This window comes from Melampsora larici-populina (genome assembly GCF_000204055.1).
Source record: "Melampsora larici-populina 98AG31 unplaced genomic scaffold MELLAscaffold_31, whole genome shotgun sequence".
Taxonomy (NCBI): Eukaryota; Fungi; Basidiomycota; class Pucciniomycetes; order Pucciniales; family Melampsoraceae; genus Melampsora; species Melampsora laricis-populina.
In genome coordinates this window covers 1-70,036 of record NW_006768795.1, presented here as the reverse complement: position 1 = coordinate 70,036, position 70,036 = coordinate 1, and the positions used below count along the sequence as shown (strand labels likewise).

Genomic DNA, 70,036 nt, shown 5'->3' with positions numbered 1-70,036 from the left:
AGAAGAAGAAGAAGGTCAAAGAAATGTTTGAGTTTGAATTCGAATTTGAATTGAATCAAATTGAAACCACCAACAAGATGAAAAGAGAATGAAAAGAAATTAATAATTTATTGGGATTTTCGTTTCCTTCGTTGTTCTAATTGTTTAAAAATTGTATTGATTTTCTTTTGTTGTAACCATCATTAATAATTAGATTTTCTTCTGTTTTCTTTTTGTTTTGGGTTTCTTGAATTATTAGAGCTTTCTTTTTTAATTTTAGCATGCTGATGATAATCTCAATAAAAAAATGCATAGATTCACTTTTCATGTGAAGACGATTTAATTTTTTTTGGCCGTCTTTCAGCCTTTCCAATGAAAAATATTTTTCTACTATCGCGCTGTATATCCTTTGACCGATGAAATATGACTTTGATGAGATATATGTTGTTCTGATTGGCTAATTGTAATCACATCAAGTCTATAAAACTTCTGTCAAGGTTTTTGTGTCTTTGAGCACCCTATTTTTGGAAGGAGTAAGTACATATGATTTTGGAAAAAGATATTCCAAGGTACCATGTGCAGATGCGTTCAAAAAATCCAGATAGCTTGCCAGTGACGGACAAAAATGATTATTGGTTCCCTGGCAAACTCAAGTATGTACAGTCCATCAAACTGCGGCACACTTGATGGCTCGGCTCATTGTCCCCCAGTCATTACAAACTTGAGTCCACTCACTGGAACAAAATGTTTGCTTGTGTTCTCGGGCCGGGGTCATTCAACTAATTTTAATTGGAGGGAAATCGCTCCGTGAAGATAGCTATGGAAAGGTCGTTTGCCAACTTGACTGGGTCGTCCGGGAGGGACTAGAGTTAAGTTCAGGGACGTTTGGGGATTTTGACCGATTCAAATCTCTTACAATCCCGGTGCTTGCATCTCTAGCTTTGGTAAAAAAAACTGGCATTTCTATCAACATAGCTGAACCATTTGGCGGTAGCTAGTACATACTGGAGTGGTAGCATTCCAATTTGAAAACAATAGCTGATCATGCAACTGACTCCCACAGTCAGACACATTTCCAGAATTTTCCGTTGCAAGCTCGGGTGTCTGGACAGGAAACTTACCAGAGTTTTTTGTGTTGAGTTAGACACGATAGCTTGCAAACTGTCGGTGGTGTTGCAAAGGCCAAGCGGGGGCTTCAAGACGTGATTGTCAACTCAGGAACCCGGTCGCGAATCTCGGTGCTTTTCATTTGTCATCCAGAGCAGCTACAACCAGAAAAGTCCAACATCGTGGTGAGTAGATATGGTTCATATGTTGCCCAGCATGAACCGATGCGTTAAACGTCAGATACGGTCACGAATCTGGATACCTAATAACCGTGGCATTATTCGGTTAGCCTGCAGTGACTCAATATTGCACTCGAAGCTGGTCGGAATGTTCGTTCAATCATACATTTCAAGACTTAGTATCTTGTGCCATCGCTTTCCAGTTTTGTTTTGTCCCCCGTAACTTATCTTACTTTCATTGAGTGTCAGAGACATTCACACTGCACTTTCCTTCATTTCGTCGTCTGTACCTTCGGTTCTACCTATTTATTTACCTTTTCAATCTGTTCTATGTCTAAGTTTACCACATGGTTCACCCGGAAGCAGGTCTCCGGGGCTTCGGAACCTCATTGGTCAGCTTCGTTTCCGGATGATGGCCCCCAGGTTGTGGGCGTAAACGAACATGTTGATGTCGAGAAAGTGTCTTCGCTATATCTCGACCAGCAGTATGCAGACCAATATATATTTGCCAGGTAAAGTCTCAGTCCCCCTTCTATTGACCTCGTGCAGTTTCACACTCGAGATCCACATCATTCATGTTTATCACTCACCTCATTATAGCATCAAGTACCATGCTGAGTCAGCTAAACGAGGAAAACAGTATCGCACAATGGATCCACGAAAGTATCTCAAAAGACCAGAAGCTTCACTATCTAAGTTTCAAGGTATGGGTCACTTTTCTCCTTGTGTTTTTTATTTGTTTACTGATACGCTTTGTACGGGGGGTTCATAGTCATCACAAAGCGTGATTGGCACATGATGTCAGCAGACGAACTTTTCCAACGCTTGGAAAGCCGGCCCCTCGGTCTGACACAAGATGAGGTCAATAGCCGCCTACTAAAAGGCCGCAACTCCTTCCAACCTAAACGGTCATCACTCATTTCCAAAGCTTTCACCTGTGTCTTTGGTGGCTTTGGTTCACTTATCTTTGCTTCGGCCGTTCTCAGTTTCCTCAGCTGGTGAGTTTATTTTTCTCGCCAGCCCACCTCGCAAATATTGAAGATATCTCTCTCAGGAAACCATTTGGATATCACGAACTTCACCCCACGGCACACCTGGCTTTAGGTATCGTCTTGCTCATCATCTTGGTAGTTCAGGCATTTTTCAAGGCGTGGCAGCTTCGCATCACTGGTCGAGCTATGAGATCAATCACTGACCATGTTGGAAGCACGACGTCTGTATTGAGAGATGGGTGTAGTCGCACAATTCCTTCAGATGAACTTGTTCCTGGTGACTTGGTGAAGGTGAATAACTTCACTGCCATTCACCGTGGGCTTTGCTGACTCCAACCTTGATCACATTCTTTGAGGTCTCAACTGGTTCAAGAATATCCGCCGACATGCGCCTGATTCTAGCCTCTTCAGATCTCACCTTCGATCGCACTTTGCTTACGGGCGAAAGCAATTTGATTGCTGGAACAACGGACGTGTTTATCGGAGAGGATTCTGAAGCTCATAATATGGCTCTTCAAGGTGCGTTTTACGTGTTCTGTTGGGCAATCCACACCAAAAGCTGACCCACATCTCCATTGTCCAGGAACTCTTTGCACTAGCGGCAATGGCGTAGGAATAGTCGTCGACACTGGTGCAGATACCGTCTTTGGAAGTATTGCCATGCTCGTATCATTACAAAAAAATCGCATGACACTTTTGGAGAAAGAGATCAGACGTTTTGTCATGTGAGTGGCCACAACCTAGATTCGTATTCATTTCTAGTGCGCTCATACACATCCCACAGTATCATTTGTATTCTGGCCGTAGCTTTCGCAATCGTCTGGATAGTGCTCTGGGCTGGATGGCTACGAACTCGGTATCCCAAATTCATGTCAGCATCAAACTTACTGGTTCATATCGTCTCCCTTATGGTCGCTTTCATCCCAGAAGTAAGCATGCGTTTTTACATATCTCGAATGATGTAGATTTAAGATTGACACGAATTCAACACTTCAGGGTTTACCAATATGTATCACTCTCGGATTGACTATCCTTTCACGAGAACTAGCTGCCAAAAAGGTGGGAGCCATAGCTTTTGGATTCCAGTTGTACGTTACATCCTGACTTGCGCTTTCATTCAATACAGATCTTTTGTAAATCGCTGGCTACTGTTGAAACTCTCGGGACTGTGGAGTGAGTAAATCACTAATTAGCAACGCGGATCACATAACATTCGACTGAATTCTATCCGATGAATAGCGTGGTCCTCTCAGACAAGACAGGCACACTGACAACGGGACGGATGACAGTCTCGGATGTCGTGATTGGCAAAAAGACGATCTCTACATCGGACTTACGCCCAAATTGTCTAATCAGCTACGGAAAAGACATATCCCCTTTGGGCAAGGTAGCGAATGACCTCGCAGCCATTGCTGCGGTCTGCAACGACGCTCGTTACATCGGTGACGAACCGCTCACAGATGATGAGGAAGGAGAAAGTCGCATTAATGGAACTCCAACAGGTAATTCTGATTTCACCGACCCCACTCATTCGATGAAGTTTAAATATCTTCTGTATTGCAGATGTTTCATTACTTAGGTATGCCCATCTGTTCGGTCCCGTCAGTCAGTATCAAGAGCAGTGGATCGAAGTCTTTGAGCTCACCTTCAATTCAGGTGAATCATACCCTTTGATCAGCTAAATATCATTATATATAACTAATACAAAATCGCGACAGACATCAAGTTCTGCGCAAAACTCCTGAAGCCTCGAACCACATCATCCGCACCCGCGGGTGTGCAGAGTGATCCCAACTTCACATCCGAAAGCGTTTCTATATTTGCCAAAGGGGTGAGCTTTCGCCACGGTTTTATATACTCAATCTGTGATGCACAGAGACTAATGGCTTCATCTTTTGAAGGCTCCTGAGATACTTCTGCAACGCTGTACACACATATGTCGCCCGAACGGGAGTGTGGAACCACTCAATTCTGTAGCCATGGAGGCCTTAATCAAGACTCAAGAGGCAAATGCTGCTGTAGGAAGCAGAGTCATCTTGTTGGCGCGCAAGACTTTTCCCATCCTAGATTTGTACAGTGACATATCAGCCGGCAAGTCTCTATCGGACCTAGTTGTGGACATGACCGTCGTTGGGCTCTTAGTCCTCTCTGACCCACCCAAGCATGATGCAGGCAAGACTGTGAGATTTGTTTGTTTGTTTCACTGTATGTATACATCTAACATGGTATCATCTGCCCACAGGTGGAGCTATGTCGCCGAGCTGGTATGAGGTTCTTGGTCGTGACTGGGGATTTAGCCCAAACGGCGTTGGTTTAATTTCTCTCTCCTCTTTCTTTACACATCACTTATATATCTTTCATATTAGAAAATTCGTTAGCAAAAGTGTTGGCGCCCTCACAGTCGAACCAGTTGGACTCAAAGATCTCAAAGCAGATATACCTATTGAGCTTGTTGCACCTTATAAGCCCAAGCCAGCGTCGCAACTGCGTGCCATTTGCTTGACGGGAACGGAGCTAAGGGAGATGAATGAATCCCAATGGAAGCAATGTATCGAGTTTGACGAGATCATCTTTTCTCGCACCACCCCGCAACAAAAACTAGAAATTGTTCGCAGATTCCAAGACAAGTACATTATCATTCACTCTCTTTCGAACCTGAACCTGATAATTTCACTCGCTCAATTTTCACTGACAATCCATACATCATTACATCGTTACGTCATTACAGCGGTCACGTCTGTGCAGTCACAGGAGATGGAGGTGAGAACACCCCCCGCCCAATTTCTTGAATCAAAGACGATTACAATGATACTGACACCCGCATCCTCGAATGATCTCAGTCAACGATGCAACCGCTTTGAAAGCTGCGGACATAGGGATAGCCATGGGATCCGGAAGTGAAGTGGCTATGGAGGTCAGTCACATTAAATATCACTTCATATTGCGGACACTCTAACCATATTTATGTACCGCAGGCTGCAGATCTCGTTTTGTTAAACGGTCAGTCAGATTTCTGTATCACTATTATCACAAAGCCTAATTAACAGACATGTATCCACAGACTTCGGAGCACTCGTGACGGCCATCCTTTACGGAAGGCTTTGTTTCGAAAACCTAAAAAAATTGACCCTGTATTTACGTCAGTGGTTTCTGCATCATCACAATTCCTTCTCGTAATCGCTAACTAAGTCTCACCCCGAACATTCATAGTTCCTTCCGGAAGCTTTAGCGAGTTGATCCCAATGCTCCTTGTGCTAGCTGCAGGTCTTCCAGACCTTCTCAACCCTATACAAATGATAATCATATGTTCGTCATTTCATTCTGCAAAACGCTTTGCCATTGATCTCGGTCAAATAGAAATTTACATAGATTCCTCCCTTCCAGGTATTGGAACAGACGTCTTGCCAGCACTTGCTCTCATTTACGAGCAACCTGAAAAAGACTTACTTTCTAAATTACCCCGGAAACAGACAAAGGAAAAATTGATTGATCGCAAGACCCTTGCTCATGCATATCTGTTTTTGGGTCTTTTCCAAACAATTTTTTCATTGGTAAGGTGTTCTGTTTTACAAGATGATTCTTATTGAACTAAAGCTTTTGCAACCAAAAATTCGTTAGGGCATCACTCTTCGCTATGGATTCCACAAACGAGGTGTGAATTTGTCCGACATAATATTTTCTTAGTAAGTGTCTTCCTTGTCAACACTCCATACGCCTCCATAGTGGTCTCATTTCATCGTGCTTCAGTGGAGAAGCTAACGTGGATGCAGCTTTGCTTGAAGAGGCCACCAAGGCCGCACAATCTATTTACTTCTTCAGTATCATTTTTTTCCAATGGGGTAAGCCCTCTCAATTAAACTTCACCATTTCATGCGAACCTAACATCTTCTTGCTTAGGAACTCTACTTACTACGAGAACAAGAAGGTTATCAATCATAAATCATTTCCCTGGATCACAAGGAGCTGGCAAAAATTTCTTCATATTTCCTGCAATGTTCATCAGTCCAATTTTAGCATTTATAATTTCTTTTGTTCCATTTTTCCAAGAAACGTTAGGAACTACTAAGATTGGTTTTGCAGGTTTTCTTGTTCCGGGTCAGTTCTTCTTCCGATCGACAGCATATAGCAGCAAACTAACATATTTGAACTATCATTTGCCTTTTAGTTGCTTTTTCAATCGTAATCTTACTAATTGATGAAACCAGGAAATGGATTGTACGGAATTATCCTGATTCTTTAGTTGCTAAAATTGCTTGGTAAAGAAAACCTAAAAAATAACGTAAAAAAATGGTGCATAGAAGTAGGATAATTTTTTATCTTGCAAACCAAACTTAATAACTTTATTATGTAATATTAAAACGTCTAATGACCATCATGTATTGAAGCTTCACCTAACTTATCATTTATTGACGACAAGACCCAGACTGAGCAATACACATCTATTTCTTATCTCTTCGGTCTCTCCTTGGAGGTCGAGTTGAATTTGTTTGCGAGTTCGTGTACGACTTCAACAATTTGATACGGTGTAGAAAGTTGGCACATGGTTATCTTCCATTCCTTGGAACCATTCCTTGGGTAGTCATTCATCGTATTCATAGAAGGTGCCAAAACAACGCATTTCTATCTACATCATTCAATTTTCCTAGGTTTATTTGCTTTTGTTCCAAATTGTGAATTCGGTGAATATGTCCAAACCACTAGATGCTAATCAACATTGGTTTAAAGGTTGTACATTATGAAATGGAACATTCTTCGTTGATTGAGGTATCACCTGGTATCACCCATCTTGATCTGACAAGTTTTGACAAATGTAATTAGCTGAGAAACTTCATTTTTGATGATTTTTGCCCCTTTTCACCTCCTTTCACATCTGATATTGATTTCTCCGACATCATAAGATCACTTTTGATCAATCAATCCATAAGAATAACCTTAAAGAGCACTCTAAGAACTCTTAGTGCCATTAAATCCTTCGACAACATCATTACATATGTATTAATCGCATATAGTATCCTTGTTTACCATCCTTGAATTTCCCTCTTTCTTGAATAACTTCACTCCTCTCTTATCAATCCTCTTTCTTTGATGATTAAAAATATCATGATCTTTCCTAATAAAACCTTCCTGAACCTTCAAATTGATTCCTAATGCCCTGAAAACCATCTACCACCTGATATACCTACATTTTTGACTTTTTTATGGATTTTCTTATCTTTCTTCTTTCTGATTACAATTTATGATTCAAATTGAATAAATTTAATGTAAATAACTGATGATTATATAAGAATGATCTACAATCAAATTGAAATCATATAACATTAAATATGGAAAACACAACTTTTGCCCTGAAACCCCCAAATTAACTACAGACAACATCTGAAGCGCACCGCTTCGATCCGCTTTCCGGCGGTTTTTTTTGCAGCGGGACGATATTCCGCTTCAAAGGGAACCCGCTATTGATCCGCTGTGAAAGATCACCCGCTACATAGCTTGTGTAGCACAGCGGCTCTGATAGCCGCTCTCGCTCCGCTATGACAAATTCCAAGCGAAGGAAGCGGCCCGAGGCGGTAATTATTCACAATTTTTTTTAAGTATTCACAATGCAACGTAAGGGTATGTACAAGTTTGACAAAAAGAAAGAATCAAACTAAAGGGAATATAAATGAGTGACTTGAAATTTTAAGACACAACAAAACAGTAAGAAAGAAAGCAGAACATTGGGAAAAAGAAAAAAAGTAGAATTGTGATTTATAACCATGTACTACAAACCACAAAAGTTGATAAGCAATCAAATAGAATAAGAAATAAGAAACGAGAAGAAAAAGTGAAACAAGAGAGACCAAGCCCAAGCCTAACGAGTGACAAAGGATAATAAGCGACGAGAAAAACAAGGACGAGTATGTATAAAAAGATTCAAGAAAAAAAGACCAAAGATAAGACCAATAAAACAAAAGGAAAACATTTGAATTGACTTCATTTTTGTGTGTGGCTTGCAAATGAGGAAAGATACATAAGAGCATCAAAAAATTTATCTTTGACATCAGTCATGATACCAGCTCTGAGCCATTCTCTGCATCCAACTGCACGAGAGATGGTCTTGGGTTTCAAGGAACCTTGTCCAGGAACAGCTATGTCAGCCGCTGAGGAGAAGGTTCGTTCCAAAGCGCACGAGGTAGCCAAAATTGAGAGATAATCCCGTGCCAAAGAAGCAAGAACCTGGAAAGTAGACTGATTTTGCTGCCACAGGAAGATCAAAGTGTGATGAGTTAGTCCATCAATCAAATGGATGTGAGTGAAAAGGGTACTTACATCCCACCAGGACAATTCCGTTTGGCCAGGAACAATGAGGTTGCTGCCCTGCAGGTAAGACTCAAGTTCAGATGCCCAGATCGATTCAGCAGTTTGAAGGGTTGCAGAGTAAGTGAACAAGTCAAATTGATCAAAAGTTTTATCTGATTCAGCAGTAGGAGTTGGAGATGGAGTGCAGGCCGGGGTGACTGGCCAATTTTCGAGAGAAGCGTTGAAGACTTCTTCAATTAGTTGCTTAGCTCGACCAGCGTAATCTGGATAGTGTAACTCAAAGAACCGGACCCAATATTTGGGGTTGAGAACGGTAGCCAAGATGACCACATCAGAGGACAAAGCTTTGTCCTGATAAACGGCAAGCTGGCTTAACATGACTGCCACCATGTGTTGGAGACTTGATGGCATAGCAGTAGTACGAAGTTCAGCAAGAGATTCCTTCACTCGCAGATACTCAGCAAGTAGCATTGAGCCGGAGATGGTATTGCCTTCCATGCGTTTAGTTGACAGGCGAAAGATCTAAATCCCAAAGTCAACAGGAATCCAAGAGAGTAGAAAGAGAAAAGAGAAAACATGCTTACTTCTAGCACCTTGCACAATGAATCAACAGCGTCCCACTCGTCCATCGACATCATGATGCCATTATAATAACGAGCTTTCCTATCACCAATGAGAATCAAATCAACCACCTAAGAAGATTTGGTAAATGTGTAAGTAAGTCATTCAACTTCCACTTCAGACCAGAGCCAAATTCGAAAAACTTACATCTCGTGCAGCCACAAGGTGAGAATACATTGCCAGATTGATGTTCCACCTCACACCCCACCCAGCAATTGGACCTGGTCCGTGGTATCCCATCTGATCCGCACGCGCATGAAATTCACCTCGCCTAGCGTTGCTCCGGGTGAGCAACGCATTGAAATCCTTCAACTAAGAAGTAATTGTGGTCAGCAATTGGAAACAAGAAGACGAAGGAAAGGGAAAAGAGTATATACAAATCTCACCTTCATCGCACCTTTAACGAAAATACAGGCATCAATTGGAACATCTTCATAAGATAAATCATCATCTATATCATCCTCGAGAGCTGGATTTCCCGTGTTGCAATGAGGTTTGGGATTGAGTAGATCATCTTCATCGTCGGATTCATCATAGTTGATGACATCCTCGGTGAGATCATCGTTTAAAAGCACAGTTGGAATCGGAACAGAAGCATTGAGAGGAGTGGAGGGCTTGATCTGACCGGCGGCCAATCCAAGTACTTTTAAACCTTTCTTCACAATCAAACCCAGCTTATGGGCGAAGCACCAAACATGGTTCTTAGAGCTATCCCAGTCAATCGAATCATTGCATTCCGAAAACATTACCTCCATTTCCCTGGCCATGGTGTTGTTGGATGAGCCGGAATCGGTGGTTTGTCCTAACATGTAATGAATTGAATGAAAAAAAAGTAAACGATTAGTTGAAAAAAATTGAAAGAAAGTGCAAATATAAACTCATCTTTTTGTGTAGACCATGAGCAATCAAGAATCGTGCCACTGGTTGCGCCAATAAAAATCCAAATTTATTCCAAGAAACTAACTTCAAGCTAAGGTGAATGGTTTTGTAATTCCAATTGTCGTCGATGTAGTTGGCCAAAACTCCGATAAAATCATATTGATTTCCCTTGGTGGTCCAAACGTCATGGACTAACAAGAACTTGCTAGAGTTATTCTGTTGCAAGTATCAGACTGTCAGAATGAAATCAAGAATCTTGATGGTAGTTAAGAAAACAGAACTTACAAAAACTAATGCAATGGCTGCTGAGCTCAAGCTGAGGTATAACTCCTTGGCCACACCAGCGGCCCAAGTGGGAGTTCTCAATTCAGCTCGGCGATTGGCCAACTTGAAAGCCGCACGGAGGGGTACGTCGTAGAACCGATTGAAAGGAAGAGCATGTTTTAGAATCCACATTACCAGCACAGTGTTGCACAAGTCAACACTGAAAGTTGCTTGTGAGAGGTAAGCATCAAGAGTCGGCTGTCCGTTGAGTTCATTCATAGCTGAAGCAGATTGGGCTTGTTCTTCAGCCCAAGTGGGTGGCAGTTGAACACCAGCAGCAATAGCTTGAGTTCGTCAAGGACAGGCTGATTGACCTTTGGCGCCATCACGATGAGTGTAGAGGTTATAGTGGGTGCGATGGCCGCGTATGAACCTGCCAAGGCACCACCGACACTTGTATGATCTCGGATCATCATCCGTCTATAAAAGATGGAAGAAAGAAAAGGAAAGAAACAGAGAAAAGAATTAGAAAACAAATTACAAAAGAATCAAAAAAGGAATCAGGAAAAGAAAAAAATCAAATGTGATACTCACCTCGCCTCGTATATGAGTTGGAGGATGAAAGTACTCAAGCAACTTAGTTACCCTGCCGAGTTGAGCCCGTCAAACACCCAGCGTCTCAACTATCTCGATGTCGGATTCCTGATTGATGTCAATGCAATCAGGAATCCCGGGCTGGAAGATAATGAAGAGCATAATTAGCTTTGGACCGAAGAATAGCTTGCTGAGAGGTACTTACCGGTATACCAACAGCCTTTTTAGGCTTCTTTGATGGCCCTCGAGGCAAGGTCGCTGAAGCTCCAGAGCCTCTGGGGCGACCTTTACCTTTCCCGCGCGGATTGTTAGCAGGTATCACCTTTCGAGATTTTTTCTTCTTTTTGAGGACTGATAAGAAATCCTTCGCTTGAGTGACTTCAACAACAGAGTCGTCATCGGAGTTGGAATCGATTCCATTGGGATCAGGGGAATTTGGTACAAATAAATCACTCGGTAAATCACTATCATCTGAGGTGCGATGAACAGATTTGCCAGAGTCGGGAGATTGAATGACATAGCCAGGTTTGGGATCAGGGGGAGTTCTGGGTCGAAGACTGGGACCGGTATTTGTAGACGGGGGGGCAAGACTAGAAACAGATTGTGCCATAACGATATCAAGACTATAGTATCAATAATCGAAATCAAGAACAGAAAAACAAGTTGAGTATTAGTGTTTTGAAAAATCTTTGAAGTTGTAGATAAACGATTGGTGAAACTGGGGACGAGGATAAAGGAAGAAGTCACCTTATATAGATTTGAGAAAGGTACAACTTCAAGGTACAAAACTTTGGCTTGCAAAAGTAGGAGAAAGTTTGATGAAGGTATGAAGGAGGTGTCTCGATCTGATGCATCAAAAAAGGGGTACCTTCCATTAGTTTACTCTTCAAAGATGAGAAAAAGACAATGAAATCTTACAAGATTCAACATTTCCGAGGATGGGAAGCTAGAATGAAGGGCTCGTCAGGTATTTGGTGCGAAAGAAGTCGTGTTTGGTGACGTCTGCAGGGATATTGCTTGTTATCAATGGCTGATCTGGGCGTTTGGGTGATCGAGGCGGTGGTTGGGGTAAAAGCCTACAGCAGCGTGATGTCAATCTGACTTCATATCAGATGACCGCTGCATACCGCTCTCAGAGTTGGGCTGCGGGGCGGAACTTTCTACTGCCGCGCTAAATTCGCGATCCGCTGTGCAAGTAACCCCAGAGGAAAAGCGGTGGCGGGTCGGTTTGACCCGCTACTCCAAAAATTTCAAAGCGGTGGCGGGGCGGCCCGCCCCGCTGCCGCTTTTTGCGACGGGTCGCCTCAACTGTTGCTACAGATGCAATAATTTTTTATTTTTTCCTGATTAACCCTATAAATTGATCACCACAAATTGAAACCAGAATGGACCATCAACCAATGTGATCATGCATCCACAAGGTGAGGGCTCACTTAAAAACATGGTGATCTATCTCACATTATGACAAGGTGAAATAACTCACCCTTTTGTCTCACCTTCTAATAGTGGCTCTCAAACCTGACCCAGTTTCAAAAAACCCGGTTGCCCTAGTGGAATTTTTGGCTGGGAGCTGTCAACAAATGTCAACTTGATACACAAAGTTACTGCCAAAAAACAACTGGGTCAACTGGGTTTTTTGAAAACCGGGGCAGGTTTGAGAGCCACTAATGATGAGTGATAGGCTGATTGGCTTGATTGCCAGACCACTCACATTGGTTTTTGGCTTTTTTTGTTTGCTCACAAATCACACATAAAATACACCACAGGGCAGCTGGCATGTGAGATTCACGTGAACTAGGTCTCTGCCAATAAATCACGCGCTGTCCACAGCGTGATACCCGTTGTGAGCTACACATGACAGCCATGGTGAGCAGCTAAAGTGTGGTGGCTCACCTGTCCATTGGGTGAGTCATCTCACATCATAACAGTGTGAAATGACTCATCCAATGAGCGGGTAAGCCATCACCCTGTTGAAGTGTGAGCCTTGTTGCATTCCTCTTCCAGTCTTATCATGGCTTGATAGCCAGCCCAATCAAATCACACTGGGATGATTTTGTCTTTGCTCACGGAATGGAGGGTACAATGAAATAATAACACCAGATCTATTCTTTGCATTGACAGAAACATAGCATTGTGTTTACAGAAACAAAAGAAATGAAACCAAAAATAAAACACAAGAACATGATAGAAATGGCATGTTGGCAGCAACTTTGGAGGATTCAACTGCATAAGCAAAAGAAATTAGAAGATATGATCAGTATCAGAAATTTGAAAAATTAACAGCCTTGATACACACAAAGGATTTGATCTTTGTTTCATCAGGAATAAACAAACTCACATAACCAAACACACCTTTACCACCCAAAGCAAAAGTTTCATTGATTATCATCATCAATCTACTCAATTGTTGAATTGTATTTGTGTACCCATTTTTAGAAACTTTGTATGAAGTACATGGATCTAAATCAGGACAGTTGGCCTGATCATTGGAAGAATCAATCAACAAGAGTCAGAAGAAAAGGTTGAGTTGATGAAAAACTTACAATTTAGGAGAATGAACCAGGTGTACAGGGCTAACAGAACAATGAGAACAAAAACCAAAGAGACCAATGATGTTTAGTTTCTGATGATAGACAAATGAGAAAATGAAATGAAACTTACCAGAGCTTTAATCTTTGACTCTATTGACATCCAGCAGAAAAATGATTGGACAGGAGGAGACAATACAACATGATTGATTGAGTGACTTTGATTTCAACAACGCAAACAGAATCATCGATCATAATGGCATCAATCTTTAGAATGATGTCAATGAGATAGGAAAGAAAGAAGAAAGAAAGAAAGAAAGACCAAAAAGAAGGGCTTACCAATGTGTCAATTGATCGGAGGCTTCATAAGCAATCATTGGAATGACATCAAACTTTAGGCTGATTTAAATGAGATCCTGAAGAAATGATAACATCGAGAGCAATGATAATGGATGATTGGCTCTGGAAGTGATCAATGGGATGGTGGAGCCTGAGGATGGTGATGAGCACTAGAGTGTGGAATGGGAGTCGAAGTTTGAGTCGGACAATGAAAGACAATGAACAAAGAGGACTGTGATTGACTGTGGTTCTTTGACTGTGGTTCCTGTGACATGCACCGTACCTGTGATGTCAGACTTGACAGTGATCATCATACCTTCACCCAAATCTTGGTTTTGAGAATGACACCAAGATGTGGTACAGCCTGATTTTCAAAAGGGCGGGCTTCAAAGTAAAGTTATTTGTGGACAAGTCCTTTTGATTTTGTCAAGAAGTGGATATTTTTCAAAGGAGAATAGCCACATGATCAGCACTCGATGTGAGCTTGGATGAGCTCATTTGCCTGCTGAGAACCTGGCTGGCAGGTTGCGCTTGTACAACCCAGCTCACCCACTCATTGGCTGGTAAGTCACGCTACACTGACGTGGTCTTTCTCTCCCCATGTAAGATACGTGACAGGCCATGGGCAAGGGCCACGTAGCCGCACTCCCACTGCTACCACCTGTTCTACACAACCACTTGGTGTGGTCATACCCAACTTACATTTCACATGGTCCCAGTTCAAAGTTGCCCCGTGGTGTATATCATCTAATTTTTGCATTGCTAAACAACACTGAATATGGTACAACAACAGGAGAAATAACATTGAAAGAAGAGTAAAATTGGAAATTTTGGAGAAAAGGAATTGAATTGGAAACAATCTAGAATGATGCACATCTTTGTGTCCAAAGCAAAGATGATGATACCAGTGAGTATGAGTTGATATGAGACATGAAGTAAAATGAATGTATCACTTACTCAACACACAGGCAATTGAGCCAGTGATCAAACAAGGAAGAACAGTCTATGAACAAAGGAAAAATAGATCAACAGTCAAAGCAGGCAGTGAAGTCAGTGACAGGTGACTGAGAACACACACAAGAGTGATGAAAATCAAACACCTACCAATCAAGCAAACAAGCTCTGTGAAGCTGTGATAAGAGATGATCAAAGTATAAAAATCCTTGAACAAATGCAATGAAAAAAGAGGAAGGACTTGGACCAATCAAAGATACCTATGGGTTCTCAAGAGGATAGATGGAGAATGACTTACAATGATAAAAGGCATTAGATGGTTACAAAGAAAAATATACAATATTGATGAAAATAAAGGATAGATCAACAACAATGATCAGAAACGATAGATGTGAAGGAAAACTTACTGCAATGCTGTCCAGTTTGATGTCACAATCTGATACATTGATGTGGTAGTAGATGATGTAGTTGATGAACCTTTCTATTAATGATGTGAGAACAAGACTTGTGATTGATTGAAGTGAAGACTTTGAGGGGGTGGTGTGCGGAGCGTTTTGGAAAATGGACAGACCTCAATACAATCTGGCTAAGTATAGCCAGTGATCTAATGTGAATAATAAAATTAAAAAATTAAAAGGTGAAACTGAAGATCATTAAAAATCATACAAGTACAAATAACTTCAGGTGCTATCATAATTTGGGTCATCCAAGCTTATGTGTGTGCTGAGCAGCCTGACTAGCAGGTTCTGCGCAGGCTACTTAGCTCACCTGCTGATTGGATAGTAAATCACATTACACCAATGTGGTCTTTCTGGTTACGCAAAGGCTAGGTGATGAGTCTGGGTGAGGGTCATGTGGCCCTCACTCATGTTGCTGTCACCTTTAAAAGGGATGTTTTTCACAACACCTCCATGTCATGCCACTTTGTTTTGGTTTCACATGGATTCAGTGAAAAGCCACCTTGTGGTGTATACTTCAAGAATTGGATTATCCTTGAAAGCAATGTGATTTTCATTGATCATGGCTTGAAAGAAGCTACATCTGGAATAGTGCTGAAGTACTTCCTCTACTGCTCTAGATGGTCATCAAAAAATATGCTCAGCTGATTATTGATAGGTCATATATTGAGATAGAGACATGCACTGATTTCCATTTTGACATGCTTCAACTAGGCTACAAATTACCTGCCCCCTGCCCTAGCTAGCGATATAAGGCCCCAGAAGTGCTGAGATGGAGCCTATTTGTTTAGCAAAATTTAAACTAGGCTTTTTCATCATATGAGGGCATCCATCTCTCAGGCTAGCTTGATGCTGTTCAACCAACCCATGAGCTTTTCACCATTGCCATGTTTGAATGATTGCAAATTACATAGGTTACCTATTTGGATGAGCTGCAGAAGAAGGTTAAGTATTTTAGCAGAGATGGAATCAGGCTTGCCAGAGTTGAGATGTGTTATCAAAGAAGGGACTATGTGTGATTGTAATTGATCATGGCTTAGAAGATGCTACATCTAGAATAGGGCTGAAGTAAACACTTGCCTTGGGGTTCTAGAGGTATTCTTTCATATTCAAAAGCAGTGTATTTGTTATTGATGATGATCTGTTCAATAGCTGTCAAAAATTGGTTCAACACTTAGTTGGGATCTTGCCAATGACTGATTGAGATCTTCCTGATGACTGGACCCATTCTGTATGAAAACTGATGCAAATATGTTTCACATAAACTTGAAAACTATTTGAAAAATACTCAAAAAGAATTCAAGATGTTGGACACACTGGGCTGCCAGTGACTAGTGATTGGGGCTGAGATTGATCAGTTTATTCACTGAAGCTCAAGAATACTTCACATTCCAAGGCAAGTGACTTCAATAGATTACCAATTGTTTCACCAGGGTTCAAGCTGATCTTGCCAAAATTGACAAAATCAGTAAATAGAAGTCTCCCATCTGTGAAGATATCCAAGAAATGGTTTGGAAAAGAGCCAACCCTGTTTTCCCTGGCTCGGCAGGTTTATCTCATCTTTATCTTTTGTTTAGCTCTCCAAATGACTTGACCATAAAGTTCCAGCTTTATTTAATGCTATAATAGCAGTACACAAACTGGCACACCAAACCTGAAAACCCATGGACAAAACCCATGACAACCCAATTGTTTTTGGGGTTTTTTCCATTGGTTTTCCGCTTCCCCGTTGGACAAAACCCAAAAAACAATTGGGTTGTCATGGGCTTTTTCCATGGGTTTTTAGTTTGGGTTTTCATGTTTGTGGACCGCTAATCAATTATCATATTCCCACTCCATCCAATTATATCATCACACTATTTCCAGGACCCCCATTAGTCCCAATTCATTTGCCTTACCTATGAGACCAGAGCCTGCAAGTTCTGAAATATTTTCTTTGAGAGACAGGTGTGTTGTACCTCAAGAGGCATGTGATTATGATAATTCAACATGATTTAAATTATACAAACAATTATGTACCTTGTTTGTCTGTTTCCCAATTTTGTGGTGGATGTACTTACACTATAAATTCCAAGTATAAAACATCACTGCAATTTTGCACTCAGGAGGCCCCCTTCTTATTTGAAGCCTCACTCCAAAGTTCAAAAATCCCTTTACAACATTTGATGCCTCTTGAATCAGTTTTTTTTGGAAAAACCATCTTGTTTAGGTCTTCAAAAACGGGGTATCTCAAAAACATGTGTTTTGCTAGGCAATGAATAGAATGGGGTCCTATTCTGAGGGCTTTCAACTCATTTTTGAAGACCAATCCTTGTGTTGGTTACATTTCAGTGTGCCAAATTGCCAATAGTGTACATGATCTTTGAGGTTTAGATGACAAAATCTGCTCGCCATGTATAAGGCAAACATAATGATAATAAATAAACACCCAGCACCCATCTTGTTCAGGACAAAATTAGACAGACCAAAGAAAAAATGATCAAAATCTATGTAATACTATTCATTTTATAAAGCAATTTTAATCAGACAGACCAGCAAGAAAATGAATGAAATTCCCAAGTAAGGATTCATTTTATGAAGCAATTCTATTGAGTTTCTAAATGTTGATTGCAAGCTTACAAATAAGGGGCAGTGGTGTAGTTTCTGAAAGAGATCAGTGGCTATAAAAGGCCTCAAGTCATCACTTTGGTGGAGTTCAAGAGCAAATAGTCTGCTTTATAATATATGTCAAACCAAGCCTGTTCTCATTGCATCTGAGCCTTCATGTTGTTAAAGATGTTTTTCGATGAGCTCATTCCTGGGGAGTATGCTGGTAAATAAACCAGAAGCACACTGAAATTTTCAGAGCTGTTTGATCCAACCACTGTGGTGTATACAGGCATTGTCCAACACTAGGACTGAGTTGACTGTTGAATAGCAATTCATAATGGGGAGCCGGAATAGGAATAAAACAGAAGTGAGAGAGGTGAAAAAAGTAGGTGATCAAACATAAGCAGGAAACTCATCAAGTTATGGGCCAGAAACAGTTTGACATGGACCCTTTCAACATGCCCATTGATGACTGTTCCTGAAATCATCCCTTGCCTGCTCACTTCTGGAAGGATGGTCCATTTATCTTGATCTTTTTGTTGGATTTGGCAAACAATTTTTGTCCCTTTTTGCGCTCAACTTTTCTCTTGAACCAAGTCATGCCCAACAACACCAGATTCATCTGAGATACATAGGCCTATGTTTGATCAGATTGCTGAAGATAAAATGAACATGAATGAGAGAAACTTCATACCAATGAAAACAAAGAAGTTGGGTGGGATATTGCCCACTCTCATCATAAACTCCATTCAAGACTGGATACACTGTGTCCAATGTACTCCTCAAAATACCACATGCATGGAAAGGCCCAAGCATCAATGTAGCTTGCCACCAATGGTGACTTGAGAATCCAAGACCTTGATGCTGCGGAACAGTTCATGTTGCGACTTGTTGATGTAGATGGAGGGAGAGCCGTTGACCAATTCACCAAGTACCCCAAGTCCAAGAGTTGACAAGGGCACCAAGAGGTCCGGTGTTCTCAAGGGTCATGAAGCACCTTGTTTGTACGTCTGTAAAGAGTTTTCCAATTCCATAGCAAGGCAGCAGATATCTTTGTGCAAAGGGTTGTGTTGATCATGTGGAGTTTGAAACTGTCCAAGGATATTGGGTGGCCAGAAGTTTGATATCTTCGTAGTAAGATTGAAAAACCCATGACAGGGTCTAAAAAAGTGAGATTGGAATGGATGGAAGGGATGGATCAAGGTCATTTTTGGGGGGGAAGACAATGGTGGTTCACAAATCAACCACCAAGCATCTCTCTTTTGTGATCCTGTATCCAAGGTTTGGATTAATACATGACCGTAGCCACCAAAGATTTGGGGTTATGAGGCTATCCAAAAACACCTCACCAACACTGTGCATGGGCCACAAGGGCAAATTTTTACTTTGGTTGTATGTTCATGCTTTTTGCATGTTCAACATTTTGAAAAATTTGAAAGAATAAAACATTTACTCTAGCCTGGGTGGGCAGGTGCTTAATGTTTTTTTATAGTTGAGAAATACTGTTGATAAAAACTTTAGGATAATCAAAATGGATGAAATTTTATTGTTTGAATTTTTGAATTTTTAGAATGGAAAAAATGAATTGGAAATCAGAGAATTTCTCTTTTTGAAAACATCCTATGCCTTTAATTCCATCTAGAAATTTGAGAAAGGTCAATATTCTTTGATGAGATGGACTGCAAGCTTTCTCGTCTATTTAGGAATGAAGGATGATGCGTACCCGACGACTATGTATTATCCGAAAGTCTGCTCGCGAGTCCGACCCATTCCCGTATGTCAATCACTTACCGACTCCCAGTAGTGAGTCGGTCGCAAAAAGCCGAAGCTTATGCAAACTTAACTAAGTCCCAAGAGTTGGTGGTTAGGTCCAGGTTGGGACTTAGTTAAGCTTGAAGCTTATGCATCAAATCTCCACCAAGTCCCCTCTTGGAGGAACAAGCCAGACTGCGAGCGAAGAATGGTACCGAGGCACAACTCAAGATCGTGATGAATCATTGTGAAACCATGTAAGCCGGTCGCGATTCTAGGTGCTTGTTACTTCTCGGCCAGCTCTGACTCAGCTACGACCAGATGAGTCAAAGATCCTGGGGAGTATGACTGTGGCCGAGCATAAACTGATCTTTCATATAGTCACAGGTCTTGATGCCTAGTAGTAGTAGTAGAACCGCGGCATTGTTCGATTGGCCTGCGGTGACTGCACGAGATGACATTCCACCAGGAGCTGGTCGAAATGTTCGTTCAGTGGTGGCAAATGGGACACACATACCAAAGAGTAGTACTTTCTCATTCGCCCTCGAGGTGCATGTATGCTCCACCACGATTTATCTTGTTGTCGTTGAGTGTCAGAGACATTCAGATAGCAATCAGTGCCTCTTTATCATCTGTGTACTCTTTGTTACCCAAGTATTTATATTCTTACTCTGTTCTATGTCTAAGTTCATATCGTTGTTCACCCGGAAGCAGGCCTCCGGACATTTGTACCCTCAGTGGTCAGCGTCGTATCCAGCTGAGAAACCTCAAGTGTTAGTCGCAAATGAAGATGAAAATGAGGATATCAAGACAATTCCTTCACCGCATCTCGACCAGCAGTACGCAGACCAATATATATTTGCAAGGTGAAGCCTCATTTCCCGTCTCTTGCCCTTGCGGTTCCCCATTGGAGATCCTCATCATCAATGCTCACCATTGACCAAATTGCAGTATTAAGTACCATGCTGAGTCAGCTAAACGAGGCAAAACGTATCGTAAAATGGATCCACGACAGTATCTCAGGAAATCAGAATCCTTGCTGTCTCAGTTTCAAGGTATTGTCAAGCTTTCCCTATCTGTCTTCTATCCGCATACTGATACGCACTTCGGGATGGGGCTTTACAGTCATAACACCGCGCGATTGGCACACGATGTCCACAGAAGATCTCTTCCAACGGTTGGACAGCAACCCTCTCGGTCTCACTCAAGACCAGGTCAACAGCCGATTGCTAAAAGGCCGCAACTCTTTCCAGCCTAGACGCCTATCGCTTTTTTCCAAAGCTTTTAGCTGTGTGTTTGGAGGCTTTGGATCCCTCATCTTCGTTTCTGCCATTCTCAGCTTCCTCAGCTGGTGAGTTCATCGCTCGTGCTTTCACCGGTCTGTCACGCAGATACTGAAGTCAATCCTCCCAGGAAACCATTTGGAAATGATCAGGCTGTATGTAACCAATATTGCATCCATCCTACCTTCAAAAAGTAAAGCCTTGACGTGCCTGCTTCCCAACACAGCACCCTACGGCCAAATTGGGTCTAGGTATAGTCTTGCTCATAATCCTTTTGGTTCAAGCATGTTTCAAGGCGTGGCAGCTTCGCATCACTGGTCGAGCCATGAGGTCGATTACTGACCATGTCGGCAATGAGACATCCGTATTGAGAGACGGAGGTAGTTGCACGATTCCATCAGAGGAGCTCGTTCCTGGAGACTTGGTCAAAGTGGGTAGTTTCAGTCACTCTCCCCTTCACGTTCATCGACTTACACTTTGATCACGCTGCTGCAGATAAGTACTGGTTCAAGAATACCCGCCGACATGCGCCTGATTCTGGCCTCATCAGATCTAACCTTCGATCGCACTATGCTCACCGGTGAAAGCAATCTGATCGTTGGAACAACAGATGTATCTATCGGAGATGACTATGAAGCCCATAATATGGCTCTCCAAGGTAAATTTGCCGGTCTCTGTTGAGTATAAACTTATCAAAAGCTTACCCACGTCTCCGTTGTCCAGGAACTCTTTGCACCAGCGGAAATGGCGTAGGTATACTCGTCGATACTGGGGCAGATACGGTCTTTGGAAGTATTGCAATGCTGGTATCATTACAGAAAAATCGCATGACACTCTTGGAAAAAGAAATCAGACGTTTTGTCATGTGAGTGCCCGCAACCTCGATTCACAGCAATCTTTACGCTCATACACATACAACAGCATTATTTGTCTTCTGGCCGTGTCCGTCGCAGTCCTTTGGATAGTACTTTGGGCTGGATGGCTACGAACGCAGTATCCCAAATTCATGTCTGCGTCAGACTTATTGGTCAACATCGTCTCTCTTATGGTCGCTTTCATTCCAGAGGTAGGGATACATTTCACAAATCGAAAATTTTGTTGTAGTTCACTAACATGAAACATCACCCAGGGCTTACCAATATGTATCACTCTCGGATTAACTATCCTTTCACGACAACTAGCTGCCAAACAGGTGGGCAACCCAGCTTCTTCATTCCAATTGCACATTCTCTAACTATCTCATATGATGAACTAGATCCTATGCAAATCGCTGTCCACTGTTGAAACTCTTGGGACTGTTGAGTGAGTCCATCATCAGACCTTTACTTTGTATAGTGGATTCAGCTAAATGGCTTCCCAAATCTAGCGTTGTCCTTTCAGACAAGACCGGAACACTGACATCAGGTCGCATGAAAGTGACGGATGTTGTGATTGGGAAGAAGATCATCTCTACATCGGACTTACGCGGACATTGTCTCGTCAGCTACGGAAAGGACGTCTCGCCTTTGGGCAAGGTAGCAAATGATCTCGCTGCGATCGCTGCGGTCTGTAACGGCTCTCGTTACATCGATGCTGAGCCATTATTGGACGACGAGGAAGGAAAATCTCCCATTAATGGAAATTCAACGGGTAATCTTAATTATCTCAGCACCGGCCGTCCGATGATGTCTAAGGAGTCTTTGCCTTTCAGATGCTTCTTTGATCAGGTATGCCCATCTGTTCGGACCCGTCAGTCAGTATCAAGAGCAGTGGATCGAAGTCTTCGACCTCGCTTTCAATTCAGGTAAATCACACCCCTTCATTTGCCTAACATCATATATAACTGACACAAATTCGCAACAGACATCAAGTTCTGCGCGAAGCTTCTGAAGCCACGACTCACCTCACAGGCGCCGGCTGGTGTTCAAAGTGACCCCAACTTCACATCCGAGAGCGTGTCTATATTTGCCAAAGGGGTAAGTCTTCGCCATATTCATGTTATTTACAGATACTGATGGCCTCATCGTGTGAAGGCTCCTGAAATACTTTTACAACGCTGCACACACATATGTCGCCCGAACGGAAGTGTGGAACCACTCAATTCTGCAACCATGGATTCCTTAATCAAGACTCAAGAGGCAAATGCTGCTGTAGGAAGCAGAGTCATCATGTTGGTGCGCAAGACTTTTCCCATTCTAGATTTGTACAGTGACATACCAGCCGGGAAGTCTTTATCGGACCTTGTTGTGGACATGACCGTCGTCGGGCTCTTAGTCCTCTCTGACCCACCCAAGCATGATGCAGGCAAGACTGTGAGATTTGTTTGTTTGTTTCACTGTATGCATACATCTAACATGATTCCATTTGCTCGTAGGTGGGAATATGTCGCCGAGCTGGAATGAGGTTTTTGGTCGTGACCGGGGATTTAGGCCAAACAGCGTTGGTTCACTCTCTCTCTCCTCTTTGTTACACATCACTTATATATCTTTCATATTAGAAAATTCGTCGGCAAAAGTGTTGGCGCCCTCACAGTCGAACCAGTTGGACTGAAAGACCTCAAAGCAGATATTCCTATTGAGCTTGTTGCACCCTATCAGCCCAAGCCAGCCTCGCAACTGCGTGCCATTTGCTTGACGGGAACAGAGCTAACGGTGATGAATGAATCCCAATGGAAGCAATGTATTGGTTTCGACGAGATCATCTTTTCTCGCACCACTCCGCAACAAAAACTGGAAATTGTTCGCAGGTTTCAAGACAAGTACATGATCATTCACTCTCTTTCGAACTTAAACCAGGTATCCTTACAAACAATGACCAGTTATACATCATTACATCATCAAGCGGTCACGTCTGTGCTGTCACAGGAGATGGAGGTCAGAATAATTACTCCCCCTCAACATTCGCATGAAAGCCCATTACAGTGATACTCACATCCGCACTCTTGAATGACTGCAGTGAACGATGCAACCGCTTTGAAAGCTGCTGACATAGGGATCGCCATGGGATCCGGAAGTGAAGTAGCTATGGAGGTTAGTCACATGAAATATCGATTCATGTTATGGACAATCTAACCTCATTTATGCACCCTAGGCTGCAGATCTTGTTTTGTTGAATGGTCAGTTCGAAATCCGATTTCTAAGACACAATCATACCACAACAGTCTAATGGGCAAACGCGTCCTGGCAGATTTTGGAAGCGTTGTCACAGCTACTCTCTATGGAAGGCTTTGTTTCGAAAATCTGAAGAAACTGACCTTGTACTTGCGTTCGTCGTTTTTGTATTCTAACATCATACTCCCGTACTGACAAACCAAATTATCGCGATTATGTACAGTTCCTTCCGGAAGTTTTAGCGAGTTGATCCCAATGCTACTTGTCCTCTGTGCAGGTCTTCCAGACCTTCTCAATCCGATCCAAATGATAATCATCTGTTTGTTTCATTCCACACAAATACTTTTCACATTGATTCTGGTGTAGCGAAAATTAACACAGATTCGTATTCATCAGGTATAGGAACAGATGTCCTACCAGCTCTTGCTCTCATTTTTGAGCAACCGGAAAAAGATTTGCTCTTAAAAGCACCAAGGAAACAAGCAAAGGAAAAATTGATTGATTTCAAGACTCTGGCTCATGCATACATGTTGTTGGGTCTTTTTCAATCCATATTTTCACTGGTAAATCATTCTATCCTATAAGGTGCCTCCTGTTGACCTGAAGAATGTACTAATTACTTTCCTTTTTAGGTCATCGCGTTTCACTTTGGATTCTATCAACGAGGCGTCAATCTGTCTGACCTACTTTTCTCCTAGTAAGTAGCTTTTTTTCTTCTTGAAAACTTCACTCATCATTCATAATGGTTCTCCTTCGCCTGTGCCAATTTTTTTAGTGGACGAGCCACGGTCGACGCAGATCTGCTAGAAGAGGCAACTAAGGCCGCACAGTCTATCTATTTCTTCAGCATCATCTTTTCTCAATGGGGTAAGTATCAGAAATTGATTATCAAAACTTGATGCAAATCTAACATGCTCTTGTTCAGGGACTTTACTTTCCACGAGGACACGAAGGTTATCGATCATCAATCATTTTCCTGGATCACAAGGAGCGGGAAAAAACCTCTTCATCTTCCCTGCAATGTTCATCAGTCCTATCTTGGCTTTCATAATCTCCTTTATACCTTTCTTTCAAGAAACTTTGGGAACTAGACGGATTGGTTATGAAAGTATTCTTGCTCCCAGTAAGTCTCATGGGACCTACTCATTAAACCCATATTGAAGAAAGCTGACATTATCAACTTAGTTTCTGTTTCACTTTTAGTCTTGCTTATTGATGAGCTTAGGAAGTGGGGCGTAAGGCATCATCCGAACTCTTTACTTGCTAAGATTGCTTGGTAAAATCATAAAAAACTTACAGTAGTGTATAACTTATATCCTTAATTGCAAACCAACACTATAATCACTTAATTATGCAGTAATAAAATAAATAACTTGATAATTGACATCAGATTGGGTCATATTCTAAAGTACTACCTGAAATCCTTAATCTAATACAAATTTACCAATTCCCAATAGAGCCATTTGATCAATTCCTTTTTCATCCTTTGGTCTTGACTCTTTAAGGTAAAGCTAACTTGTCTTTGAGTGGTCATGGATATGTGATTGCTCAAAGACATGGTATACTCTTGCTCAGACTAAGACAACAAAGGGGCCACTTTGCGGTTTTTTTTTGGAAATATAGCCGCACAATCTTTCAGGTATACTTCAATCCATGCACTGAAAAAATGTTGTCACGGTCGGTGCGTTCTCTTAAAGTCAGCGCTATTCCACCTTGCGCTATGCGTCCTTTCACATTGGCTACCGGGCTGTATGTAGTGGCAGCCTGCCAGTGCTAGCCCGGGGCCAAATGTAGTGACGCACGGACACAAACCTTGAGGGTGCCTTTCTTCAGTGTCACGGTTCAGCCTCAACCACGTCATCAACTTTTTACCATCCCATCAATCAACTTTCTATATCATGAGAACTTCAACCTATCTCCTCAGCATCAAAGAACTAATCACTTCTCAATCATATCATCACCATCACCATCATCATCATCATCATATATTTCTCTCTATCTCCTAATCTCATTCTATACTGTCAGTCTTCTCTTTCTTTGTCTTTTCAAACCTAGCCATTCAGCTCACCTTGCCTGTTCGCTCTTTCTCATCACAGTCAAGTCTTAATCACTCTAATCTTCATAACCTTCTGCTTGTATGATTAGACCTCACTTTCAATCAGAAATCGCCAACGACTCACTGGGTCCTTCTACTTCAAAACCCCCTCGATTGCCCATTTCACATCGGCGAAAGTCTTCATCACAGCGTCCTGTTCCATTGGACCTTCAAAAGGGAACGGTTCTTAAAGAAAACGATGAACGAGCAGCTCACTCTCTACAATCGAACCATTCAAAGTCTTCTACTACTAATACAGCTCAAGAGTCTCGCGTTCGGAAACTTACATCTGCTACTCTGAGAATCCCTGTTCAACCTGGACACTGTGTGGTCATCGGACGAAAACCTAATATCTTCAATGTTCCTAGCGAGGTGGATGTTAAGGTCACACCTGTTACTGCCATCAAACTTCCCGGAACTTTTACCCATGCCTCTCGCACACATGTCTGGTGTACACTTATTGAACCACCTCTGGGTGGCCTAAACCTGAGAATTGTAGTAATGGGTCAAAATGGTTTAAAGGTAGACGATGAAAGGTTTCCTCAAGGTGCGAGTCGTGGGGTTGAATTACCAAATGAAGAAGGAGAACAAGTCGAATTGGGTTTTTGGGGTGGTAAAAGAGTTGAATGTTATGTGAAATTAGGGGAAAAACCAGTTCTACTCACTCGTCCAAGAACTTCTACTATTGCTCGTTTTGGTCTCATTGCATCTGAAAAATTTGATGAACCTCGGATTGGAAAACGAAAGAGTCGAAATAGCTGTCCTATCGGTATCAATACTGGACTTCAGTTTCCTGTGTCTCATTCACGTACGCCTTCTGGTAGTAATCTACTACCGCGCAGTGCAACCTCTGAACTCGAACCTTCATCACGTAATAAACCTACCTCTTTCAAGTGAGCAGGTCTTTTTTGCAAGCTCCGATTCCTCTCGCTCTGAACCTTCCATTTCTCGCCTATACGAATCCATGCATGAATAAGGTTAGATCACGGCTTTAAATCATCAAGTGCAGTCACAATACCCTTCATCAACATTTCCAATCACATCTTTCTTGATATCTAAATTTTACTTTTGTATTTCTTTCAACATTACCCAAACGCAATTTTTAATCACCCAATATGTAATATTTATTAAAATCTGTATGAGCATTATCTAGTTGGTCTTTCTTTCCTACTAATCCCAAATTTTCAATATCTTGCTCATGGTTTATCTAATCCTAAGTGAGGATTTAATAACAATTGAAGTTGGAGAATCAGAATGGTTCAAGAAATGAGATGAACATCCTGAGATGTTATGACATTCATTTGAGTATCAATTTTTGTCATCATCTAACCGTGTCAAAAGTCACAGAATTCCTAACAAGTTTTGTGTGAATTGAGATCCTTTCCAATTTCAAGTTACACAGCAACCACTGAAAGAAACAGGGAACTGAAACACATCTCTCACTATGCCAATCTGCACCGTGCACACTGCTATGAGTAAATGAATATAGGAGGTTCAATTCGAGTTTCTAAAGACTTTGGTCAGAGTTTGACCAAGGAAAAGGTTGCTACCCTACCGGTGAAGAAACCCCCTATATGATGATCTTGACGAAGAGCGAGTGGTTTCAGCGTAGCTTTGAAGGTATGCCTGATAAAGGTCCGAAGCAGTATCCTTTTGTAAGCCAAGTTTAGTAGGTAAGAGCTATCCGAGCCTCGAGGCCATGTAGTGTACGTCATTATTTTCGCTACGACCTGTTCTACAGCCATTCCGATATTGCTTGTCGCTCCGGTTTGAAAAAGAAAAAGTGAGACCTAAGTTTTTACCTGTTTTTACTCAATAAAACTTCAAACTTGGCTGTAATTCAAGGCAATACAGCCAAATTCCAGGTTTTAGCCGGTTAAAACTTAGGTTTCAAGCTCACAAACTTTTTCTTTTTCAAACAGGTGCGACAAGCAATATCGGAATGGCTGTATGTACCTTGAGCGAAGAGTTTTGTAGGTCTTATCTAGTCGAATAACGAGTTCTATTTGTTGGTAACCAAAGGAGAGATTCCCTCGTTAAAGGGTGAAAAACTTAAATGTGATTCATTAGCTGGCTTCATTGGAAGTCAAACATGTCAGACTCTCTTTTGGTTTTTGATGCAGGGAAGCATTAAAACTTTTGCCAAAGAATCGGAGTCGCTGACAAGTTGACGAATATGGCGATGTCTTGTCAGTAGGCTAAGACACTCTCGGTTTGCTCAAGTTTTTGGTATATAAGGACACCATTTTTTCAGAAAAAAACATGTTCTCTCCCTCATCATCCTTCAAGAGCTTCATCATTGTAGACACACTTGCTTCCTGATCACCTTCATATATATATATTATTTAATTTCTTTGAAAAATCTTTAAGATTCAAAGAAATTATTTAATATTTATCTTTTAAAATTTAGATTTGATTGAATTCCTGGAGATTCCATTTGACTTTTATTTTATCATTTATCCTTAGACCTTTTAGAATATAAACCTATCAAGACATACAGGAGCAATGGATACATTTCATCTACTTGACATTCTACGTACCAAATCTAACAATTATGCTCCTATGAAAATGGGTGTATTATTTCTATACGGTGCCATCTTATGTTCTTCAAGCCCAATTCCTAGTCTATCAACTCCGTTTGGAGGATCACCTGCTTCTACTACTCCTGACCTAAGCGTTACCAATCCTCAAGGGACAACTCAAGCTGTCAAAGGCTATACCAATGTAGAGACCAAGCCATTCAATCCAAGTAGTTCAAGTGATAAAACAAATTCAGATCTTACCACCCTAGCAGGTATGCCGTTGTCTTGTCATGAAACCATTTTTGCCTTGCAAAGTTGAGATACTAACAAGATTCATCCGTACTTTTAAACTTTATTTTTTTCCTTCCATAAGTTGATGGACTCCAAACCGGAAAATCACCAAACCTGACATCCTCATACTCAACCCCAGCCACACCAGTAGGATTAGGGATAGGACCAGAAGTAATAACTGGAACTGAATCTGGACCAAAGTCACAATTAGAATTGGGTTTGGGGTTGGGGTTGGGTTTAGGATTAGGGTTATCTGGATCTGGGTCAGGATCAGGAACATCCAATCCCATGACTGGCTCACTAGGTGATACTTTTAGCAAACTTGCAAGTTTGGTTGAAGATATATTAGGTGGTAATTCCGTATCATCATCTGGAAATGGAAACCCTTCAACTCCATCTTGGTCTACATCAAATACTCGAGGTAATTATGGTTCAACCACTCTAGGAGGAAACCAAGGCGGAAGCAATTCATGTAATTGATTTTCTTTTGATCAATGATCAAAATCTAAACAAAACTGACTTTTTTGCTAATTCTCCTTCTTGTTGACCAAGCAGTAGGAAACTCGGGCTATGATCAGTTAGGATCAACTCCAACATACCACACTCAAACTTCAAATCCCTCCTTGAACAGTCTTTCAGGAACTACCTCTAACCCCTCAAACAGTCAATCAGGAAATCAATATAGCACATCAAACAGTCAATTAGGAAATCAATATGGCACGTCAAACAGTCAATCAGGAAATCAATATAGCACGTCAAACAGTCAATCAGGAACTCCATATACCCCATCAAGTATCACAGGACAACCAGATGCCACATCAAAAAATCCTTCATTACAGGTAGTATAAACAGTGGTGCATAGTGGTAGGCAGTAACAATAGGTATCACAATGAAGAAGGGAATCATGAATCATAGTGATGAGATCTTAGATTGAGATTGCTCAACAAAGCAAAACATGTGTTTTTTCAATTATTTCTATTGTAAGATGTACTAGAATCTATCAAAGTATGGTGGCTATATTGTAACTTTTATTTATTATCATGTATATATTTACTGAACTTCAACATACTTTGCTGGCTTTTTGCTATCTTTGTACCCTGAAAATGAAGTGGACATGTTCTATAAACTGCACACCTGCTAAAAAGCAGCTTGTCAAAGTGATCACAGCTATCATCTTGCAAAATGAGATCTTTAAGATTTTTGATCAAGTTCCTTGCTGAAATTTATCAGAGTTTTTGGATTTTGCATGATCATCAAGTCTCCTTTGATTTGATGACAGACCTCCCACTCCAGACCCCTCAGACCAGTATAGCTACAACCAGCTTTTGACAGTCACATATATGAAGCCAATGAATGATGAAACAAGGTTAGGGTACAAATTGGTACAAAGGCAAAATTAACAAGCAAACTCATCATTCTGGGATCAAGGATCAAGCTTTATACATGCACCTCAAAAACTGAACAAAATATTCATTGTCATATATAATTGACTGGGCTGAATTGACTCAACTTTACCCCAAAGATTCCAAGGGACAATTGCCATCTACAAGTCCCAATCTCTCTCCCCCTTTGGAACTGCTGTTCTCACCTCTACCTATCAACAATTGTGTCTGAGTTATTATTCCATACCTTGGAAATAAACCTAAAATCTTTGGATTGTACCTCTCCTTAGTCTAGGGTTTCAAATCATCAAGCATAATCACAATGTCCTTCCTCATCATTTCAAATCATATTTTTACAATCTATCAACTTTCATTTTGCAGTTTTTTTAACTTGACCCAACCATAATCTGGTACTTAATATTTGATATTTTGCAAAAGATATATGTCCATTAGCCTGTCTTCATGACTGATTCCAATCTTTAGCTAAATGTCTTGCTCATTTGCAACTCAATCCCGGGTGAGGATTTATCACAAATTGGAGTTGAAAAACCAGAAAGGATCATTAAATCAAATGGACATGCTGATCTGTTATCAGTTCCATATGAATATTGTTTTTTCACATGATTGCAGTATTAAAAGTTGCACCCCACTTAAGGAGTGATGCACCTGGATTTTCACCATGCCAAATTGCACTGTAGATACTCGAGTCTCCTGTAATTGGGAACCAAAGGCTATGTATACCGCGTTTAAATCATGTTACAACTTTTTGATATGAGTTTGACCAGGGAAAAGGACTGCTACCCTACCGGTGTAGAACACTTCTCTCTCTGATGTTCTTGATGAACAACTAGTGGTCTCAGGAGGAGGTTCGAAGGTGCCTCGATGCAAAGGTTCGAAACAGTGCCCTTCCATGAGGCAAATTCAGTATGTAAGAGCTATCCGAGTCCATGTGGTGGGTGTCATTTTGATCGCTACGACCTATTCGACCTCGAGCAAAGGATTATGTGGGTTTCATCAAGGCCGAAGAGCAAAATTAAACGATTATATTCCAACCTGATGACAAATTCCTTCGTTGAGGGTGAACAATTCTGAATACGATTAACTGGCTCGCTTCGTTGAAATTCGAACTTTTTGGTACACTTTCCATCAGTTTGTACGTCTTGATGCAAGGAGGCATCAAAACTTTTCCGAATAATGGGCTCGCTGACGAACTGAGGAATGTGGCGATGTGTGGTCGACGAGGATGGAACCTCATTGAGACGCTCTCGATTTGGTTTACTTTTTCGATTTATAAACACATCCCATTTTCAAAAAACTCATGTCCACTCCCTCATCATCTTCCGATATCTTGACCGTCTCAATTTCCCTTACTTTCTGATCACATCCATATTTATATTATTTGATTCCTTCAAAATCAATTAAGATTAAAAGAAATTATTCAATTTTTATCTTGAAAAAATATATTTGGTTGAAGTCCTGGTGATTTCATTCGTCCTCTATTTATTATTTATTATCGAACCTTGTAAGATATATATTTATCAGAACATTCAGAACCCATGGATACTTTCAATCCACTTGAAATTTTACGTACTAGATATACTACTCCCAAATATGCACCTTTGAAGATGGGTGTATTATCTCTATATGTTTCAATCTTATGTTCTTCGAGCCCGATTCCTAATAATTCAACTTCGCTGGGAGGTCTAGCTTCTTTGTCTACTTCAGGACCAAGTCTTTTGAATCCTCAAGGAATAAATCCATCTGCTCAAGGGTTTTCCACTGTAGAGACCAACATTAACGGAAAGAAAAGCAAATCTACTCAACCATTCAACTCGAGTACTCCAGTCAATCCTCAAATGAATGAAGAGATTACCCCCCAACCATGTATGAAGATTTCGGACCATAAATAACTTTTTGCCTGTCAAGAAAACCAAGACACTGACTCAATTCTTTTGTTCTTTATGAATGTTGTCTATTTTCCTTCCATAAGTTGATGGACTCGAAACTGAAAAGTCACCAGGTCTACCATCCTCACCTTCTGGATCAGGATCAGGAAATTACAATTCAATGACTGGGTCATTTGGTGATACCTTTGGTAACCTTGGAAAGTTGTTAGAAACTTTATTAGGCAGTAGTTCCATATCATTCCCAGGAAATGGGAAACCTTCAATTCAATCTTGGTCTACAGTAGAAACCAACATCAATGGAAAGAAAAATGTTACAAAGCATCATTATGATTCAAATAACCCAGGCGGAAAACAAGATGGGAGCAATTCACGTAATTAACTTTCGTTCAATCAAAAATCAAAAAATTCAACTAAACTGATTTTTTCCAAAAAAAATCCTTGTTGGTGACTAAGCAGCAGGAAGCTTGAGCATGGAACCAGATGGATCATATCCAACAAACTACCCTCAAGCTACAAACTCATCCTCAAACAGTCTATCAGGAACTCCATATACACCTTCAAACAGTCTTTCAGAAAGCTCATATTCCCCATCAAATAGCCTTTCAGAAATTCCGTATGGCTCGTCAAACTATCTTTCAGGAACTCCAGATTCACTTAACACTCATTCGGGAAGTCCCAATTCCCTATCAAACAGTCCCTCAGGATACAGCCCGAGTGGAGACGGTCCTGGTGGCAGTGGCAGCGATAAACTCGGAAGTGACGGTGGTGGACCCGGTGGACCGGCCGCTGGCTATGCGGCTGATATGAACAGTGGTAACGGTGGACTTGGAGGTAGTAAGAGTGACTATGAAGATGAAACAGAGAATGATCAATGATTGTACTGGAATTCGAGATTGAGGTTGCTTAACAAAGCAAAGACTACGTGTTTTTTGTGCCTGTCTTTTGTAAGATGTAGCGGAATCTGCTATCATGGCTAGATTGTGACTCTTATTATTTTGAACATATTGACACTTGAAATACATACTTGAAGTTTGACTGCCTGACTTTTCAACATCTTTAAACCCCAAAAATGAAGTGGACATGATATTCTCAAAAGTACATATGTACCTGCTACAAGGCATCCTGATATGGTGATTGCAGCTATTATCTTGCAAAAATCAAGGATCCATTCTCTTACGTGGGAGGCAAGTTCTATTGTTGAATAAGGCATAGAAGGAACTCTGATGCTTCCACAGTCAGAGTTAACTATTAACTTTGAGATGAAAAGTAAACTATTCCCTAACATGTTCTACTGCTTCTAGCTTACTGCCTTTCCTGAGGCCAATAAACCATGGGCGTGGTGTGGGGGTAGCTCCGTAGGAGGAGGGATCTAGTATGGGTGGAGACCACCCATCCTAGAACTCTTCCTACGGGGCAAGAACAGGCTAGAGAAGAATAGACTTCTCAACCCCCTGAACTCACGAAGCCTCGAGCCGTGAGCCTTGAGAAGTCAAACTCAAACGAACCCCCCCACCTCGAGCATAGTTTCACAATCTTACTGTCTCACTCAGTCATTTAATTAAAGGATACGGAGAATAGAATGACCTATGAATGTCATCCGCTCTATACTCTCAGCACCCTTGCTATTGAATTTCAACAAACTCTAAATCCACCACACTTACAGATCTCACATGTCAAACTCCAAATTAACAATCTATTAATCTGAACTCTCACATGTTCCGTAACCTTTCGAAAAGTTCTTTGATTGCATGAAGTCACTTCGGCATATCCACCTCGTGTCAACCTAACAACAGCATTAGAAGCATCCAACTGGGACAACCAACAAAAACTCCAAGAGGTATGATTTACTCGGACAACTCTATGAATCAGTTGTCGACGAAGTCATCTAACTGATTTACTATCAACCAATTGGCCGTCTCCTTCATTTCCTTGTTGCTAAACTTCCTCAAGTAGATCTTATACGCATCTGAAGCCCATCTTCCATGGATCTTCACCTCTTCACGAGTCGCCCCCAAATTCCATCAGAGGGAGGCACCACCAATCCGGAACGAGTGGCCGAACAAGAGTTGGTCTTTCTCAGATCTACACCCATTCCACAGTCTGCGTAGCTCCTTAATAACAAAACTCTTCTTGAAGAGGATGATTCTTCCATCTTCTTCACTTGCAAAACCAAACACCGGATCAGTTGACTTTCTAGTTCTGAAGTCAAAGAGTACTCGCAATGCTCTAACCGGATCGAGTTTGGATTTCTGTCGAGGCAGGTAGATGTATTGGATTTCACCATGCTTTGCTGTCTTCGCTCCATGAATCGCGATCTTGGCATAAGAATCCTTTGGTCCCCACAAGACATCTCCCCAAATCGGCATCCGCTTCCCTGGATCATCCGACACCAACTCTCCCAGTCGAGCGGTACCCCAAAAGGCTACCAGAGCAATCGCATAGATTACCGCGTCTTTCTCGTACGTTAAATCAACAAGTTCTCTTAAGATTGCTAAATCTGACACTAATACCGGTGGTTTTAACTTCTCTTGCGTCTTCAGTTCTTGTTCGACTGCTTCAGAGGCTCTAATCAATAGCGAAACCGTGTCGTCTTGATCCAAAGGATATGGTCTCCGATGGAATCGATGCCAAGCCTTCAACCCAGCGATGTAAGATTTCAAGGTAGTTGACTTGACCGATTCATCATCATCTACTAAGTTTTTGTTCTTTTTAGACGCCCAGACCACAAAGCCAAGGAGGACCTCCGACAAGATTGGTAGCAACAGAGTCTTATCCACCTTCTTTACATCTGTGAATCGCATCAGTTTTACTACCCCAGAGTTGTAATGTTTGAGGGTCCCATCTTTCCAAGAGCCTCTTAAGAAATGCTGCTGAATCACATCCGAATCCGATCTATCTATCCCAAATGCGTCTTTTTTGAAGGATCCGAAAGGTTTGGTTATTTTTGTTAAGTCATCTTCCTCCTTTTTTGATTTTTGACCGTCAGTTGACATGCTTGATCTCTTCTTCTTCCCCATCGTGCACTTAAGATGATTGGACGGGCGTAAATTGGAAAAGAAGGGGACAGAGATCTGTAGGAACCTCAATCAAAACTTCTTTCCACCAGAAAAGATTTTCTTCAAGGGTCCCCCTAGAGAGACTGTCCGCCTTGTTGTCTTTCGACGTTACACGTTTCTGCTTTATGTTCACAGCCCCCAACTACTGGTCACTGGCAGGCCAGTACATCCGATGTCTCCAAAATGTTTTCAACAAAACTTCAATTGGTTTTCAGCATAACATCCATCTGCTATCAAGATGTTTTGGGTCAGTTACCAGCAAAATATGTCATGCCACCAAAATTGAGATGATGTCATACAGCATCATAAACCTGTACAAACCTGCTCCTGTATTTCCCCACCAAGAATATATAGTTTATTAACCTTTGTGGCATAAATTGACTGAGTTATTGAGGTTTGAAAAAAAATCACAGACAAAAAATACTATTTTTGGACTATACCTAAGAATTGATTCTGGAATATCTTCCAGCTTCATCAATATACATACACAAAAAAATTGATATTCCTTTTGAAAACATGTTTCTCCACATTTTTGTCCCCTAGAACCTTCCTGTATGGGCAGTATTTCTATATGTAATTGTGGTGTGTACATGAGCAGTCAACAATTTGATTGATTCTTTGTTTCTAGGCAGAATATGGCAAAGTTTATGGCAGAAATTTTTGTCAAATACCATCTACATGTACATCAATCAAATTCAGAATGATTTTGGCAATATGTTCCCTCAAATTTTTTCTTGGGGCAAAGAACTTCAGAAAATCAAACTTGCAGACACATTCAGGAATTACATGTAGAAATACTGCCCATACAGGAAGGCTTTAGGGGACAAAAATGTGGAGAAACATGTTTTGAAAAGGAATATCAATTTTCTTGTGTATGTATATTGATGAAGCTGGAAGATATTCCAGAATCAATTCTTAGGTATAGTACAAAAATAGTATTTTTGTCCGTGATTTTTTTTTCAAACCTCAATAACTCAGTCAATTTATGTCACAAAGGTTAATAAACTATATATTCTTGGTGGGGAAATACAGGAGCAGGTTTGTACAGGTTTATGATGCTGTATGACATCATCTCAATTTTGGTGGTCTCCCAACCACTTCTCAACAAATTCTCAATCGATGGATGTTATCCATTTGATATCCATTTCATAACTTTCTCATAACTTGCTCATAACTTGCTAGGGTCGGTGGGAGGCACTGGCCTGCCAGTGACTTGTGATTGGGGGCTGTGGTTACAGCCCAGTTCCATAAGCAGTCTCTGTATAACTTTCCATTCCTCATTGACATCTTTATCTTTAGACTTTCGCTTACGGATTGCATGCTCTGTTGTCGTATTATCCGTGTGGACCCAGAACCGACGACCCTCTACCTTCGTTAACTTTGTCAGCACTAACAGCCCGAGGCGGATAGCTACGGTCTCCGCCCAAGCTATCCTGCGCTTGTGCTCTCGTCTGCCCAGTACTTCCCAAGTTTTCACGAACTTGAAGCAGGCCCAGAAATCGCCAACCAGCACTCCTATGCTGTAAAGTAAAGGACAAGGAGATTCATTAATACTTGAACTCTGACCCTTGTTCGGGACCAAACTCACCCAAAGGATGAGGCTGCGTCGCCCACCCACCCTACCTCTTAGGGAACCGGGTTTGGAACAATACGGCAAGCCTCAAATCCTTGTAAGCAATCCCTCCATTCCCTGAGATCTTCCAGAACGTCCACCGGCGCCTTCCTCTTTGCCTGATGGTTGTTCCAAGACTTCTTCCAGCAATACATGGAATTCAGGTATGCTGCCATGTGCGGAACTATATGGACAGTATGACACATCCTTCCTACAAACTTTTCCACCTGTGAGTACGACCAGGATTCTTCCTCCTTCAGGAATTCCTTCACTTGTCCTAGTCTCTCTTCTAACTTTTCCGCCGGGAGTCATACCGTATGGTGTCTTCCATTCCAGATAAACCCCAAGAATTTCTGCTCAATATCGAATTCGTGATTCTTCACCGGGTTTGTGTCTACTCCCATCGAGTTACTCAAACGGGTGACATCTTCTAGTGATTCTTTCTTTCCTGGTCGTCTGAACAGCAGGTTATCGTCTACCCATCGGAAGATGGCAGGGAACCCGAGTTCAACAATCATTATTTGTTTCCAAGTGTCTGCCGGTGCACCGAAAACACCGCAACTTGCCACCCCTCCAAAACCAACCGCTAGGACAATCCACAACCTACCTCAGAAGTCCATAATAATTAAGTACCTTCTCTGACTGTGGTGAACTGGCAGCTGCCTGTACGCCTTCGCCCAGTCAAACACCACCATTTCTCACTCCCCTGGATTCACTCTGAAGAACTTTGCGACCGTCTTGAAATCGTCCCAGGTGGTTTCATAGTTCCTCTTGTCGACAAAAGAGTTCACCAAAGGTATGTTTCCATCTTTCTTTGGATAAGAGAGATCGTTTATAAGCCTAACCAAACCGTCTCCATTCACCGCGCTACCCATCGGATTAGATCAAAAGAAACCGAATTCTTTGTACAACTCCTGGTGAGTAAAAGGACCAATGATACGACCTGCTGCATGTTCCTTAGCCAGCGTTTTCTCTATCTGGTCTTTCGCGTCTAGAGCAGAAGCATGATTCTCAGGTGTGAACCACTTCATGTCACCTACCGTATGCGGTGGGATGCCTAAGCAAAAACCGTCTACAAAGCCGTCTACAATGTAAGGTATGTCGTCTTTCAATCCTGCCCTCTCCATCAGAAACTTCCACTTTCCAATGACCATATTACACTTCACCCTTGCTGGCCATCTACTCGCATCCTTCACCTTAAATATCTTCCGGTCTTTCAGAGGTAACACTGGTTTCTTCCTCTCCTCATATTATGAATCATCCGAATCATCTGAGCATGCATCATTACCTTCCCTCTCTGCTCGCACTATCTTGGTTCAATGCTTCTTGATGATCCAAGTTCAGAACAACCTCCGCGAGTCCTCGGTTCACTGCTACAGCAAAAGTCTCAGGATGAACTAACGTTTCAACTTCTACGTCTGCAGCTCTCGCTTCTACGACTGCAGAAGGCGTTCCTCTCATCGATTCACTCAACCTCAACTGATCTAGAACCCAGATTCTGGGACCTTTTGGGCTGTCCTAAATCACCAGATGAAGACCAAGAAAATAGAACAGTTTTTATTTCAGGACTCATTCCACAATTTCATCACTGCCTACTACTTCTCTCGAGACAGGAAAACGTTCAAATCTTAGGATCAACATACAAGAGAATGACAAAACATGTGAACAAATTTACGCCCAGGCAAGAATTTAAACAATTTTGACACGCATAGGTGGATGAAGTCAAGACAACCGTAAACAATCCGAATCAAACCAATTCATCCATCGTCACACAGACCACTGGAGATTTCAAACCTGTCAGTAAGTCATCTCGATTGTCAATTTTTAAGACTGACTGCTCACCAAGGACCTCCATTTTGGGCTTTCTGCTTCCCTTTCTGGTTGCCTGGATGCTTATTAGCATGCTGTTGCCCATGGGCAACCCAATCCTGGCCGCTAGGACCTGCATACGCGTTGTTCTGCGGGTATTGCTGAGTGTACTGAGCATAATAGGGCACGTAAGGTTGTCCTCCTTGAAAGCCTTGAGATGACGAGTTTCTTTACTGAAACCCCCCTCCTCCATTTCCATGCCCCCTATTTCCACCCCTCTTTTTCTTGAATGGCTTCCCAGCCGAACCACTACCTCCACCTCCTCTTTCTCCATATTGATACTCTGAGCTCTGTTTGGAAGAACTAGCCACCGCTTGATGAGAAACAACTTGTTGGCCAGTATGAAAATCGAACCCATGCTTGGGTTGGCCCGGGGCATAATGATTTTCTTCATACTTCAAATCGCCCGCCGTCTCCGCATCCCAGCGAGCTCGTCGAACAGCTTCCTCTTGGACTCCTTCAGGTAAGAGTACTTTCTCCACCTTCTTCCCTTTCTTCCCGTTCTTCTTCTTCCGATAGACACATTTTGAACGTTTCCTGAAGATAAGTGACCTAATTGCTAGATGGTATCGCAACCCAATCATCCAACACTTGTACCTCACTAATAGGTTGTTTACTACTTCCTTGTGTTGACGGATATACTTCGCGTAAGCCTCGTGACCATACAACTCGCTAGCATATCTAGCCTCCAGGTCACACGCTAAGATGAACTCTCCGAAGGTCATTTGGCGCTCTAGGTCTCTTTCAGAAGTCGAACGGGAAGGTCGTTTCCTCTTCTTGGAGCCATCGTCGACGGTGGAGTTGTGCGCCTCAATGTATGATCTCTTGAACACCTACAGAGGGACATAACGTTTGAGCTTCTTAAATCCTCTGTCCCAATGCTCCGGGAGATCCGGCAGATCTAAACCCGGTATCTTGTTAAATTCAAATTCAACATTCTTTTTCAAAACCAATTCTGCTTCTTCGTCCGAGTCTGACGATGAGCTTGACAAGCTCGATGAACCGGAGGATGAGGAGGATGACCCTGAAGACTCTGACACTGAGTCTTGGCCTTCTTTGGATGACGACGAGGTTGAGCTCCCTGAGCTACTAGAGCTCGAAGAGGAAGAACTGTCGCTAGACTCGGAGGGTGAGCAAGGCCTCTTTCTCTTGTTCTTTCCTTTAGATCTCTTCGCTTCCTCTTCTTTCTTCTTCAACTCTTCTTCCTTAAGGGTACTCAAAGTAAGTATGTACGTGTACATACTTTTTGCTATATACTTTTTTTGGCGGGGAAGACGAGGCCAAAAGTATATTTTTTTCTTTGTCCCCGCCAAAAAACGTATGTAGCGAAAAGTATGTAGCGCTACATACTTTACTTTGAGTACCCTTCTTCTTTTTAAATTTCTTGAACAACTTATCTCTCTTCCTCTCCTCTTTCACCTCCAGCTTCTCCTTCTTCGACACCTCTTCCTGGTTTTTCTTTAACCTCTCTTCCTCTACCATCTCTTTCCGTAAAAGCAGTATAGCTTGCATGTCAAGATGGTCGATGGCGTCAACTAAGCGTTCTACTAGCGGGCGACCATCGTTCACCATTGTCGTTTGGCTCACGGACACGTCGAAACCGCTCTTCTGGGACTCCAGCGCCGTTATGGGGTTGCTGTTCGACGCCTTTGCTTGACCTAACGAGCCTACTAAAGTAGCGTACAGCCCAACACTCATTAGTAACCCACGACTTCGGACCCAAAGCTTAGTTTGAAGTTCAATCAAGTAACAGGAGGTAGTCGAAACTCAAGAATGTTATAAACTGGAAGCTTGACAATAATGAAAGGAATGGCTATTGGCTATCTACCATAAGCGCACATCGAAGACAACTAGCTATTACGTCTTCGCCAGCTCTATCTTTATCCTCAATCCAATCATTGAGTTAGGAAGATCCACTCTCATGGAGTATGTCTTCAGTCAAACGGGGAGCTCAGTAAGCTACTACCTCTCTTCCATATTCTGCATAAACCAACGCTGACCAACCTTCGAGGTTAAGCAGATCTAACCGGACACATCACGGTGGTTGGATTTGAATGGGGAGGAGCGAGACGCTGCTACTCTTGAGAGAGCGAGTGGATTGATATGCTCTAATGAGCCAGGGCTTGGAGCTCAATAGCTACAACAAGTCGTGTAGAGAGGAGCTAACCAGCTGCAGTACTCATCTCCCAGCTCATCATTGTTTTAACCCGATAAAGAGAACAGAGAAATGTATATATTCGACAAGGAAATCAAATCATGAATAAAGGGAAACTCACTGTGATCATTGTCAATCAGACCACCATAAAGCTCTTTCCTCCCTTTAATACTCCTATCTTCATTTAAAGGGCTTGACAAGGTAACTCCTTTCCCGCCTTTTGACTTCTTCTTGTTCTTCTTTGTACTCTTCTTCTTTCCTTTCCCAGCACCCTCCTTACCATCCTCCTCTACCGACGAGCTTATCTCATCCATCTCCCCTCCCGAGCCATCTCTATCCTCAAAACCACCTTCCTCCATCTCTTTCACCCCAGACCCTTCAACTCCATCATTCGAGTCCTCAATCTGATTTTTGAGGGGCGAGCCCGCAATAGTATTGCTTGACATCGGATCCCTTGACCCCGCTCTTCTTTCTCGTTCATCTGCTTGCTCCTTGAGTTTAAGCGCATGAATCATCTTCTTCTCCTCTTCTTGCCTTGCTAAATCTAACATCTTCTGTGACTTGAAGTTGACTAAAGAATTCTTGGGTTTAAGTTTCCTCCACATTCATTCGACGGACTTGACAAGAACAACCAAGTTTAGAAGATTAAGACTATGAGAGAGTGAGAAGGATTTAAGTAAAAAACTTTGAAAATTCTGAGAAAGAAGAGATTTGCAAAATATTCCTTGCCGGATTGACAAGATTCAGCCGGGGGAATGAATTTGGGAGCAAGTGGGAAGAGGAAAATTTTCCCACTATCCTCGTCTTCCAAATTCATCCTTGAAGGAGATGTCACATCTCCCACAAGTGTGAAATCCCCCTTCTGAATCTGTCACTCCACCTCCCCACTCGCGAATGGAACTCATTGTACCTTCGCAAGCTGTGGAACACTACCAAGAGTTTTGAGATTATAGATCAAGTGTTATGCTGATATATATCAGTTTTTTTCCTTTTACACGGTCCTTCAGACTCCTCCGATAGTAAATAAGAGTAGAATGGATAACCTGTGTATCAAGGTTATGAGTATTCCAGATCATAACCAGATCATACTACATAGTGAAGTCCAGATGCCGTGAACATCTTGTATTCAATTTTCAAAGGTGAATTATATGATTGGTGTCCAAGAACTTAAGGCAATTCAAAAATCGTCACTAAAAATTTACAAGCTGAGATTGTTTTTCCTGATTCTGATAATGTAGCCTGCGTTGAACGATCAATTGTTGTGACTTTCCCCTGTCTTGGGAGGCGGCCCTTGGGCATGAATGTCTTATCATTTCATGTGCAAAGTCGTATGTCAAAATGTGCGAAAGGGGTTTGAGAAGCTATGATAATGCACTCTAGATGTTCGACCAAAACGAGTTCCTTGATGTATATCACGTCCAGAACTTAGCTCAAGTAAACACCGATGCAGAAACCACAAAAAGGTTCTATAGACTATGTAATCCTCCGTGGTTCACATTATTGGGGCAGGGAGGCAGTGAAACCTTTCCGAACAATGAGGTCGCTGAGAATTGAATGAGACCATGTGATGTCGAGGACACAACTTCGTTGAAACAGTCAGCAATTGCTTCACATCTCTGTTATTGAAAATATAAACGAAAAGCTCAACACTCCTGTCTGCCCATCACCGATCAACACTTCCACTTCCTTACTTATCTTTTTGATCACGTCTGAGATATATTATTCGTATTTAACTATTATTTGAGGAAACTAGTTGTTATTTACTTTTGATTAGAATCCTTTGGATTCTTGAATACTTCATTTCAAAAATTCTATATACCTTGCAGGACATAAGGTAACAGTCATTTAAAATCATGGACACTGTACATTTATTTAAAAATCTACATACCATATCAATCCTATATACACCTATAAGGATAGGTATACTATTTCTATATGGTTTTATTTTGTGTTCTGCGAGTCCTATTCCTCAATCTGATGAATTGCTTTCAAGTTTGTTTGGAGTATCAAATTCTTCTCCTTCCAATTCGAGTCAAAAGCCTTCTGTCCAAGGACTCACTACTGTACAGACCAACATCAATGGAAAGAAAAATAACTCAACTCAACCTTTTAATCCAATTGATTCTCAAACAAATGGAGACGCTATACCTCAACTATGTATGAGATTTCCTCATCTGAAGTGCATCTTGATTGTGAAGAAAAGTAAGATACTGACTATCACACCTTTCAATCTCTACAAATTTTACTCATTCAATAGCTGGACTACAATTTGGTAACTTGGGATCATCAGGTCAAACCTCATCCTCAAGCTCAAAAAAATTGAATCCATGGAATATAGGTTTACCAGAAGGTTTTGGAAATCTAGGAAATATTTTAGGAGATTTACTTCCAAGTGGTTTTTCATTGGGCAATGGAAAACCTTCAATCCAGACTTGGTCTACAACAGAAACAAATATCAACGGAAAGAAAAATGTTACTAATCATCATTATGATTCAAATAATCCAGAAGGAAATATAGAAGATCTAAATTCATGTAATAAGTCTTCTTCTGATTAATTGATCAATCCATCAAGACTGACTCTTTGCAAGCTTTGGTTTTGTCCCTGAAGCAGCAGGGAACTCGGGCCTTGACCAAAACAAACCACTTACAACAAACCACAATCAAACTCAAGATACCACTTCAAAAACTCCTTCAGGATACGGTCCAGGTGGCGATGTTACAAGTGGAAGTACCAATGATGAAAACATTGGGTTCAACCTTGGCGGTGGAGGTGCAAGTAGTACCACCGGTTATACGGGTGATCAAAGCGGTGGAAGCCAAAACAGCGGTAGTGGTGGAGGTGGAAGTAGTGCTGATGGCTCTACGAGTGATCACAATGATGGACTTGATCACAAAAGTGGAGGTGGTGGAGGTGGTCCAGACCTGAGCAATAAAAACAATGAAATCGACCAAAACAGTGGTGGTGGTGGAAGTGGAGGTAGTCCTAGTGGCTACCAAAACGACCAAAACACTGGTAGCGGTGAAGGTGCAGGTCAAAGTGGGAATAGTACTACTGATAGCAGCAATGGAGGAAATGAAGAAGATGAATTGCAAGGTGAAGATTGCTCGGAAGAACAGGAGTAAACCCTTTTTTACTATTTCTATTCAGCGTTTGAGAAAATGACACTCTCAATGTCATGAAATTCTTGCAAATAGAATAAATTAACAATGTTTCTGCCAAAGTTTGTATGTATGTGCATACATTGCTATCTCCAAACGTAAATACATAGGTCTCTTTTCCTGTCACATTGGCCTTGAGACCTTTCTTAAAAGTCAATCCAACTATATATTTGTGGTACTCATAGTTTGATACTCAAAGCAAGATGTATGCATACATACTTTTTGCTACATACTTTTTTAGGCAGGGAAAACAAGGCCAAAAGTATAATTGTTTTTTTCTGCCAAAAAAAAGTATATATGCAAACTATATTGATGTACATATGTAGCTTTGAGTACCACAGTTATATAGTAACACATATATAGTTTTCTTATAAACTTTGTTGGGTTGTTTTTTGGTGGTGAAAAAAGCCCTATGTAGATTCTTTTGCCAGGTTGGTGCTGTAAAAAACAAACAAACAAACTATATACAAAAAATAGGACCCCGGAAAGCTCCCCCTGAACCAACCAACATCAACCCCGGATTTGAGAATTTTTATACCCAAAAATCACGGACTTTTGGAGCTTTCATACCAAATTGGTCGGTAACATTTCAGTACCCAAAGTGAGCCCCGGGCTACAACACTATGTTTTGGTGCCATTTAGTGCCAAAAATGTTGGTATGAAGATGAGATTTCAAAAATCATACCGGGCATGTCTGTAACATGAAAGACTAACAAACCATTTTCATACCAGTTTGGTCGGTAACATGACCAAATCTTGACCACTCAAATCATACCAAACACGTTGGTAGGTTCAAGGGGAGCTTTTTGGGGTCCTCAAAAGACTATATACAACTTTGAACCACAATTCACAATAGTCATGATCCCTTTCAATTATCAGCTAAATGACACTAGTGAAATATAAATTCACACCCCTTCTACATTGGTTTCTTGAAATCAGCCCTAGAAAGGAAATGAGGTATATGTTAGTCAAGAGGAGGATCAACTCAGGATATGACACATAATTACCACATCATCTTTCCTGGAGAGGTAATAGAAGGGAATCTGTCCTGTCCACTTCATGTTTGTTGCCATTCTAAAACAGGCTTTGCTTGAAAACAATCAGACCACCCATAATATATCTATGTAGCTCAATGAAAGCCCTGCCAAAAGTGCGTGTTCCCCAGAGCCTGCTGCAACATATTACATGTCAGCCCTGAGCCCTGTGTACAGGATCACGGACCAACAAACACACATATAAATATATGTAATAAATATGTAAAGATATGCAACTTGTTTAAAACCATAAGTATTACACCTCATTGCTCAGTATGAAGATTCACTTAAGAATTAAGACTTAACTATAACTCAATAGTAAAGTTGAAACCTAACCCATAGAAAAACACACCAATGTGCCCACCACAAGTTGATGCATAGGTCTTAGAGTATACAAACCCTTCCTCTTCACACTTTTGAAGAGGAACCAACTTCATATCATTACACAAATCCAATTCACAACTTACTGGATTTTATGTCAAGAATATTGAGTAAAGTGATACTGTTGTACTTTGATCATCTTAGTTCCATCTTATTCAGGTTCTTGTAGAACCTCAAGTGGTGTTCTGAGCTTGTGGGAATACCAGCTAACAGAACAAGCTTGGAACATACATAGGGCACCTCATCAGCAAGTCTAAAGTACCCTGTGGCACCTCTGATTCCTCAGAGTATAAAGTATTGCAGGCTTGTGAAGTGGTAATATCAACCCAAGCTCAGTAGGGTCTTCAGAAGGACCACTCAGCCATCCCACCAGCAATATATTGACTACTCTTCACCTTTCCAGTGAATAGTCAGCCCAACAATTACTGACTCCTCACATGACAGGAAGAAAGTGAGTGGCCAGGCATCAAAGAGACACCTGTGGGTTTGAACATATGTTAAACTATTTAGACCCTGTTGTACTTGGTCATGGTCTCAGACTTGGGGAAAATCTCATGTTTCTGATACATCACAGTGGAGGTGTTGTGAGACAACTGTTTGGCAGGTAGGTACTGATTCATCAGCAAATGGTCCATTAATTGATGGTGTCTATGATTGCATATAGAAACTAGGTCCTTGGCGCCCAGCCACCACATAGTACAGTGTCATGTTGATCTCAGTATTGATCCTGGCTGTGCGCTTGCCTCCAACATATTATTGGTATGCTTCACAGCTTGCTGCAACAGTGTTCCACATGAGAAACATAATATTTGTCTTGCAGGCCCTGACCAAAGTTGCCATGATATGGCATGAACTCTTGGTACGACATCAATCATGAAGAGGTTAATCAATACCAACACCTTTGCTCAACATCCTGTGCCTAGTGTACGGTTACCACATCTATAGTTAACTGTGAATTTGCTTGAACCAGAAATGCCTGTCCTGTCTTCTATCTGTCCACAAAAGATCAGCAAAATCCCATTGCCACTTCATTGCCTCCCCCAAGGCAAATATCCAACCTCAATGCCTTCTGCTGTCCTTAGGCTTGCCGCTTCATTTGCCTGTTCAAGTGGCATCTCTCACTTGCACAACCTTGTTTGTGAGCTTTCCTTCTGAATCTAAGCTAAAAAAGTCCCTCTTGACAAGCAAGACTGCAAAAGAGGTACTGAATATGGGTTATCCACATAATTTGGTGTATGAGCAAGAAACATTTGGCTGGGGATTTTTTTGACCCACCATACCTATTACCCTTCAAATAAACAATCTTTATACCAAAGAAGGGTCCTGTGTGCCTGCTCAACCTGCATAAATTCATGTATCTAGCTGTGTGTTTTGTTGCAATGATTGCAGAGAAATGAAAGGCTGGAGTTTGCAATTCAAAATCTCCTAGAAAGCTGTCAAACCTGTCAAAATCTCACACCAGGCAAGCTGAGACATTAAATGTGAACCCATTTTTTAGTCTTTCTGTAGTCTTCTGAAACCAAGAGAGAGGATCCAAAGAACCAGAATGTGTAGGTTGATCAGGTTCACAAGACCTTTTTTTAGTCCAAAGACTGTTAATCTGTAGGGTAAGAAGTTATGATGGGTTGGGAAATTCTACAACCACAAGTTTCTTGCTCACACACCATTGTTTGTGGGTGACCCATCAGTCCCTTGCAGACTTGCTTGCCAAGAGGGACTTTGTTAGATTAGGATCTCCTTGATCCACCTTTGCAAGATATACCTATTCATTCTTTTTGGTTCATTTCTGTTCCCTCCCTCCCAGGTCAAGGGCCATCGCAATATAATTGTACCACTTTGCTACTATACTGAAACCATAGTCATGAATGACAGTGGCTATTTGCCAAAGAGGCTCCTCATGGCTGATGATGAACTGGTTTTGAAGGATCAAGACAGACATCTTCTTTGATTGTTTTTGTTGCGTACATTGGTCCAAAGGACATCGCCAAAGTTTTCAAGGCGAACAGAAAAAGGGAGAAAAGAGGAAGGAGGAACAAAAAGAAAGAAAAACATTTGCATTGAATTTTTCTCAAGGATGAGGAAATCAAAAATTGTAAAGAGCAAGATTTTTAAAGTTCATAACACCATCATGGACAGATAATAACTACATTTGACTATATACACGGGTATTGAGGGTGTTATGCTGGTTTTGAAGGATGACAAACATCTTGTTTCATGTTTTTTGTTCCGTACATTGGTCCGTAGGACATTCTAAATCCGTATGCAACATCATCAAGGTTTGATCCATGGAAATTAGGCATCAGTAATAAGTTAAAACCATATAGATGATCACAATTAATTGAAGGTAAACTTACGCTGGTTAAGATGACGTTCTTTACACTTGTAAACCTCCTGGACGTATTGTGCGTTGGAAGTAAAACAAACTTTTGTTCAAAAACATCCAATCAACAGATCCCAACGTTTTCAAAGCATTAGTAAGCATTTCAATCTTTCAAGAACCGAAGTGAACAGTCCAGAGAGTTTTCTCTGAGCGGGTAAGATTCAAATTGACTCAACAAATAGGTCTGTTTGGTGAGGTATATGCATTCACTGACATACCCCCTGGACAATCAAATGATCCATTGGTGGTCAATTTCTGAGGTCCAACACAGTCCTTAGCAGCTATAAGATATTTCAACAAATCAAAACGTAAGCCCTCGGTTCTTTGATTCATTTAAATTTACTTATCGATTCAGAATTCAGAATGAGAAATGCCTTTCGTACAAGGTTTTTTGTTGTCTCCCCTATGACATGTTTTACAAAACCAGATGCGTCTGGTTCCTTGAGCATCTTCCGAAATACACTCTTCGATCGTAAGAGTTTTTGGAAGGAAAGTATTCAAATTATTTGGATCAGTAAGATAATCAATGAAAATCATACGATTGGTTTTGAGAAAAAAAAATGAAAATCTACATAGACAGAAGGAAACTTCTATTAGACTGACTATGTTGATTATTATTTATAGGTGTTGGTGTTTCCCAAGAATAGTTGCATTCTATAGAACCAGCATTTGCAAAGACGTGCGAGCCGAGATTTCCTAAGAGCAGAAACATGAGCGAAAGGAAAATCATAGGGTTTGTTTGTTTGTAGAACATATTTGACAGAACGAGATCAGGTGTTGAATTTCTGAAGTTTATTGATCAGATTGATAGCGGAAGAACAGGAAGAAAGATCTGATGAGTACGTAAGTTTAGAAGAGCAGTCTTATATGGGAGTCACACCTAAGTATCGACTCAGTCAGTTGCGGAAAAATAGATACCTTTAGGGTCCAAATTCCGGTTGACGAGACCCATGCGGATTACTCTGACTGAAATCACTGCTAAGCAAGACAAACCCTGCTGTACATGGTCGTTGCAAAAACAGATAGAAACAGACCCGGTAGGACCCTGGAATGCACCTATAGATTAGAAAAGCCGCCTTGTGAAAACCGATTTTCCCTAACCTACATCCGCCAATACAATTTTTGTCTTGGTTCGATATTTCACCTTATTTAACCGCATATCACAGTGTTGCAGGGTTGCCTGTTAATAATTATGAGCACTTTGCTCGAAGTGGAAAGCAATCACAGTTTGTTTGACTGATCCTGTAGCCACCACATCACAAATCACCTTTTGGTTGGTGAAGTTTGCACTTTATGGGCACTTTCTCAAAGTGGAAAGCCACGAGTCCCCGACTACATGAGACCTGTTTTGTTTGACAGATTCTGTGTTTGCCACATCACGCTTAGCTGTGATGATGGATCGGACTTGTTAGTATGTATCATCTTATTTACATTGACCGTATGGGGTTTCTTAGACTTGTGTGTTAAGGGGACCTTCACCGTGGCATTTTTTTTTTTACAAAACTTGCTCTTTCCTCAAAGAAATACCTTGAGTACGAAATAACATATCCCACAGTTTAAATGAGTAAATGATTGGGATAGAGTAACTTAACATAAGACCATCATCATTGAACGTTTGGACCTCTGGATCGCAAGCCACACGCTCAGCACACATGGGATTGGACAAACGGCAATGCATGTAATCCCACACATGTGGAATTCGCGAGCTTTCAAGTTAGAAATAAAAAGTAGCTGTCCCTGACCCTACATGAAAATGCAGCTTAAACAAAATTGAATTTTGAAAATACCATTGAATAGCTACACCTGAGAAATACATTGCAAGAGTTTTGAATTTTTCAAAAAAAAATTGAAGGGCTGGGAGGTCAAAGTGTTAAAAAATCTCTAGACACTTTTTAATCAACCTTGAACCCCGGCCAATAATTAGTGAGCACCACAGCTATAGTCTGTGAATGTGAGCAATTCATCAGCTCAAGAAGTTTGGTGTACCATATAACCTCACCGCCCATATTCAATTACTTACATATGATCAACAACAATTAAATCAACATCATTCTTCAAACCGAAAACATCCCTTCGCATCATCCCAATTCAGTAAAATTAATCAAAATTTTCTTGAGAATCTTATTACACTTCAAAGCCAATCTATTTTATTACAATTTTCACAAACCTTTCTATCCCGTTTTTATCCTAAACCCATCTAATATAATTAAGATATTAAATTGATGAATAATCCAAAAAAAAACCCACAAATCAATTTAATTAGAAACAGATGTATAAACCAAAATATAAGCTTCTACTGCTAATACATCTTTTAATCTCATAACAGTTACATTAGCATCACTAAAAGAAAAATACTAAAACCGAAGAAAGAAAACAAAAAGTCCAATCCAAAGAAAACAAAACACACATCAAAATTGATTAGTCTTTCCAATACTTTTAAAGATTTGAATTATAAAATAAATAAATTGGAATGGAAAATCAACAAACTAATTCGTCTTGACAAACAATCACTTGATAGTGTCCAGAAGTTGCACTTCCTTGATGACGAACCTAAACATCACAAAAGTCACAAAGAGTTAATTTCAAAGATTTCTTTTAGGTATTTCATCTTGACCGTTTCACATATCAAAGTGATCTTGCACAAAGAAAAGTGATGATAAGAAGATGTAAAGCCTACTTACAATACCTGTCAATTTATAAAAACTGTTGATCAAAATAAGTTTCAATCAAAATCAGTTCATTCGAGTACGAAATATTCAAAAAAACAGCCAAAAAGATACTTACTATCCAGATTGATCAGGATCATTTGGATTCCTAGGATTCACAGTATAAGGTTTCATATCTAACATAAGTGGAAACTGAACAAATCGATCTAATTTTACAGAATTACCTTGAACTTGATGTTCAAACCTCTAAGCAAAAGAGGGAGAGAGAGAAAAAAAATCAGCAAATGCAAAACCCCATCACAATTCTTTTTGATGACTTACTTTTAATTGAATACAAAGAATGTGGGGTAGTTTGGAAATTTTTAGTGATTTTGTCGTGACTGGTGATGCCATCTGACATTCAGCACAAGTATAACACTTCTCTTTCAAAGCTTCTTTAGTAGTAAAACTGCCAACGATCCATCCATCAATCAATCCAAAGCCAACAAAGGATCAATAAGAAGCTGTAGGACTAACCTTTCTAAACAATCTACTAATCTAAGTTGATCTAGATGAGTTAAATGAGCGATTTCGAGTGATAAATCTAAGATTGGATCGACTTTATGACTAGTGGAATTACAATTCCCACAAATCAATTCACTTTTCAATTCACATCTAAACAAAAGATGAATTGGACAATGACAAGTAGTATCTAATGGATTTGAACCTTGAGTGGTTGAATGAATTTGATTTAAACCTAATTAATTTAATGAACCGACCCATGAATTTCTAATCGGTTTAAAATTAATGATTGGTTGGAGAAATGACTTACAAGCTAATAAACATTCATGAGCATCACCTTCTTTGTACCCAGCAAAATCTTCACCATCACCTGAATTCATCCAAAGTGTATAAAGGAATCCAACCGGAGTGATTTCTTTAAACCGATCACCTGAAACTGTACCTTGAAGTAAATTCACTAATTCACATGTACAACATAATGGATCTTCGTCTGATGGATGTTGTCGATCTCGATTATGATGATCCATTAATAAATAACATTGGAATTCAGGGATACGTAGTAAGATTTGTAAGATCGCATTCATGTAACATGATTTTCCCAAGTTGGAGAAACCACGAGGAGCTAGATAGACCCAAAGTTAAAAGCTTAAAGATCAGTTGAAGGTCTGATGATCAAATGTAAGTTAGAAAGTCATGATGATAGACTTACGAAAGATATGTTGAGTAGTTCGACTTAGACAACTAGGTAAAGAAGGTTTCTTGATCGAGAATAACTTTTCTATAAAAAAATTAAGAAACCAAATCTGATTAGATGGTAGTAAGATATATGCGGAAAAAGAAACCGACTGACTACTAATCACTTTTAATTCTGAATCATCAGGTCTAATCACATCACCACAAACCAAACAAATAAACTCTCGACAAACCATATCAAGACCTATTCCAACCCCAAAAACAAACCCCATTCAATTAGTATTCCAAACCGCAATGCAAGAAACCAAATCAGAACCATACCAAGTAAACATTTCGAATTCTTTTTATGATGAAGTTCATAACACCTATTAAGTTTTGAATGATTGTTTGTAGTAGTATGATTTGTTTTTTTAAAATAACAAAAACAACCACCACAATTCAAACAAATCAATTTAATCCCAATTCCAGATTTACAAAAAGAACAAAACGAAATCAAATTAAAAGGTAATCTTGATCCAGATTCAATACATTCAAGTGAAACGTTCATATGTTTTATCAAATTTGATTCTTCTGTCCATAATGGTTTAGGTTGATGTTTACAATTCGTGGGTTCAGTTGGTTTGGAAATTTCTTTGAGTGATTTGTTTGGTGATTGGATTGATGGTTTAACTGATTCATAAAACAAACATACATGTGAGAAAGATTTCTTTAGTATGTGTTCGGAATGGGTTGGGACAGACCATCCATTGTTGGGTTGGTATTCATTTTGGGGCCAGTATCGTTGGTTATTATTGATTTCAATTCTTGTATGATGTCCACAGGATTCGATCAAGAGGATGAAGTTGAGTTGATTTACAGTATGAGTCTGGAAAGTTGGCTGAGCCAGAACTTGAAGTCGCAATGTGTTGAGGTTTGAGGAAGAAGTATGTGAATGAGATCATGGGTTTTGAGAGGGACTTCTCGGTTCCTTTTGACTCTCGAGTCTTGGCAGGTCTGTCCTGAGTTCTCTTCATCATCCGAATCACTCAACCCACAAAATCAACTATCAATCAAAAAATGACAGAAAGAAACAAAGTAGTCATTCGACATTTACCACCAGCTTTACCCGAAGAAGTATTCTGGAAAACTCTTTCACCTTGGATCGATCCTATCAACGAATCTACACCTGCTAAATGTTTAGTTACTTATAAATCGTTTATTCCTGGTAAACTAAGACAAAAGTTAATATCACCTTCATTTCACCTTCAACTCTTTTTTTATTTATTTAGAAGAATATGAACTGATCTTCGATTGTTGGATCTGGTTTATAGTAAAGGAAAAATCGATTTACCTTCAAGAGCTTATCTTTATTTTTCAAGTGTTGAAGATTTAGTTGAATTTCATCATGGTTATGCTCAACAAGCTTTTCGTGATAGTAGAGGTAAATTTTATACTTTATCTTTCTTTATCTTTCTTTTCATTTTACATCATGATTGATAAGATACTTTTTTCTCTGTTTGTTTGTGATAGGTAATATTACTGTACCTAAAATCGAATTCGCACCATTTCAAAAGATTCCAACCCAAGTCAAAAAACTAGATCCACGTTGTGGAACCATTGATTCTTGTAAGAAAAAAAACTCTATCAACTAATCTTCAACGAAAAAAAAACCCCTCGAAAACTGTTAACTGAATTTTGATTTTTTTTTTTTTTGAAAAATTCTTTTTTCTTAGCTCAAGATTATCAACTTTTTCTTAAAAAACTTGAATCACCTTTAAATCAAGAAACAGAAGATGATTCAAACCAATCCAATCTAACTGAAGATTCAACCAAACTAGAAATTCCCAAAATCACACCCTTAATCCAACACTTACGATCACTAAGAAAATCAGCACAAGAAGCCACAACGGCTCAAAAACTACAACAACGCAATACAACTACTACTTCAGCTTCCAAAGTTTCTTCTATTAAAGACCCACACGATTTACCTCCTCATCAGCTTATCAAACGAGCACCAACTAGTTCGAATCATCAATCTCTTCCTCTTACTACTAAACCATCTAAATCAAGACCCGTTCCTTCTTCCTTTAAACCATCTAAAGGTAATCCTACGACATCTAATGTACCTAAATCAACGGGAACATCTAGTGTTCCAAAACCATCAGTTATAGATCCAGTAGAACCTAAACCTCAAACAGCTCCTTCGAAACCCAAACGAGGTAAAAGAGCCATCGATCAAGCCTCCCAAAGTAAACCCATAACAGATCCTTCAGGATCCAATAATCCTAAACCGATTCCGATGAAGATCGTCTCAAGACCCAAAGAAATCTTGCTCAAACCTAGTGGATCAGGCTCGGTACCTGTCTCAACTGAAAGTTTTAAGACTTCAAAAGTAGGAAACCAAGAAGTTAATCTTCATCAACCCAATCCAAACTTATCTCAAGAAGGAAAACCTAGTAGTAAGAAACCGTATCCCAAAGGATCTTCATCAACTTCACGACCGAACCCTTCTAAACGAAACCAACCGTCTACCCCAACACTTGGTACGAGTACACCACCCACCGAAACTCGTTCTACAAACGAGACGAAAAGTGCTGCGACTAGTACTACTAATCCTAGAGCTAGGGGAACTGAAGAATCGGCTGGGGCTAGAAGAAGGTTGGGGATGGCTTTAGCTGGGATAGGAGGAACTAATGAACGGAAAAGTTCTAGAAAAGACACACCTAAGAATGTACCTAATCCTTGAGTGTTTTCTTTGGTTTACAATTGGTTTGAATGAGTTTGGAGATTTTGGTTGATAAAAGAATTATGAGTATGCATTATCATTATGATCAACTTGATTGAATTTTTGTATCATCAAGGATCAATAGCTTTATATTTTAGATGAGTGTAAATTTGAATTTGGTTATTGATTATTATTTTGTATTTTTTTTTTGTGAAGGTTTTGTAAGATGAAAATCAAAATTAAAGGTTTTTTTTGATTGGGTTATCTTGCTTTAGATTGTGGTTTTTTTCAAGTATGGTTCAAATCATTAGAAACCAGAATCAAATTGATTTTTGTAAGTTATTTATACTTGAGAAAAGGTAATTTGATTAAGTTGATGATTCATACCTAGTCAGAGGTAGGAAAGTCTGATGTGTGTACTTGGATATTTGAAAAATCAGGGAAACTGAATGTACATATATAAGAGTTGTTTTTTTGTGGAATATAAGCAGCTTGAAAAGTTTGATCTGGGTGTAGATGAAAACCTTGGAGACTTGTTAAACAGAAAGGATGGGGTTTCTTTAATTGAAAGACTTTTGAGAAGATGTACCCATATACATCTGAACATTTAAGAACAAATTCTTGATAATTTGGGATCACAAGGTTTCAAGAAAATCAACTTTTTGATGTGAAAGCATACTTAGAACAGCTTGATGGTTGAAAGAAGGGAAACAATACCTGGTGGTGCTGATGCTCTTTATTTTGAGTCACACCAAAAGGATCCTCCACTCTTCCCCACCTACATACCAAGAACATCAGCATCAGATTCAGAAGGGAATATGATGTGAGTGAGCAAATCAAGTGTCAGAAACTGTGATTCCTCAGAGATCGTGTATGTCACATACCTTTCACATGATCAAACAGCGGTTAGGGTTCTGAGGCATTTTAGCTTTCTTTGACAGTCGAGATCCATTCCTTGGCTACCCGAAAGACTTCATTCCACACTTGACTCACAACATCAAACCGACATCATAGCACGCCACCACCAAATCAAGAAAAAGGATCATAAACTTATCACTTTATCACCTTCAAGATGATCAATTACCTTACTAATCGTTAGTGGTTTATCAAGCTTTTTGTTGATGATGTTTATCCAGATTACTTAGGTTTTGGATTTAATGCTTTTTTAATACTTATCAGTACCTAATCGGATTCCAGAAAAACAAAGAGCATTTCAAGTCAGTTACCCCTTTCTCACTCGTATCAACTCATAAACTTAACTTTATCCATCTTGGCCTTTTGTTTTTTTCTGTAAACTGATCATTCTTTTCATTACAGGCTGATACAAGGCTTGTGCACCAGAAATTACCAAGAGCAAGACTTTATATGGGTTCGTTTGATGTTTAGAAATAAGACTTGAAATCGCTTTCGATCGAGTTTTTTTTTTTCATGTCGATCATCAACACATATATAGACTTACTTTGGTTTCATTTTTTAGGTGTTTATTATACTATCTTTACTTCTTCTATGTTATTTTCGACTTATGGGTTATACAAGTTGATTAAAGTCAGTCATCCAATCTCGCTCTTTTCCTATCACTCGTTCCTATAACCGAGTTGAAAAAAAGATAATCTGATCTAACCTGTTATTTATTTATATCTTTTTCCTCTTTTACTTTTTGTTTGTTTGTTTCGGTTCATGAAATTTTTATTAATCTTGTAAACTCACTCACAACTTGTTTAGGGAAAGAAATGAAGCTTTGATCATGGATGTTATCATGTACTTCATTCTTGATTTTTTCCATTACAAGAGATAAGAAGAAAAGAAATTATGGAGCATGAAGATTGTATTGTGTTGGTTTTGTCTAATGATTAGAATGGGTGGTGTAGTGACTTAATTGAGCGATTTCCTAGTTTTTTCAAAGATTTGGGGAACATGTTGTGGCAGTTGACATACCACAATGGGTGAGTCAATGTTTGGGGGATCAAGTGACATCATACAGGACAGGTGGTATAGTCGTTACCATCAATACCCAACAAGTCTCGGATCAGAATTCCTGGCCAAAATTATGGAGATTTTCATAGGATGAATTCTCATTTCATTCATCTCATTTAGACTGTACAGAGTCAAGGTCATGAACAAAGCCAAGTGAGCTTGTTGACTCGTGTCAACCCCAAGATCCACCCAATCCAATAATGTTCAAAATCCTAAAAAGTTATTGATAAAAGTGAGTTTTGTGTAAATAAGAAACTGCCTACCTATGTACATATTCCGGCTGGAAAACTCTAGAGCTTCATGAAGGCCTTCTGATGCAGTCTTCCAAAGTTCAATTACGCATGAACAAAGTGGCGAACTTCTGATTTTCATCCATGCTGACTTTGACACTGGGTTTTGCAATTTTCTGACCCCTCTTGATGGTGACTACTATACATACAGGGGCCCTTGGTCATAGGAGGTCTTGTGCTTAAAAGTTAAGCCCAATAGTACATGTACTCAGTGCTACCACATCGACTGGGTTGATGGTGTATGCACTAAACTTTGCAAGGGTTATACCACTTCATTTTTGGATGATCAGCTTCCTCAACCTTTAAAAACACATTGAGGGAAATCACAACATTTACACAGTGAGGTTTACCAGAGACGTCCAGTGTCACAAAGTACAATCAAGATCCATAACCTTGAATAAACCTCTTGCAAAAGCATCTGCTGTCATGGAAGAGATTTAAGGAACAAGAGTCTCAGCTCAAAGACTAGAGTTTTTTATTGCTAAAACGCTACACGACCCCAGAGGGTCTGAGTGGATTGCAGTGTGAGAAACAACCAGAGACCACCCACTAAGACTATGACAGTAGATGTAGGAAAAAGAACTATTGATGAAGAGCAACATACAGTTGCAAATAGGGTTGAAGAAGGCATAGAATCCTTAAACAGATAACCAAGGTCACATCATGAGACACAGTACAACAAGTTGACATTAAAAAAGGACAACTAACTGACTGGAACAAGAACCAAAATGGGACAGCCAGAGAATATTGTTAGAATTGTAAGAACTCAAACTGTAAAGTCAAAACAACAAGCTAAGCAAGAATTATAAGTGAAGCAGTGAAGACTAATGACCAAATGCCAGAAGGACAATACCCCCTCTCATGGTGGACCAGAAGGAACATTGACATATATGAATTTGAACTGTAAAGTTGAAGACAACAAGGTTAACAAGAATCATAAGTAGTGAAAACTACACACCAAACACTGGTAGATCAGGTGTGGTACCAAGATATTGGCTTTAAGTCTGCTGGAACACAGGACTGAAAGGGAGCCAACAAAGTTGTATGTTGACTGGGAAATATCTTGGAATACTTGACTCACAAGAGAGGAGACAGGAAACTTAATCTGTTCTCCAAGTGTAGCACCAGATGAAACAGGGTTTAGATAAGAGGCAAACATGTTCATGAGTGGATGGTTACAAATGTAGTTACAATATGCTTTGGGTTCCACTTTGTTGAAACAAGTATGTACCAACTTCAAGGATTTTGAGTTGAAGAAGTAGTAGGACTTTTGATTTCCTCAAGTAGGATTTAGGAGTCTTTTTTGTTGTAAAAACTTTTTCTTTGGGTTCTTTTCTTCCACTTATTCAATCTCATGACCTCTCAGTGTCACGTCAGGAGAATCAGATTGCACGTAAAAGTCCCTACATACGCGGGCTGGGGGTTTTACCGCACATGTGAAGGAGTTTGTTAAGTTTGCGAGTTCATTTACATATATTGATAGGATTTATGAAGAAAGTGAAAAAGTTGAGGAAAACAAATAAGTATGTAGGATTGTACAACCTATGTGTGTACAAAAAAAAAGAAATGAAAAAATGGAAACGAGTACGGGATACAAAGTTGGAATCCGGATTTTTTCCTTACATATGGCTTAATCAACTTGTGCACGAACTTGTGAAACGTCTTCTTTGATTTTTTAATGTAATGTAACTTCTGAAGCTTGACGGGTCATATCATCGACTTCACTGTCTTCACTGTCTTCACTGGCCTCGTTTAATGAAGATAAATATCGAGAGATATCGACGAATTCCAAAGAAAACTCTATGTCATCATCGAGATCTGTATACTCGGTCTGAACTTCAATGACTCTACCATCAGAGAAAGACATTAAGCCAGACTTGCTTTTGTTGATAGGCCACCCGCGTCTACACAACAGCCTTTCATGCTGTTTCCACTCGACATATAGTAAGCCAAACCTGAAGGGACTTTGATTCTTCTTCGTCTTTGGCTTCTTGTCCAAGTGAGGAAATTCTATCCGTCTATAGTCACGGGATCTACCATCATTAGCAACAATTGTTTGAAGACTTGGCCAAACTGGTTGATCTTTTTGAATTCCATTGGTGATGTGAGGAAAGAGGTGATGAGAGAAATTGAAAAAAGTTTCAAAATGTTTCAATTTAGGAGCTTGAGAGATATCATCAAGCAATCTTTGTTCTAATTCTTCTACACAGTGGTCGAAGCTTGTTAAGAGTTGAAGTTCTTCTAAAACTTCAAAATCTTTAACAAATCTTATCTCGGGTTCTTCGACGTCTTTCCAGTTAGCAGGTAAATGATGACCAATGGATAGGGCTAATAGCGTTCGTCGAAAAACGTGGGCGAAAGGAAAGACGGAGAGTCCATGAAGCCATTGGCATTGAGCCACTTTCAAACATTCCAAGGGTGATTTCCAATCGAGTTCGCTCCAGGACTCACGTGGAGCCACAAGACCTTGTAGGTGTAATCTTTTGAGTGTTTTTAAAGAACTGAGCCTCTGTCCAACCGATTTACTCAGTTCATCTTCATTAAAACCAGGAGTCGGACACGGTTCTTCACTATTCCAATCCTTGACTTCGTGCCACGCTCGAACAAGGACAAGGGTTTCAAGATTGGGTAACATTTCAACCGTCTTTGAGATCTCATCCTCAAATCTTGAAGTAGTATCATGTGAAAAGTATTGCAGGGTCTTCAAATTGGTAAAGGTAGAAAAAGTTTGAAGGAATCTCTTCGCATGGATCGCGTAACCAAGAGTTGTTGGCTCGAAGAGTTCTGGATCATGGGTGCGATGACCGAAGCAATCTGGATTGAAGAGATATGGTTCGTAGAGATCAAAAGGGTTCCATTCACCAGTTTTAGGTTTTCCTACTTCCCAACGTACAGTGAGAATGGATTGAGGATTGACTGATTTGATGATCTCATGAATCTCTTTAAGACACACTTTATTCTGGAGGATTTTTTTTGAGATATCGCATTCTTCGTATAAGTTTGCTTTCATTTGTCTCGATTTTCCCCTCTCAGTAGTAAGATCTAAGTTAACATCTATTTCACGAGTATTGTCTTTGATGAGTCGACGATTAGCTGGGTAATGATCATAACATCTGGTGAATGTATCATCAAAAGCAAATTCATAACTGGTTGGTGAATGATGACTATCACTGCTCGATGCCAAATCAGTAAATTCCCATGGTTTATCATCATCACTGGATGATGGATTATAATCATCATTGTTTGATGGATTATAATCATCATTGTTTGATGGATTATAATCATCACTGGTTGATCGATTATGATGATCACTGGTTGGTGGATTATAATCATCATTGTTTGATAGATCATAATGAGATATCATAGAATCATCACTAACCGATCCATCATATCGATAATCCTTAATTGATCCATGATATTGATAATCATCATCAGATCCGGTTGATGAAGCAAGCTGATCACTGGTTGGTCGACGAATTTCACCATAACTTGTGTTTGTTGGTTTATGATACGTACTTTTAATAAGACCCCCGAGATGCGTGTGTAACAAGAGTGTCTGAGGGATTTCAGTCATAACAAAAGGAGTAGAACAAAGAATATTAATTAAATCTGTATTAAGACTTGGATAATGATAGGAGTGTTAGGAAAGATGCTGACCTGGTAGAAAGAGGCGTCTTTATCGGAAGACATGATGCTTATCTATATATGTGTATGAGACTTGATCGAGCTTGGGCAATTGGTTAGAATCCTTTGAAAAAAACTTGTTGAGATTTGTAGAACTGATCGATAGATGAATGGGAAATCGAATAGAATAAGACTATTTTGGATTTTATTGATGCTGACCGAATTTTTGGTAAGGAAAATGCAAAAATTGAAATGCTAAACTAGTGAATTTATTCGAAGAAAAGGTGTGAAAATGTTGTTGGTTGATGAGGGAAACTGATCTGGGTTTTTTTGTGATGATTGGTGATGGAAAAAAATACGATGAAGATTGTTGAGGGAAAAGAAAACCTTCAAGTCAAACGAGCCTTGTTTTATATTCCAAGCTCGATTTATTGCTTTTAACAAATACCTTTTCAGTGCCAGTTGGGACTATCGATGAATACCAAACCCGGCCGTGCTATCCTTTGTGATGGGTTGAATTCTCTTTTGTTTCTATTTGATGGCGAAAAATTGAAGTATTGCTTTTGCCTTGAATCGTCCTTCATCATCCTACTCAGTGTATCTTGAATCAATTGAAATGGTAAACTTTCTAGTCATCTTCACTTTGAGCACATCGATCACTTCTGATTTATAAATACAAATTTCCTATTTCGTTCTGCAATTTTTTGGGGATCGAACACAATTTCCTAACATGGATGTCATGATCTTTCAAACCCACTTTCCTTCAATGCCGATTCCAATGACAATCCTAACGAAGATTGCCATATAAGGTAATCCTTTGAACATTTTTCTGTCATTGAGTCATTTTATCTTACTCAAAACACCCTCTCACTGAGTATCGCAGGTTCATGTGATAAAATGTTGATTTCTTATCCGTCTTCGGACCTCTCGAGAGTACAAGAGCCCAAGACTGGAAATCTCTTGGACTGATAGTGATGAGAACTCGCTTTAGGTCAAATGTTCCAACAACAAAAAGTCGGAAGATTTCGTGACTTTCATTAAACTTGAGGAACCTATATATCAAATCTATGCATGTATATAAGAAAAGAGAAAACAGTTGACATATGTATGCTTAAGAGAGAAAGATGTAATATAAATAGCAAACTGAATAAAATGAAAAGAGACAACGACAACGACAAAAACAAAAATAACCAAAGAATAATGATACACATCAAAGACTGAAAACAAAGGTGAAAGAGAGAGAGAGAACTTGACTTCATACCTAGAGACATGAATGAAAGGATGGCATTCGTATACCAAAAAGAATTAAACTTCTAACCAATTACCCTCTCTCTTCAAATTAATACTTCTCATAACAACCTTTCTTTCTTGATTACTGAACGGGATTGTGAATCCTACAAACTTCACGATGCTTTTGTTTCATTCGAGTTGTTTAATTCAGGTGGAGTTTCTACTAATGATGCTTCAATCATTGCTTGTTCTGGTAGAACAATCACCGGATCTCGATTTAGACTATCTAATTCTTTCTTCAAAGCGTTCAGTTCTTTCTCAAATCTACGACCAAAGACTTCCATATAAAATGCTATAGACCAGAGAGGCACAGGAACAATCAGTGTTCAAAGATCCGAGTTATTCAAGAAGAAATGATTATCATGGATACTGACATGCTCCATTCCATACTGAGACAGCAAACATCACCCAAAGGAATAAGCCTGAAAAGGTCTTTGAATGAAAGGACCAAACCAAAGAAGGCAAGATAGTCAAAAGTGTATAGAGGTACTGAGCGACCATAAACGCATGAGCTCTCCATTCAGGTCGAATAGATTGTAAAAGGCGAGATATAAGTCCAGTACGTGAGTTGAGCAAATAAGTAAAAGAAGTTGTTCGACCTCCTGTTGCTATCTTTTGAGCTCGAGCAATGATCACATATCTGTAATATAGTGTTTGCCAAACTATGTGCACTGTGGAGCAGATTAGAAGAATACGAGGAACGGATATTGTGTCGAGTTCGGCTAAGGCTGGATACCGTTCTGGTGCATTTGGATAGAAGTGTCGAAGTACTGTAAAGACGAGTGCTGGATAGCTTTTGATCGAGGGTCGGATTGAGAATGAGTTGATTAAAGACATCAAAGATGACAGATATATCAGCTAGGCCACCCAGATTTGCAAACAAAGACAAAAAGCGAAACTTCTGATAACGAACATGTGAATGAAGAGCGATGTGACTTTTTCAACGGAATGGAAAACCAACGAGTTCCTCCATGTAGCAATTGCAAAAGCTGATGGACCATGTGCTAACCCATAACAAGCTTGAAACAGTAACACATTCGAAGGCCAAATCCAAAGGAACACTAGACTAAGTCCATTGACCACATAACAAAGATCGAATAGAAAATAATGATATGCTTGTTTTCGATATGTATATATTCGAAGTGGAAGACTGTATAATGAAATTTGAATGAGAAATGATAATCGAGATGAGCTTGTTATAATCTAAAGTAGTTGAGAAGCTAAACGTGGGGACTTAACTAGTAAGCTAGTTGAAGTGTATAGGATAGTGGAATGTATTCTGGCCAAAAAGCTAGCAGTAGAGCAGTTCCCAGTACATTGTTAACGCTAAAGAAAAACGAGACCTTTTCACGTAGGGACACAGCTGAGGTTCATATAACAGGATCAATCGGTCCATTTGATCAGTTTCATTTCTTCAGCTCTGCAGATGCTTTGTAAAAAGATTAAAAAGGATCGGCAACGGACTCTTAGCATCATTCCATGTTCTTTGAATTTGATCACGCCTTAATCTTAATTTTTCTTTAAACTCTCTCAATTCGCGTTCAGCATAATCTCTTAATTCACGTTCACGTTCACTCGAAGTTTTCAGCGCTAATTTTTGAGCTTCACTTAATGCACCCGAAGGAATCGAAAGTAAAGAGAATCCAGAAGAAGCGGTTGGGATTGAATCTGATCGAGTTATAGATTCTGGTTTTTGATGTGAATTAAAGGTAGCTTCTAATGCCAATTGAGCTTCTTTGGCTCTAGCTTTCCATTCTTCTGTGATCGGTTTAGCTCGTGCTTCCCATTCGTGTTTGATTGGATCGATTGTACGGCGACGAAAAAGATCGAGATGTGCATCTAGGGAAACTAGTAAATCGTAAAACGGTAGACCATCTCCGAATATATCTTCTTTCCAATTATTAAATTGACTCGAATGTGAGGCTGGGAATGGTGTGGATGAGCGTGTACTAGTAGAAGTTCGAGTAGCAGATGCCTCAGAGGGCGTAAGTGGTCGAGGATTAGAGGGGCTTGATGATCGAGAATGTGAATCATATGGTTCGGTCTCTGGTTATTATGCAATTATATTAGCTTTTGTCCCACAAGAAGGTCACAAAGAGGACAAGATACTGACCTGAAGCTGGATCAGATTTATAATTCCTTTGACGGAGGTTTTGTGGATGATCCATTTGAAGGCAGATAGAATTGAAAGTGTTGGTTGCGAAGGTAGGTGGTGGTGCGTGAAGGCTACTCACAGTCATCAAGCTCCTTTACACGTAACTACAGTATAACTGCTGTTCTTTTTAATGCATTTCACCTTTCCCTCAACATTTGTGTCATCTTGCTGAAGGAGTTCCGGAAGGCCAGAGCCCCTAAATGGATGTCAGTGCACCAAACAAAAACTTTGAGACAGCCCCAATTATGTACTCAGCAGACATGAAATTCTATGCACGACCAGCGACTTCACATCAAATGTGCCCCTATCGGAACTTTGCCTCTGAATCTCATCAAAGCTTCAGCTCCCACCGCTCAGAAAAAGAAGTTACTGGGTGTTTGCAACGAACTTGATCGGAATCAACGGCTGAGTAACGTGCAAGATTGACACGGCCCCTTAAGATACCGACCAAGTTTGACTCCCTACGTGGTGATATGTCTTTCTGGATAATTATGGCAACGAACGTTTGGTATTGATCATTAATCATCTCACCCACTGTAGCTTTCAACGTGAGACTTACTCAAACCCAATATGTCGCTGGAAATGTCAACCATGGTAAGTACTTACAGCCCTTTGCATGATTGATGACTTCGGAGAAAAAAATACCTTGAGTTTTCAACAAAAAAAACCTCGAGTTTTTTCAAAAAGTGACCGAGTTTTTTTGAAAACCTACTGAGTTTTTCAAAAACTCATTGACATTGTAAATTTCAAGAAAAACTCATTGACTTTTTCAAAAACTCGGTAGTTTTTTGAAAAAACTCAGTCACTTTTTAAAAAAACTCAAGGTTTTTTTTGTTGAAAACTCGAGTTTTTTTCTTCTTCAAAGTCATCAATCATGCAAAGGGCTGTACAAAAATCACAAAGAACAAGACTCAGAAGTACTGAGCCAAATTCCCCAAAGGGATAATTCACATCATGTCCAACAACAAACAACACCCTCTCCTGACTAGGAGTAGTGAAGAAGAGAAGACACCATATCAAAAAATAGCCAGACAGAACAAAAAAGAGTCACTTTTGAGTTTCCAAATAAGTTGAACCATAAACATCTAACACAAACAACCACAAAGGACCAATCTTCCCTCTATTTCCACAAATATAAACAGAAACAGAAACAATAGAACCAAAACCAATTTTACATTTAAGAAAAATAAACCAAAGAACCAATATAATGAGAAAAATGCCTGAACACATGACTTTGACTCTGAGATTCACGAAGTCTTAAAGCTACATGTTCCCTGTCATAAATGCACAACATCTCAGAACTGCACCAGCCAGCTGATTGAATAAAATCCATGGTAGCGCCAGATTGAAGAGGATTGCCAGAGAAATCTTCATCAAATAATTTATGGGAGCGGGATAAAAACCACAAACACATGGGGAAACATCCTTTGAGGTAATGAATAATTGATTACAAGAAAGAAAACAGGAATACATTGAATTCAAATAAGATAACATGATCTTCACAGGACAATCTGGATGATTCTCAAAATATTGAACTATAACCTGTGAACTCTGTATTGCTTTTGGAGCATCCACAGCGCTCCCCCAATTGTGCAGGCTCTTGATGATGTGGGGGGTCAAATAGCCAAAAATTGCTCCAACGGACCTTGCACAATTGGGGGTGAGACATTGAGAGTCTCCAGATTTTGAGCCGGGCCCTCCACATCTGTGGGGTCTAGACTCTGTGAGGTCTAGGCAGGCTCTCAACATTGCATGCAACTGCTTTGACATGACCAATACAGAACACCTGTACAGTCAACCTTGGCAAAAACAACTGCATTGCTCCTCCAATATCTTTGTTCAAGCAAATTTGATTCACTCGACCAAGTTTTTCCCCTAACTTTGGGTACACCACTGTGGGAAATGTGTTTTTTTGACCCCCCACAGAAAATCAGGATTGGGGGTCTGTTTCTGAGCTTTCAAAATTGGGTGACCACTGTGGATGCTCTTAGAATATGGAAGAAGATAATGGATAAATTTTCTGCAATGACATAACCAAAAAAAGAACTCTGCAAAAAAGATTCTTGAATTAAATAGTTTTTGAGAGTCTGGAATATGTTGTCAGTTGAAGTTCACCAAGGCAATAGCGGTACACAAACATGAACACCCAACCTAGAAACCCATGGACAAAACCCATGACAACCTGATTGTTTTTTGGGTTTTGTCCAACGGGGCAGCGGAAAACCAATGGACAAAACCCCCAAAACGATTGGGTTGTCATGGGTTTTGTCCATGATGATGGGTTTTCAGGTTGGGTGTTCAAGTTTATGTACCACTAATGTAAACCTCCAAAACCCACACAGGAAATGGCCAGGAATAAACAATCATTGTGAGTAGAGCCCATTTTAGAAACAGCAAAATGGAGAGAAAAAGGGTAAAGGACTTTTTCATACAACTGGCTTTGAATAATTCTGGATACAGCTTTTTAGAGTAGCTCTAACAATGGCAACTCTTCATTCACATAATATCACTACACCAAAGTGCGTCTTTTCCGTACAGTTTAGAAAATCGTGACTGACATAGAAAAGTATGTACCATCCACATATTCTGGTTTCCTGAATGTAGTGAATCATTCCAATTTAGGAAAGTAGAACAGTACACTTCCAGGTGTATCCTTGTGTCACAGACTGCTTTGAGCGTTATGAGACTCAGTACAAACGTACATTCACAACCCCATGAGTTTACACTACAATCACGCCCGTGAAAGTTCACTCAAGCTTTATGACATTGGGTGTGTATCTTACTGATAATCTGTGATGATCTGGGTTGTAGTCAAAACAACATATTTGCTACAGTTCTAGAAACGCAGAACCTGTAAGATTAGAACTCAGAGCAGAATTCTAAGAAGCAATAATGTTGTTTTTCTGCAATAGCGGTGTAGAAACAAGGGGGATAATAATAATTCCGATGAAAAAGAGTATAAGATCAAGTACAACGGAGATATATAGAATAAAGGTACACAAGTCACAGCAACCTTCAGGACATATTTCAGGTACAACGATTTGTCTTGAACAACTATTGTTTTGTGATCCGGGTAATAGAGGTTTGCAAAACTACTTGTAAAGTGAACTCATGATGAAATATACTACTAAATGTTTAATCTTCAATACCGGGTCTTGAGTAAGCTGCTAGTCACCTTAGTTTCTTCGCGTAACACACAGTTCATGACAAATTCAGATCTAACAACTATCCATATGTATCTTTCCTAAAAATGAGGCCTGAAAAATCTGCGGTTGAGGAGCAGAGAAAGTAGTTGATACAACGGTAACTGGTTGGATTTTGATGTGTAGTCATTTCGAACATTGTGGTATGAACATTATACCTGCAGCTTGGAATGAATTTTGAATAAAAAGATTTGATCAGTTCATTTTATGATAACCACGTTAAAGATAGTATCCATCTCTTACCAGAATGATGTGCGCGACAAAGCGGAAGATTTGAAAGCATTCATTTAAGACGATTCAGGAGGGGAGGGTTTATTTTTGAACGCCAAGTTTCTGGGTTGAGGATCACAAGTTAGAATACTATACAGAAGTCATACCTGGAATCGTAATATCAAAGTTTGTGACTTACTGGTGATATTTCAATAATGCATGAAGGAATCCCACACCTTGAACAATAGAATCAAAGGCCTTCTGGCGAGATTGCAGTTTCGCGGTTGCAGCTTGAAGAGAAAGTTGAAGTTCTTGTCGGTGGCTCTGTGAGATTTCAGAGTCAGATGATTGAAAACCGATCCCCTCGATCTCGGAATGTGAGTTTTGAATGGCGCCAACAGATTTGTGGAGGCCTTCTAGAGCATCTTCATAAACAGAAGAAATGGTCGAGATCTCACTGTCGTTGAGATACTTGTGAATCTTGACAAAGTCTGTAAGGTTGTCCGCTGCAAGACGATGTTGGCCATTCTTAAGGTAGCAGAGAATCAAGCAACCAAACCGGCAAATGCGATGAGAGTCGATAACAGTCCCAGGGGATATCAAGAGCTCGAAGTCTTGTGATCCAACAACTGGAACATCAATCAATGCTGGAATATAGTGTTGATCGGTTCCGAGGGCTTTTGGCATGATTAAAGTATTAAGATGAGGGGCTACCATCTCAAGAAATAGCTTGTGTAGAAGTGATTTATCGTCTTCTGCCCCCGCGCTGAATCTGATATAAGGGCAGAGCAAACGTATGATTTCTAATAATTGAGAGGTTGAAGCTTCACTTAGGAAGAGTTGGGGATCAGGCTTGGAATTGATATCACCCTCACGAAACATAAAGTCGAAGAAATACTTTGGTAGAAAAACACGAGTATGGAATGGATGAACACAATGAGACATCGTTAGAGGAGGGTGGTGTAGGAATTGGCAAGCATGGATCAAGCCAAATCATCTTTGTTTTATATCGTATCAAGATAGGTGGTCGACCGTTAAAGATCACATTATCTCCACCTCCGATTGGTTTTTTCATTCAAGTTGATCACCTCTGACCAAATCTTCCCAAACCTTACAAAGATTATTTTAATTAAAGGACAATCTTTTCTGCATCAGGCAACGCACGAGCACTGATCACAAACACCAATCTCCCATTGAGAACCTTTGTCTAAGGGAAGTCAATCTGATTCGATGCTGTTTGTGCCCCACGTCAGATGAATATCATAAAAGGCATCAAGGAAGTATGATAGAAATAATCAAAGGTTTCATGATTTCATGATTAGATTCCTTCATGATTATTCTGTACCGACTCAGAAAAGGTGTAGTGAACCACCTGACGCTCGGCCAATCAGATAACAAGGGCTTTTGCATACTCAGCCACCATTGATATCTTCTCAGCTTGAGCATATGCCGCATTATTCACCTTCGATGACTGTGAAGAAAGGGCTCCAATTTTTGGACAATGGATAATCATATTGATGTCTGGTATCCACTTGCACCGGCGGCTCTACCTTACATTCAAGGTTGTTGTCATGTTGATGCTCCCATCACAGCTCTGGTTCATCATATCCCCACTATCATTACAATAAACTTGAATAAACGAACTCATCAACATAAAACGAACGACTTTTGAATCTGACCCCCCTTTGGCCTTAATATTTTGTTGCTTTGGCTCAAATCTCAGCTGTTTCATTCAGGTATCTACTTCTTCAACCCGCCGGCCGGCTTTTCCCTTGATCGTGGTCAAAGATTTGTTCTTCCATAGTGGATTATCTTTTCACCATCTTCTCCTCTATCTGCTAGTTAGACTTTCCGTTCAGCTTTTTTAATTCATAAGTTCCTCCATCCGCTGAGCGGATTTCTCTTGTCTCTGTCAATCAACCATACCTCAAAATAGTGTAGTATCTTTGCAGTAGTTTCTCATCTGCTTGTCCGTCACGACTGTACATGGTTGGTGTATGTACTTGTATAATCAATGGCTGAGGGATCCGTGGCAAATCTCAGAAGTCGGGTACTACGCAGTAACACTGCTTCACAAGATATCGAAAAGGATAGAACCAAGTCAAAGAAACGAGCAAAACCAATTGAAGAAGCACCCTTTGAAAGTAAGTTACATATCTTTATACTTGATTCTTTCTCTTTGATCTTTGCTGAAAATTGATAACCTTTCGTGGGCACAGAGGTTGTTGATGATAAGGTGTGTGCGAGTGTTCAGGACGTTGTGAATTCAAAAGCGCCTTCGGAAGCGCCGCGCGGAAACCTCTTGAAGCTGCTGGATCAGCATATCATCAAGAAGAAAGCAAGAACGTCGAAGAAATCTAGCCAGAAAAAGACGGTCAAGCAATCCCGCAGACCCATCAGGGAGAGGCCTCCAATCTCACCTTCCAAAATCGATCATACCTTTGCTCCAAGGCCACAAGACGTGGATTATGATCAATACACTGATCAGCAGCTACGGGAACTGGTTGGTGATGTTGGGCTAGATGCTGACGGGTTACCCAGAACGGAACTTGTCAAGACTTGTAAAACCTACCAAGACTTGAGTAAGTGAACTTTTCAGCTCAGAAGACATGTTGAGGAGCTATAGTACTCACTCACTGGTTAGTTGTTCTACCCCCCGTTTTACCCTCCTTCACATTTAGAAAATCGCGGCACGCACCTTTGGAAGGTAAGTGCTGATACTACTCTGTATGGTTCTTGGCTTACAAGTTTCAAATTATAGGCCGATCGACTCCTGATGAGACCACCGACTCAGGTAAAGGAAACGTGCCTATAGCTGTGCTGGCAGGTACGTAAATTGGCTATATCAGTAAATCCATAGATCAAGCTTATGAGAATCACAAAACTTTCAGATTCAACCTCCGGTCCCAATAGTCTCCCATTACCTTCTTCACCTCCTGACACGCAACCTTCAGATACGAGAGACATTGCACAAA

General features: G+C 40.3%; 14 protein-coding genes across 14 annotated transcripts in view; 10 read left to right on the top strand and 4 right to left on the bottom strand.

The window, feature by feature from the left end:
- MELLADRAFT_89551 (uncharacterized protein) overlaps nt 1-31 on the top strand; it is a gene marked incomplete at both ends in the record, with an annotated part of 3,607 nt that extends 3,576 nt beyond the window's left edge. Inside the window, one exon of the mRNA XM_007412612.1 lies at nt 1-31. This exon is cut by the window's left edge and continues 133 nt beyond it. Within this exon, the coding sequence (XP_007412674.1) occupies nt 1-31 (31 nt within the window).
- A 2,008-nt stretch (nt 32-2,039) lies between these two features.
- On the top strand, nt 2,040-6,517 carry MELLADRAFT_37617 (uncharacterized protein; the record flags this gene model as incomplete). The annotated part of the gene is made up of 23 exons (XM_007412613.1): nt 2,040-2,263; nt 2,320-2,548; nt 2,614-2,776; nt 2,841-2,982; nt 3,042-3,186; nt 3,254-3,316; nt 3,384-3,430; nt 3,497-3,759; nt 3,821-3,913; nt 3,976-4,088; nt 4,159-4,437; nt 4,500-4,564; nt 4,624-4,884; nt 4,986-5,017; nt 5,098-5,171; nt 5,233-5,257; nt 5,319-5,396; nt 5,468-5,563; nt 5,642-5,808; nt 5,876-5,940; nt 6,005-6,096; nt 6,155-6,352; nt 6,423-6,517. Coding segments are annotated over 23 exons (3,009 nt in total), but the record flags the coding sequence as incomplete, so codon positions are not given.
- A 14,157-nt stretch (nt 6,518-20,674) lies between these two features.
- Nucleotides 20,675-25,187, top strand: MELLADRAFT_22597 (uncharacterized protein; the record flags this gene model as incomplete). Its single annotated transcript, XM_007412614.2, has 24 exons — nt 20,675-20,886; nt 20,949-20,973; nt 21,045-21,248; nt 21,314-21,476; nt 21,542-21,683; nt 21,740-21,884; nt 21,948-22,010; nt 22,074-22,120; nt 22,185-22,447; nt 22,509-22,601; nt 22,661-22,773; nt 22,831-23,109; nt 23,172-23,236; nt 23,313-23,555; nt 23,639-23,670; nt 23,753-23,826; nt 23,888-23,912; nt 23,984-24,061; nt 24,131-24,226; nt 24,304-24,470; nt 24,540-24,604; nt 24,683-24,774; nt 24,833-25,030; nt 25,093-25,187. Coding segments are annotated over 24 exons (2,979 nt in total), but the record flags the coding sequence as incomplete, so codon positions are not given.
- Nucleotides 25,188-25,809: 622 nt separating this feature from the next.
- MELLADRAFT_75211 (uncharacterized protein) lies at nt 25,810-27,312 on the top strand (the record flags this gene model as incomplete). The annotated part of the gene is made up of 2 exons (XM_007412615.1): nt 25,810-25,927; nt 26,004-27,312. One exon carries the CDS (start codon nt 26,045-26,047, stop codon nt 26,897-26,899), a length of 855 nt encoding a protein of 284 aa, XP_007412677.1.
- Nucleotides 27,313-28,507: 1,195 nt separating this feature from the next.
- MELLADRAFT_89547 (uncharacterized protein) lies at nt 28,508-29,663 on the top strand (the record flags this gene model as incomplete). The annotated part of the gene is made up of 3 exons (XM_007412616.1): nt 28,508-28,796; nt 28,898-29,287; nt 29,368-29,663. 3 exons carry the CDS (start codon nt 28,508-28,510, stop codon nt 29,661-29,663), a joined length of 975 nt encoding a protein of 324 aa, XP_007412678.1.
- A 2,090-nt stretch (nt 29,664-31,753) lies between these two features.
- Nucleotides 31,754-32,979, top strand: MELLADRAFT_89546 (uncharacterized protein; the record flags this gene model as incomplete). Its single annotated transcript, XM_007412617.1, has 3 exons — nt 31,754-32,081; nt 32,188-32,475; nt 32,558-32,979. The coding sequence occupies 3 exons, from the start codon at nt 31,754-31,756 to the stop codon at nt 32,977-32,979; spliced, it is 1,038 nt and encodes a 345-aa protein (XP_007412679.1).
- A 9,950-nt stretch (nt 32,980-42,929) lies between these two features.
- MELLADRAFT_89545 (uncharacterized protein) lies at nt 42,930-43,920 on the top strand (the record flags this gene model as incomplete). The annotated part of the gene is made up of 4 exons (XM_007412618.1): nt 42,930-42,953; nt 42,995-42,998; nt 43,054-43,329; nt 43,406-43,920. 4 exons carry the CDS (start codon nt 42,930-42,932, stop codon nt 43,918-43,920), a joined length of 819 nt encoding a protein of 272 aa, XP_007412680.1.
- A 3,663-nt stretch (nt 43,921-47,583) lies between these two features.
- On the bottom strand, nt 47,584-48,505 carry MELLADRAFT_123877 (uncharacterized protein; the record flags this gene model as incomplete). Its single annotated transcript, XM_007412450.1, has 5 exons — nt 47,584-47,621; nt 47,726-47,794; nt 47,928-48,032; nt 48,135-48,215; nt 48,355-48,505. The coding sequence occupies 5 exons, from the start codon at nt 48,503-48,505 to the stop codon at nt 47,584-47,586; spliced, it is 444 nt and encodes a 147-aa protein (XP_007412512.1).
- Nucleotides 48,506-49,900: 1,395 nt separating this feature from the next.
- On the bottom strand, nt 49,901-52,173 carry MELLADRAFT_117128 (putative ubiquitin C-terminal hydrolase Ubp8; the record flags this gene model as incomplete). The annotated part of the gene is made up of 10 exons (XM_007412449.1): nt 49,901-50,105; nt 50,239-50,301; nt 50,433-50,454; nt 50,536-50,663; nt 50,739-50,865; nt 50,934-51,153; nt 51,229-51,540; nt 51,628-51,696; nt 51,769-51,855; nt 51,933-52,173. The coding sequence occupies 10 exons, from the start codon at nt 52,156-52,158 to the stop codon at nt 50,007-50,009; spliced, it is 1,353 nt and encodes a 450-aa protein (XP_007412511.1).
- Nucleotides 52,174-52,625: 452 nt separating this feature from the next.
- MELLADRAFT_78386 (uncharacterized protein) lies at nt 52,626-54,578 on the top strand (the record flags this gene model as incomplete). The annotated part of the gene is made up of 4 exons (XM_007412619.1): nt 52,626-52,831; nt 52,922-53,031; nt 53,121-53,216; nt 53,324-54,578. The coding sequence occupies 4 exons, from the start codon at nt 52,668-52,670 to the stop codon at nt 54,334-54,336; spliced, it is 1,383 nt and encodes a 460-aa protein (XP_007412681.1).
- Nucleotides 54,579-55,387: 809 nt separating this feature from the next.
- MELLADRAFT_89542 (uncharacterized protein) lies at nt 55,388-56,049 on the top strand (the record flags this gene model as incomplete). The annotated part of the gene is made up of 5 exons (XM_007412620.1): nt 55,388-55,409; nt 55,495-55,532; nt 55,633-55,684; nt 55,793-55,860; nt 56,038-56,049. 5 exons carry the CDS (start codon nt 55,388-55,390, stop codon nt 56,047-56,049), a joined length of 192 nt encoding a protein of 63 aa, XP_007412682.1.
- Nucleotides 56,050-58,254: 2,205 nt separating this feature from the next.
- On the bottom strand, nt 58,255-60,269 carry MELLADRAFT_108627 (uncharacterized protein; the record flags this gene model as incomplete). Its single annotated transcript, XM_007412448.1, has 2 exons — nt 58,255-60,135; nt 60,237-60,269. The coding sequence occupies 2 exons, from the start codon at nt 60,267-60,269 to the stop codon at nt 58,255-58,257; spliced, it is 1,914 nt and encodes a 637-aa protein (XP_007412510.1).
- Nucleotides 60,270-61,606: 1,337 nt separating this feature from the next.
- On the bottom strand, nt 61,607-63,030 carry MELLADRAFT_37620 (uncharacterized protein; the record flags this gene model as incomplete). The annotated part of the gene is made up of 5 exons (XM_007412447.1): nt 61,607-61,785; nt 61,868-62,286; nt 62,407-62,643; nt 62,733-62,856; nt 62,958-63,030. Coding segments are annotated over 5 exons (1,032 nt in total), but the record flags the coding sequence as incomplete, so codon positions are not given.
- A 6,045-nt stretch (nt 63,031-69,075) lies between these two features.
- Nucleotides 69,076-69,921, top strand: MELLADRAFT_65027 (uncharacterized protein; the record flags this gene model as incomplete). Its single annotated transcript, XM_007412621.1, has 5 exons — nt 69,076-69,205; nt 69,281-69,643; nt 69,706-69,768; nt 69,823-69,888; nt 69,911-69,921. 5 exons carry the CDS (start codon nt 69,076-69,078, stop codon nt 69,919-69,921), a joined length of 633 nt encoding a protein of 210 aa, XP_007412683.1.
- Nucleotides 69,922-70,036: the final 115 nt, after the last annotated feature.